General features: G+C 37.1%; 7 protein-coding genes across 10 annotated transcripts in view; 2 read left to right on the top strand and 5 right to left on the bottom strand.

The window, feature by feature from the left end:
• The window catches only part of LOC125200753 (serine/threonine-protein kinase D6PKL1-like), a 4,234-nt gene extending 1,874 nt beyond the window's left edge, over positions 1-2,360 (bottom strand). Inside the window, exons 1-2 of one of the 4 annotated variants that reach the window (XM_048098507.2) lie at positions 1,994-2,360; positions 1-1,194 (exon numbers count right to left, since the gene is read on the bottom strand). The exon at positions 1-1,194 is cut by the window's left edge and continues 116 nt beyond it. In XM_048098507.2, the coding sequence (XP_047954464.1) occupies positions 1-1,143 (1,143 nt within the window). In that variant the 5' untranslated portion in view covers positions 1,144-1,194; positions 1,994-2,360. Of the gene's footprint in view, positions 1,195-1,673; positions 1,910-1,993 lie in introns of those variants that run through there. The other 3 variants (XM_048098506.2, XM_048098505.2, XM_048098508.2) reach the window with 3 other exon arrangements.
• A 17,466-nt stretch (positions 2,361-19,826) lies between these two features.
• On the top strand, positions 19,827-22,679 carry LOC125200838 (RGG repeats nuclear RNA binding protein A-like). The gene is made up of 7 exons (XM_048098632.2): positions 19,827-20,238; positions 20,682-20,973; positions 21,057-21,122; positions 21,223-21,361; positions 21,550-21,705; positions 21,866-21,919; positions 22,234-22,679. Exons 1-7 carry the CDS (start codon positions 20,061-20,063, stop codon positions 22,414-22,416), a joined length of 1,068 nt encoding a protein of 355 aa, XP_047954589.1. The 5' UTR covers positions 19,827-20,060; the 3' UTR covers positions 22,417-22,679.
• Positions 22,680-27,507: 4,828 nt separating this feature from the next.
• LOC125200773 (uncharacterized) lies at positions 27,508-32,734 on the top strand. The gene is made up of 9 exons (XM_048098534.2): positions 27,508-28,317; positions 29,640-29,749; positions 29,979-30,047; positions 30,189-30,304; positions 30,407-30,461; positions 31,144-31,264; positions 31,772-31,819; positions 31,990-32,084; positions 32,250-32,734. The coding sequence occupies exons 1-9, from the start codon at positions 28,233-28,235 to the stop codon at positions 32,349-32,351; spliced, it is 801 nt and encodes a 266-aa protein (XP_047954491.1). The 5' UTR covers positions 27,508-28,232; the 3' UTR covers positions 32,352-32,734.
• A 174-nt stretch (positions 32,735-32,908) lies between these two features.
• Positions 32,909-34,533, bottom strand: LOC125200774 (nucleoside diphosphate kinase 1-like). Its single transcript, XM_048098535.2, has 4 exons — positions 34,389-34,533; positions 34,076-34,124; positions 33,311-33,542; positions 32,909-33,206 (listed from the first exon to the last, which is right to left on the bottom strand). Exons 1-4 carry the CDS (start codon positions 34,437-34,439, stop codon positions 33,092-33,094), a joined length of 447 nt encoding a protein of 148 aa, XP_047954492.1. The 5' UTR covers positions 34,440-34,533; the 3' UTR covers positions 32,909-33,091.
• Positions 34,534-35,035: 502 nt separating this feature from the next.
• On the bottom strand, positions 35,036-37,294 carry LOC125200772 (putative carboxylesterase 9). The gene is made up of 2 exons (XM_048098533.2): positions 36,629-37,294; positions 35,036-35,603 (listed from the first exon to the last, which is right to left on the bottom strand). Exons 1-2 carry the CDS (start codon positions 37,099-37,101, stop codon positions 35,123-35,125), a joined length of 954 nt encoding a protein of 317 aa, XP_047954490.1. The 5' UTR covers positions 37,102-37,294; the 3' UTR covers positions 35,036-35,122.
• A 3,533-nt stretch (positions 37,295-40,827) lies between these two features.
• LOC125200770 (carnosic acid synthase-like) lies at positions 40,828-42,949 on the bottom strand. Its single transcript, XM_048098532.2, has 2 exons — positions 42,029-42,949; positions 40,828-41,606 (listed from the first exon to the last, which is right to left on the bottom strand). Exons 1-2 carry the CDS (start codon positions 42,947-42,949, stop codon positions 41,001-41,003), a joined length of 1,527 nt encoding a protein of 508 aa, XP_047954489.2. The 3' UTR covers positions 40,828-41,000.
• A 9,512-nt stretch (positions 42,950-52,461) lies between these two features.
• On the bottom strand, positions 52,462-57,086 carry LOC148932820 (uncharacterized). Its single transcript, XM_089065243.1, has 2 exons — positions 56,190-57,086; positions 52,462-52,545 (listed from the first exon to the last, which is right to left on the bottom strand). Exons 1-2 carry the CDS (start codon positions 57,084-57,086, stop codon positions 52,462-52,464), a joined length of 981 nt encoding a protein of 326 aa, XP_088921369.1.
• Positions 57,087-62,765: the final 5,679 nt, after the last annotated feature.

Genomic DNA, 62,765 nt, shown 5'->3' with positions numbered 1-62,765 from the left:
GTACAGCGTTGGTAAGAATGGATGGTCTAGCAGCTGCAATATCTCTCTTTCAGTCTGTGCCCTATTCAACTTGTTCCTGCTAGCAAGAGATGCCTTATCCATCACCTTCATAGCAAAGAAACACCTAGTTGAGCTCAGCTCGGAGAGATACACACTCCCAATATCCCCACAACCAAGTCGTCTCAGTAACTTGAAATGATTCATGCCCAAGATGCCATCCCGTGATCGAACATGAAGTATAGCCTTCCACCGGGGATCATTTCCTTTATGAGGCTTGTTCGCGCTGCCAGTGATGTTACTCCAGTTGCTGTCATCACTAAGGCCACTGCTATCACTAGCTCGGCTGAGGCTGGTTTTCGTACTCTCAAGAGAATCCCCGGGGATGCTCCCTTTTGTACTCTCATAGTTTCTGTCGACACTGATCATGCCATCACTCACTATCCCATCACTTCGATATGTGCTGGCACAGCTATTCGCAATGCTCATTGCCCTAGCAACGCCAACACTGTCGATGCTGCTAAGTGGACTCACATTCCCGCTCGGAGGTAATGAAGCATCCCAAACGCACTCCTTTTCCTCAGATTCTGGGAGAGGACTCGCTTCAGTGTTTTGTGAGGGACGGGAAGCGGCAAATGGAGACGAGATAGCTGCTAGGTCGTTATGCTCTTCAACCAAGCTCTCAGCTGGCGACAGTAGTGGCGGGCACTGTTTGATGCTAGGTGGTACACGGAGTGAGAGATCTTCCAGATAAGGGCCTTTCTTAGAAAAGCTTTTAGCCAAACACTTTCCATCATTTTTGTTTCTGCCGATTGGCATATACACGGGCCTCATCATGTCCATATCCACCGGTTCTGGGGGATGACTCACTCCATGAAACGATGTCGAGCCAGGTTCTTCAAATGAATCGTCACCGACTGTGAAGGAAAGAACATCAGGCATCAGCTCCTCATCATCATCATCCTCCTGTAGAAAGCTCTTCCCCTTCCATGCTTGTGCAGGAACATGGGAATCCAACTCTTGAGGGTCGCGCAATCTGGATGGTTTCCGAATCTCTTCTTTCGATAAAGTTGGGAGGGTGCTCCGGGATTTGTTAGCAACAGGCAATAGCCTGGGAACTGAATGCAACTCAGGTATCCTTTCCATATCAAACCACCATGTATCATCAGTGGTACCTCTCTCAACTAGATCAGCTCACTGTAGTTCAAACAAAGGAAACATGAATTATAACCACAATGCATTAATACTTCAATCAAAACCTTGACATAAATGGAACAACCCAACCCAAAACTCTGGATAACAATAAATTGAAGCGAAAGGCATTCCATTTCCACAACTTCAATAAAATCATGAAACTAATAGAGTGAAGAACAAGAGATTCCTGCAGCATTCACACAATAAAGCACATAACTTTCAAAAAGACTGCTGTTCTGTAACTCCTAAAACACAACAATCAAAAATAATAAACAGAGTTCAAATTTCTGAGAGAAGCAAACACTAAAAAAAATTTTAAAGAGACCGAATCATTGAAGAAACCCAAAAATAAATAAACAAATGGTTCACAACAACGATTGATGAGACAAAATCTCAAAATACCCACATCATGAAATGACAAACACTCCAAAACATCAACCCATCACATTATCCATGGAAAAATGCGAACTTGAAAATCCCACCTCAAATCAGCAAAATGTCTCCATCTCTCTTCGCATTAACACACAAAGATAAAAAAAAATGAAAAAGCCGCTTAAGAATGTTCTGTTATACGTTTACATATCCAAGCATCTATTTGGCCTAGAATTAGGGGAAGAAAGGATAAAAGCAAGGCGACAAGACGAATTACTTTTACTTAGATTCCACGCAACAAACCATAAAAATCAGAGCGAAAATTGACATTGATTCAAATAAAAAGCACAAGAGCCGATTTTGTTGATGCCACAGCTCAAAGGATATTATAGCAACCGTAGAGGCGGCAGAGAATCAAAAGAAGCATTACACTATTTGCAGCAGAAATTGGGAGGGGAGGTAAGTGAATACCCAAAAACACGCAAGAATTTACCTCTGCGGCATAGACAAATGGAATTATTTCTAGTTGGATCAAGGGGGGAAAGGGGCAGCAACAGTGAGGTTGAGCGACAGAGAGAATTGGGGGAAAAAGGAGTAAAGAAATGGGAATGAAGAGAGGCTGTTTTCTGTTGAAAGATTGGAACAGCAGAAAAAGAAGAGAATTTGTCTAAATGGGTTGGCTTCTTTTCGTGAGAGGAGCGAAAAATTGTGCAGCATGGAAGAGTGATTGGTGGTAGCGATAGCTTTTGCTTTTTTTATTTTATTTTAATTTAATTTTGTTCTTGTTTTTGGGGTTTGAGCGCTTTAAGTCATGTGTTCACTGTGATTGCTGCTGATCAGGGAAGACGATGGTGGCTCGAGGTGTGCAAAATGACCATGTTACCCCTTTCTATTGTGTACATTTCTTATTACATTCATTTATTTAGATTTGGGTAATTGTTATTAATAATTGCACAATTGCTCACTAATTCAAGCTTGGAATTTTCATTATAATAATTGGTTGTATTTTATTTAATTGGGATTTAATTTTGAGAATATATCTTTAAATTCGAGACTAAATCCACTTTATTTAAAATTAGACTAAAGTCTAATTTTGGTCTCCTATATTTGCTCTAAAATTCTTTTTAGTCATATACATTAAGTTTGTGACATTTTAGTCCTTAATATATTGTTTTGGTTTGTTTTGGTACATTTTGGTTCCAAACATATTATTTTGGTCCAAATAATCATTTTCTGTTAAAATTAATAGTCAAAATATTTGATCAATTTAATAACTTAATTATAATTTAGGACTAAAGTCCAATTTTGATCCGTACATTTTCCATAAAATTCTTTTTGGATTCCATACATTAAGTTTGTGACCTTATTTAGGACCAAAATATATCAAAATAATATGTTAAGGACCAAAATATCACAAACTTAATCTAGAGGACTAAAAAAATTTTTAAGATAAATGTAAGGAATCAAAATTGAACTATAATTTTAAAACTATCTTTTCCTTTATCGAAACAATCTTAAATTCAAAGAAAGTGAACATAAATTACACAATGGCATCGGTGAGCCATATCAAGATTTCATGGCCAGCAAAATGGACACGTGATATATTTGCTACAAAGACGATGCTATGGAGTAGTTGAAATTAGTATTTATTATATTTTGAGACATTATAAATGTGGGTATAATTCAGTATTTAAAGGGGCATTTACTTAATAAAAATGAATGATTGCGTAATAATTGTGGAATAAATTACTATACGTGTTATGAACCTTCATTATTTCACCATTTTCCCGTATTAGTATAAAATGATCTAAGTAGAGGTAGTTGATGGTCAAAGGACATGTATTTGTATATACGAGTATAACGATTTTGATTGGTATATTTGTTACTACCTCCATCCATCAAAATTTGTCCCATTTTTTTCATTTCATTCGTTCTTCAAAATTTATTCTATTTCACTTTTACCCCCTCTGTCCGCGAATAGGAGTCCCGTTTTTCCATTTTGGTCCGTCCGCAAATAGGAGTCCCGGTTCATAATTACCATAAATGGTAAAGAGACTCCACATTCCACTAACTCGTTCCCCTCACATATCATTTAAAATTAATATATATAAGTGGGACTCCTATTCCACTAACTTTCTTCCATCAACTTTTCTTAACATTTCTAACTCGTGCCGGAAACAAATGGGACTTCTATTCGCGGACGGAGAGAGTACCATTTTTTGTAGTGGACCTCATATTCAACTAACTCATTCCTACTCACATTTTATTATAAAACTAATAGTAGTATATAAAAGTAGGACCCACAATCCACTAACTTTTTCAACTTACTTTCCATTACAAAAATTTCTTAAAACCCGTGTCGGGTCAAAGTGAGACAAATTTTGATAGACGGAGGTAGTAAAACATGTTGATCACGATCAATTAGGATTTATAAACTTTTTTAGTGAGCATTTAAATTCAAGTTTAACAAATATGATATGGTGAACTATTTCATAATTAGGAATATAGGAGTTTTACCTTTTTTTATCGTTCGCTTTAATTGGTTAAATTAATTAGAGCCCCAGTTCATTATAAATTACCAAAATAAAAGGATTAATGGTAGAATAACAAATAGTTTAACACTCCAAAATTATTCATAAAACCTTAAATAAGATAAGAAAGATTCTAATTTCCAACTAACATATTTTCAAAATATTTCAACATACAACACTTCCATATGATACAAATTCAATATAACGTCATGTTACTATAATTATTTATCAAATATCTCCCATTCAAATGACACTTGCACCTTAAAAGTCAAATGACAATCAAAAAAGAAAGAAATCGTATATAGGAAGATTGAAATTGTTTACGCATATTAATTTGTAAAATGATGGTATAGCAATATCACTATACGTAATCTTGCAAATGATGAAAAATGCATAATATGCGTACGAAATCTTGCAAATGATGATAAATTGATAATGTACTCATTATCTCTGAAAAACTCCATACTCATGAAACGATTCCACATAAATACATAGTAGATGATGTAAAAACTTTTATACAACACGTAACCCATCGTATTGTGGATTTTGTGTATTAGAGTGGGGAAAAATAAATAAAATTGGTGGAGGTCAATTTGGTAAATAGAAAGAATTGGCGGGGAAGTAGGGTAAAGTGGAGTGGCATTAGTAAAGAGGTGTGGGACCACATGGGAGACCGTTGGTGGGGCAGTAGGGGACCCACCTCTGCCTCCTCCTTGGGGTGAAGACGTCTTTTCAGAGGGGCTACGCCACAACCCACGGCTCCTCCGCCTCGTCACGTCCCTCCGCTTCCACTATTCTCTTTTTCCTTTTATTTTTCCCTACAAACTCTAAGTCAAATAAGTAAGTATTTTATAATTATTCATACATCCACTACTTACAATTTTGAGCAAATAATCACATTCCTAAGTAATCACATTTTTTATTAGGACTTTGTTTTGTATCAAGTGAAAGACTTTAGTTTGATCTCTTGTGAATATCATTATGTTCCATTGCTAGTTGATGTCTTGGCTCATTTTTTTTGATTACTATGGTTGCTTTGTTACAATTTCTTTCTCGCTTTGACTTTCGTTGGGCTTATCTTGGTTTGGTTTTGGTTCGGTGTTTTGGGACCTGGCTGTACGTTTTCTCATTGTATTTTGTTATTGTTTCTGTATTGTTTTATTGTGTTTGATTGTTGTTTTGACTTTTCTATATATTTTTATTTTAACTCTTATCTTTTAAGAGTTTTTGTGCATTTTGTCTTATACAATAATAAAAGAAAATAGGCATTATAGGAATGAGAAAAATAAATATAGATACGATTAGCAAAAATTTTATTTGTTGTTTAGTGACCAGCTTTAAAGATGTGTCCTTATTCAAGTTGAGTGTTTTATGAAAAATTATTGATAAGGCGAATAAGAGGTGTTCGACATTATTTGTCTTTAGTATTTATATAAAATTCCAAACATGTATGTGCCGTAAAATCATGTCACACTTCACACTTGTATGGTCTAAAGAGTATATTTTGAATAATTGGCCCTTTAATAAGTTACAAATTATGATGAAATATATGTTAATTATTGAAATGTCACGATTATAAAGTAAATGAGGGGAGAGTTGGATATTTGGATAGCTTGGGGATGATTTGCTAGGAGCGAGAATGTTATTTATTTTATTTTTTTTATTTAGATGGTTTTAATCATACGTTTGCATGTTTATACTTTATATAGTTCCATTCCATATACATATTCTAAATAGTGCGTGTGTTTTATTTAGGGACGTAAATTCAACCCAAAACTCGTGCGCCGGCCCGAACAACCCGATAATATGAGCGGATTAGGGCTGTAATTTTATTACCCGAATACAAAACGGGCTAAACGGGTTGACCCTAATGAGTTAGCGGGTTAAACGGATTGGCCCGAACGGGTTGCGGGTCGGCCCGATGGGTTGTAAGTTTTAATTATAAAATATTAAGTTTTAGGGGTTTTTTATATTTTTGAATCCTCAATCTTCATTCTACACAATTAGTCTTATTCAATCTTCATTCTACACTTTTCCACTCAATCCCACAATATCAGCTTTCAAGTTCCATCTCAACTCATTATTGCACCGTCCCATCATCTGCCACTAGTATCTTACCACCACCAAAGCCAATCAAGACAAAATTAAGAACTAACTTATCAAAATATTAATATATTTATCATTTTAATAATGATTCACGTAAGATATGATTTTTAATTTTCATAAAGAATTAGTTACGAACAATGTCATAATAATGACACAAACACAAGCTTTAGTTTATATTGTAGTTGATCGAGATGAAAGACTTATTTTCAAGTATTATTGAAGAAAACTATGAAAATTTGAAGATTTTATATGATTCTAAACTAAAAAGAAAAAAGTATCTAAAATTTAAAATCATTTTATAGAAGAAAATTTTGATACAAGAGATTATTTTCGAAAGCTTTTAGGCTCGAATAGCCTGATGGGTTAGCCCAAAACCTGACGGGCTAGGGTTAGGGTTGAAAATTTATGACCCGAAAAATCCATAACCCGAATGGCCCGCACCCAAATAGCCCGGCGACCCGAGTGGGCTGGCCCGAAACCAAACGGGTTAGCACGATTGACATCCCTAGTTTTACTTTATCGAAAGTTTGTGATATTTTTGTCAAATGACCAATAATTTGATACTCCCTCCGTCCCAAGATAAGTGACTTACTTCTTTTGGGCACGGGATTTAAAGAATGGTATTTAAATAAGTTAAAGTGGAGAGAGTAAAGTATGAGAGAGGGAAAAATAGAGGAGAGAAGAGAGAATAAAGTAGGTGGAGAATAAAGTAAGAGAGATGACTTTTTGCTAAAAATGGAAATAGGTCACATATAGTGGGACACTCCAAAAAGGAATACAAGTCACTTATCTTGGGACGGAAGGAGTATATAAATTACAATTATTAATTTTTTTATTTTTTCCGTGCCATTGGAGTATAACAAGCTTGGGTTAGTCTGTCGTAGAAAATTGGCAATACAATATAATTATAATGAAATTAATATGTGATAGATCGATTAAAATATCGCTCTCTATTTCCTACAATTCAATAAAGATAAATACATTGCACATTGCACATTTAAAAGAGTAGTTGTTTGTTTTAATCGTTGAAAAAAAATCTACTCGTGAATTATCATTATTCCGCGGACTAGGTCATACAAAATGAAAGCACATGTGAAAATATCTGTTACGATTAGTAGTATTATTCATTCTGAGTTTATTTAATAAAGTAAAATACAAACGATAAATAATGATTGTATTTCCATCCATAGGAACTGAGAAATTAATTGGTCTTTGTAGTAGTACTCCGTCCCATGTTACTTGTACGATTGCTTTTCGACTTGTCACAAACTCCTTGCACTATTTATAGTTTAAGTTAGAATTAATGCATTTAATTAATATGTTAGATTAAGTTAAGAGCTCATTTATTAAGTTATGTCTTATTACACTTAAAATTATAATTTAGTTATACTAAAAAATCAATCCCAAATTTACGGCCTAAAATGAAAAGCGTGAGTAACATGGGACGGAGAGAGTATTATTATAAGTTGCATTATTGTAAATATGTAATGTACAAATGCATAATCATAATCATGCATTATCGCAATATTTAAACGAATATTCCCCTTTTTGTCTGTATTTTATGTTTCTATCATTGCATAACCACTTATAAGAACTATGTGAATTTTTTGAATTAAATATGAAAGACAAAGATATGTTGAGGCCACTAGTAAATATCCATAATCTCACTACACTTACAAAATTATTAATACTTGACTCCTTATTGATTTTATTTGGCCCTACGTATATAATTTTAATATGTGGAGTAACAATTTAGAAGGACACTTCAGACAAACCTGATAATACTTCAATTACAAACCAAAAAGGAGTACGTCACACCCAATAATCTTTATTTAATTAACTTCTTCTTTTTGAAATTGACAGTCTCCCTTATTGATTCACATTCACCCATACCGATTAAATGATAATTATGGATATAATGCATTCATGGTATAATACTATTAAAGAATTTTTTTATTCTTATTATTGTATGTATACATTAATACATATGCGTGTGTGTGTGTAATCAATATATGCACATATTATAATTATAAGTCACAATTAAGTTTAGACAGAACAATACCAACATAAAAGTTGTGTGTTCATTATGTAACTTAATCGTTTTTATTATGTTTGTTCAATAAATTATTGTAATAGTTCGATACTTATAATTGAGATATTATATAGTAGTATTATAGTTTCAATTAAAATTAAATCCTGTACTAGTCTTTATGTTAGCAATATCAACAACAATACACAAACTACAATTAAAATAATTAACATTATTACTTAATATATCATGAATATTAAAATTGAATTTGTGACCCCAATTTTAGTCTATATTAGTACTATATAATTGCCAATTCAGTATTGTAAAATTGTTGTAAAGCAAACTATACAACTATACATATATATTCATTGCTTATATAAATTTTTTTTGTCAATTATGGTGTAATGTTACTCAGAGCAAGCATGGAACATTTTTGTTGTTTTCTTCAATTCCAATTGATTGTACTAACTAAAAAAAACAAATTAGAAAAATGTGTAAAATAAAAGCAAAGGGAAAAGGACAGAAGAAGAAAGAATAGTAAAAATGTAAACAAGGAAAAAGACGTGAGAAATCGCATGCTTCAAACAGAGATTGATTTATGACACATAACAAAACATCTGTCGCTGGTCGGAATTTCTTCGTCTATTGTTTCACGACAAGAGTCTTACAACTATAATTATTCACGGATTTCTGGAAAAATGTATACTCCATATCATTGATGCATTTATGAATAATTACGAGTACTACACTGATAATTATTATATGTTTAAAAAATCAAGTTAAATACTATATAGTACTCCAAAATAACAAACTTTGCTAAATTTAGATTTATGACATATCATTTTTCTTTATAAATAATAGTATTGGCTCATCGGAGACATGTAGTCACATTTGCATTTTTTTTTTCCTCCTATATCTCGTGAATAAGAACATTAAATTTACAAATTTTACAAATACTAAAGTGATATACTAGTATTTTTTTTTGGAGTGTTTAATAAATTGAGCTTCAAGTTTCATTTAATTTGAAATTTTAACACTTGTCAACGTAATTTGCACTATATTACCACCGAATGGATCTAAATTCCACGTTCAAACCAAATCCATATGGGAGTCCAACTATAGATCACAAAGGAACAAAAAGAAATTAAAGCAACAATAAAAAAAGGAGAGATTCAATAATGTGATGAACTTTTTACTATTAGTGGCCACAAAGAGTTAAAATAAAGAAGCTGTCATGTGTGGGACTCCAATCCCATGAAAGCTTGAAATTTAGTGACTAAAATGATTAGCCAAATTAAAAACCATTTAAAACCCAGATTTCAATAAACAAACAGCAAATAGTTGTGTAATTTCTTTTTGTGGGGCTATTGACCACTTTTTGCTTTATGAAAAGCCGATGTTTGAAAGTTTTAAGTATTGGAATTAGGGAAAGGGATGGGCCATTCAAAGTTGCATTCTTTATTTGATTCCTTTCACACATTGGATTACCCATTTTGAAACCCAAAACCTAATCGCCGGTTAAGTCGTTGGTTGGTCCATAATTTACCAAAAATAGAAAAAAAGAAAAAGAAATCAAGCAACACTCTTGGCAACTCAGAAGGAAATGATAAAAAATTGTTTGAGTTAGAATCGTAACTGCCTATTATCGGTTCCGGTATAGTTTTAGTATTTTTGAACTCATTGATTACTAACCAGAATCGACAATTCTTGAACCGACAACATCTCTAAAAATTTTACACTATTAATTTCACACACTATCTACATTATAGTAGAAATAATTTTTTGCTACTATACAAATCTCAAATGATTTATCGGTTGTTATTCACTTGAAAAAAAAAATACTCATGTATTTACTTACGAATTTAAAAGTTGATTAAATCCAGCGGTTTAGCGGTATCGTTGGTGAACAAAATTTACAGCATATTTGTTCGCCGATATCCATACATTTTTATAGTGTCCATTTCAAGTTGTTAGATTAAATAGTATACTAAGAACTTTGCTCAAAATAAAAAATGATTCGTACTTTTGAGCTATTTATTGCATGAAAAACTTCCACAACATCTCGGGTTCTTGGTAAATTCTTTTTTAAATTAAAATATGAAAGATAAGTCCCTAGTTCCATAAATTATGATAAAATTGAAAATTTGTGGGAGTAGATAAGTACTTAATAAGTGGAATAATTCGGAAATTTATAATATATTATGCTTGTTAATTGTTATCTTAAGCTTAATATATAATAAGTGAGAATTCAAATTTAATTCAGATCTACGACTCATGCAATGGATATTTTTAGCTTGAAATTGAAATACATGAGTGAGACAAGAAGAATGGACCGATCTAGAGGCCCATTTAGTTGAAATATCGGACCAAGACGATGGCCCAATGGACAAAAATGTTTTTGATAGCCCATTTAGCTCTAAATAGTCCTCTAGTCTAGCCTAAATAGAGAGATTAGTGGAACTCACGGTATCTTCGTATCTGAAAGTATTTACTTATCCATTGATTTCATTTGAAGCTTACCCTTGATTTGATATATGAGAAGATTCCATATGAGAAGTTTTCACATTGAATTATCATTTTTAGTAATGGTTTTGTTATTTTTAACATGTTATACTGAAATTACATTTTTAATCAAGACGCTAGTGATATATAAATGTATCAAAAATAGGAGATGATAATTTTTTGTAGACAATTTAAAATGAATAAAACAAAATTACTGAACTATTAGTTATAGATGGAGGGAGTGTATATGTCTGAATCTAATGGTCTTAGGTAGTGGTACTAGAATTTTGAATAAATGGATATTAGATTACAATTTAACTAATACTAGGATAAATTAAGTGTTTCAGTAGCAGTGATTTTAATAATCTTTTTATGATAGTATTTTTTTTGGATTACTAGAAAAATTCACAATATTTACTATCTCAGTCCAAAAAAATAGTGTGAGTAGTAGACAGATACGGTTACGCAACATTAACAAAATAAGAGAGGTTGAGAAATAAATAAGACTAATTTTTGTTAATGGACTAAAAAAATAAGACTACATTTTGCAAACGAATATAGTAGTTTATTTTGATAATTAAAATCCATCTATAGTATCTTTTGACATTTCCACATGCTTAAAAATTTATAAGAAAAACTGGCATAGAGCTATTTCGGAGTGGTAATATAGAAAAGAATCACGTTTATCATCAATACTATAGTTACCAACAATTATGAAGTTGTTTATACCTAAAAATACTTAAAAGTGTTGGTTGATCCTAAAATGAAACTATAGTAAATGCATTTGAACCTTTTCTCTTCAATTGCCAGATACCAAGTTTAAAAAAACTGTGAAACATATAACGGATCCCATCAGAATCAATTCTTGTCTTGATACTGAATTAAATGATTAAATAGCAAGAGTGACAATTTTTTCTAAATGTTATAGTAATAGCGAATTTAAAATAAAAGTGGCACGTTATAAATCAGACCTAATCTATTGAGATCTCCACACAATCTTTGATCCAAGGATCGCCGTGGCCATCGTGGGCATGTTTCTGGACCCATGTAACAGCATCCATAGCGTCCTCGCACCGGGGGGGGGGGGGGGGGGGGGTGTCGTGCCGGGAGCATCATGTACCGAGTCAGCGTCCCGTCTTGAATTAGTGACACGTTAAGATGATCATACGGGTTGAATTTCGACATTTTTTGCTCTTTTTTTCATCTCTAGACTAGCCTAACTAAAAGTAGTTTTTTCATTTCCTTTGTCATGAATTTCGACCTTAAAACTAGGGAGTCTTTTGGTTGTCATTATACTACGTCGTTTCTGCCTATTTGTTTTTAACGTTGCTGGCTGAAAAATGGAGAAACATGCAAAAGGGTTTCTTGATAGGTTGTTAGCGTTAGTTATATGGATGTGACAAAGGTAAATAAAAAATAATTGAGAAAAGTATTTTTTTAAAAAAAAAAGACTGCCACAGCTTGCAATGATGCACCAATATCATTGTACCATTTACAAAGAGGAAAACAATGGTAACAATCAGTGAAAAATGTCTGCATGAGCATGACCCTATCTTAATAATAAAAACGAGCAACTAACTTTGTAACACATGTAGTATTCAATTTGAACAAAACATGACTAATAGATTTACATTGAAAAATTTGCAGAGTTATAATTTAGCACTAAATAAAAAACATGCAACGTAGAGGAATTAAATGCATTTGATGGGCAAAAGTAGCGCTGAAGAGAAATAGCATATATAAAGTAACAAGATAACCCTAACAATTAGTGAGTTAAACATCACACTTAGACACTAATATTTTTAAAAAAAGGGGTAGAAATTCGTATAGACAGCTTACTAATATTTTTACAAAAAGGGGTAGAAATTTGTATAGACAGCGCTTTAACGCATTTTCATACCTTTGACGAAACATTGAAATTCATACGTGAGTAGACTAAAATGAACCCCTTTTTGCTGCAAAAGCTCTTTCCAACAAAGACTCCTTATCCTAAAAATGAAAGCATACATTACAATTAGTAATTAATATGTGACAATTGACACTAATCTAGATAAAAGGTAAAAACTAGTGTTACTGAGAGCCCACTGATTCAGGCCCAACATCCATGAGCTGAAGAAATAGAGCAACCAGTTGCACTTAGGAATCCAATCGGAGGCCCAATAGCAGAAGCCCATCGTCGATCAGCCCGTGCTGGAAAACAACCCATGTATTTGAAGGATTACGTGTTGGGTTCGGGAACCGCCTCGCATGACTGAACGTGTCTCTGATGGATTACGTGTTGGTTATTCATGGTATTGCATTTTCCCATTTCCTAGTAGTGGATAGGATAGCATGTTTCCATTTCTTAGTTGGTTATTGCATTTATCCATTTCCTTGTAGCGGATAGATAGCACGTCTCCCTTCCGTAGTAGTGGTTAGTTGCAGCTCCTTATAAATTGTGTACTCCTCATTGAGGAAATCATTGAACAACTAATCCCAGTTTTTATATCTTCTTGGGTTTCCTTTTCGTAAGAATCCTTCTTGAGCTTTTGTTAAGGAGTAAGATCCTACTCCAAAGGATCTATTCTGTAACAAGTAGTGACCTCCATTCTTCTTCTTTCTCAGCTCCCTCCCTTAATTCCTCCGCTTCTTCTGTTCTTTTTCAATCTTGGTACGAATTCTCCAAGAACTGATAAAATGGTCCTTCAAAGCCGCACCAGTAAGCGGATAGTCATTCTCCCCTTTACCCCCTTTACCTCCTTTACCTTCCACATTCCCTTTTACTTCCACATTCCCTTTCACTGTCCATGGGCAATACGAATGTGGACAAAAACTTGCACAAGACAAGTTGTCCTCAATACAATTACCACATATATTGCATGAGTTGGTACCCTTGTAATAATGTACTACCTTCCAATGTACCTTCATGTGCTCTAGATTAGACAGAGCATTTGACTTATCCCATTTCCGACAGTCAGGATGATTACAGTAGAAACACTTGATCTTGTCTTTCTCATAGAGGTCGTCCTTAGTTGTATAGTAACAAAGGCCTAAAAAAATCGAGGGTCTTAGCTATTCAATTGATAATTCGCTCAACCATTAGCAACAAAATCTAAACAAAATGAAAACAAAAGGTTTACCCGCCGCCACGGAGTGGACCAGAAGAGAGTGGACCGTCATCGCTGTCGCCATTGCCACTGAGGTAAAGCGCCGAACCATTAAACGGAGGGACATTGTTTCGTTTCAATGCAGGAGGTGAATTCACTTCAATGTAAGAGGGAGAGGGGAATATGACGGTAAAAAAAACCTAAAAAAAATATGTGGTGGGGTAACCTAAATTGGGCCAAAAAACCAAAAGGTAAAAATTAAAATTCCACGACATAATGCTGGAGGGAGATTCCACGACATAATTTCAATCCAAGAGGTGGTAAAACCTAAATTGGGCCAAAAAACTGAAAGGTAAAAATTAAAATTCCACGACATAATGCTGGAGGGAGATTCCACGACATAATTTCAATGCAAGATGTGGTAAAACCTAAATTGGGCCAAAAATTAAATTAAATCAGGCGCAATAACAAAAATTAAATTAAATCAAGCCAAAAAAAATCAAAAAATAAACTAATCAAGACCAATAACAAAAATTAAATTAAATTAGGCCGAAAAAAATAAAAAATTAAATTAATCAGGCCCAATAACAAAAAAATTATGAAATAAAAAATATATATAAATTTTAGAAAAAATGTGAAGAAAATATATATAAGTATAGCTTGGTGGATCTTCCATGGGACGACAGATAGGAGTTGATGCACATTCATTAATGGAAGCGACCTATCTCATCTATGTCTCTCACCCGCCCGGTTTCGAGAGAAATCTCAACCAATAAGCCCGAACTCCCAACCAACAAGCCGCTCTCAATCTAGTTCATGAGCTTAGATTTGGTATAGAAAGAAATCAAATTCCGTCTAAGCTCTAGATGTTTGTAGGATATCAACTTTCGGCTAGCATGCCTATCTGGTGTTCTTGAACTCCCCTTCTTTTGTATATCAAGCGACACTAAGGCCATTAGCAATGGAAGGGCCCTTCCATAGGGTCTTCCCATTTCCACTTCATTTCCACATCATCATTTATTTTGTTTTAATTATGAAGCACTTTTATATCTAAATTAAATAATTTTAAATGCAAAAAAATATTAGTACGCAAATCTTCGTTGTATTACAAAATTAGAAAATAGAATACAACGAGAAGCAAATATTGCATAAAAACTATTAAAAATAAAGCACTAGCGCCTACCCCTCTGTCCCCAAATTTCTTCAACCATATCGTGTTGTAGACGATTGTGGGCCTCTTTTTGGCGCATATCAACAAATGCCCGAAGACGGTCGGCGAATCCGTGCGGTACACCCTGCCTATGGGACTCTCTAGCGACACCGTGGCTGGAGCCTGCAATGTCTTCGACGGGGACGTCGGTGACATCTTCATCGTCACTCTCCACTATCATGTTATGCAATACGATAGCGGCGTAGATGATATCAGTGAGATCACCCTTGTAGAAGAATCGCGCCGGACCTTTGACCAATGCAAAACGCGATTGGAGCACACCGAAAGCCCGCTCCACATCCTTTCGCGCCGCCTCTTGTCGTTGGGCAAAATAACTCCTTTTCTCCTCAGTTGGACAACTAATTGTCTTCACGAAAACGGGCCATTTTGGGTATATGCCGTCCGCCAAGTAATACCCCATCTGATACTGGTTGCCGTTCGCGGTGAAGTTAACCAAGGGGCCTATTCCCTGGCACTGGTCGTTGAACAGAGGCGAGGATTGCAGAACATTAAGGTCGTTGTTCGACCCGGCCACACCGAAGTAGGCATGCCAAATCCATAGGCGCTGATCTGCAACGGCTTCCAGAATTATGGTTGGGTGTGTGCCCTTGTACCCGCTCGTAAATTGGCCTCTCCAAGCGGTCGGACAGTTCTTCCACTGCCAATGCATACAATCTATACTTCCCAACATACCCGGGAATCCGTGCGTCCTCCAGTGCAAATCAAGCAGGAATTGGCAATCTTGTACGGTCGGCTTCCGCAGATAGGTGGGGCCGAAAGTCTCAATTACGCCTTTACAAAACTTCTTCAGACAATCACGACCAGTTGTGTCGGCGACGTGAAGATATTCGTCGAACATGTCGGCGCAACCTCCGTATGCCAACTGCCTAATTGCAGTCGTGCACTTCTGTAGAGGTGACAACCCAGGCTTTCCGGCGGCGTCCCAACGCTGTTGGAAGTCAGGGTAACGCGCCGACAACCCGTTAACGATGCGCAAGAATAGCTCTCGCCGCATTCTGAAACACCGACGGAAAACCGCCGGGCCCCACCGTGGGTCGTCGGCAAAGTAATCCGCATAGAGCCGGTTGTGAGCCTCAACGTGGTCGCGGTCGACAGATTCACGACGATGGATTGGCCTTGGAATTGCCTCCTGGTTCGCCTCTTCCTGACGTCGAGCTGCCCTTGCAAGGACTCGCTGCACCACTCGGTTTATGATTTCATCGTCGGAATCGCTATCGGAAGACATTGATTAAATGTACAGAGAGACAATGTATTGAAATAGAGAGAAGATTTAAGATGTTGGTGTGGAAAAGTGAAGAATGGTAGGTGTATTTATAGTGAAAGAAATGAAGTAAAAAATAAATTAAAAAATCAGAAAAAACAAAAAAAAAAAGCTAAGGGCCGATCGACGGCCCTCTCCCCACAATGGAGGGCCGATCGACGGCCCGTTCGGAACGGCCAAGGCCGATGCATCGGCCAACTTGGAGAGAGAACGGAGGGCCGCCGGACGGCCCCTCCTCCGCAATGGAGGGCCGATGGTGGCCGATGGGGAAGGCCCTCCCATCGGCCACCCATTGCTAATGGCCTAAAGTGTTGTTTAAAAATCTTATTGCTTATGAGCCCTTCATATGTGAGTTTTATGAAATCACTTCTTGAGAATATAGTTGATGTGAAGTTGTTGAGGGAAGCCCACATACTATCATGTATGATGACCAATGATGAAGAAGTGTTGGATGTCTTCAACAATATTTACATGTTTAATATCTACAACAACAATCTTTTCCGTACTGTTTATTCGCGCATAAGGAGACAATGTTCTAGTGACGCTAAAACTTGGTATGCAAATTTTAAGAGTTCATACATCTTGACTCCATGGAAGATGGTTTCACTACTGGTGGCAATTTTCGTTATCGGTGAAATGGCCCAAAAATTTATAACTCAGGAAATTATTTAAAAATGTGTTAGAAATTGAATAAGTGAGGTGTAGGATTATAGAAATTAAAGTAATCTGAAATGGAGGGGAAATAAGACAATGAATAAAAAAAATATTCATCTTGTCCCCACTTGTTTTTGCATCTTTGTCTGTTTATTTTGGGAAAGTTTCAGCATGTTCCTTCAGTTACACGTGTTCAAGGCAGTTCAACTCCAGTTTACAAGTTGTCTTGGGTTTGGTTGTCATGCAAGTGTCCGTACTTTTCCCATTCGCTAGGTCAGTTAGATACAGTCCAGTTTATTTCCGTCAGGTCAAGTAGATTAGAGTCTTAATCCACTCAATGAATGCGTGGCAGCCGCCGACCCCTTTTCCGATTGTGTCGTAGAAACAATCTTGAGTAGGTCCATAGTCCATGTGGTTCGACCCCGCTCTTGCCTATTATACTTCGTAATATTTGTTGCATTAGTGGAAAAATTATAAATCTTGTTGAAGGAGGACACGTGCATGCGACACACGTGCAAAAATCCTCTCTTCAATGACAATAAGATTTTATTATGGTTTGTTTATGAAATTAAATATATGCTTGTGAATAGGATCATGTTGGTGTAGAAGTACTTTCATAATTAATAAAAATGAAAATGTGTAGGTTGCATGACATTTACTTATCGATGGAAATTAGGCTCTAATGTTGACTATAATACTGAGCTTGTCGAAGCTCACTCCTTTCTTTCCCCCTGCAGATTAGGTGATCAGACTAGCCCTTTTGTTTTTGTGGTATAGCGGCTCAAGTCAGGTCACTAACTAGCTTTTGCATTTGGGTAATCCTTTCGGATTTGCTAGTTGTGGCATGTATAGGAAGTGTAATGTAATTGGAACGTTTTTTTATACATTGTTATTAAACATCTATATTTTATAAATAGTTATCCACGTTGTATAAATATATATAGACGTAATATAACAGTGTTTCCGTTTGTTAAGTAAAGGAAATTAATTTCTTTTTATAAAAAAAGAAAATAAGAATCAAGTATTTTATACTGGTTCGAGTTTGTACCAAAATGTGACGTCACTTATTCGATTATTAAATTAATCGGATAAGGCTGATACAATCAATCTCTTCCCATTGGCGTCTGCCTTTTCCAACGGTTTGCTCTTTCCTCCCCAGTGGTCATTCCATCACTGGCATATTCATCTGATTTGAAATCGTCCGGTCGGATACCTTATACTAGGATCGTACATCGTGTCTCCTTTAGCGACTTTTCTCTTTCCCGACCAACTGACTATCAACCATCGTTGATTTTCTTCTCAGTTACTGATTCCATAGCTCCCCCCTTGTGACAGATTCCACATAATTCATCGATTTCACTGTCTTCTCTCTTCAGCCATATATTTCCTCTTCGAGTGTGCGGGTTCGAAGATTTCTCTAGCATGTATCTCCAAGTTTAAGGGTTCGAAGATTTGCGTATGATCCAAATATACTGACAGTGATAGTGGTAGAAATAATGAGATAAATTTCAAGCTGTACACAGGCGGTACTCAATCTATTACTACCTCCGTCCCACAATAAGAGTCACATTTGCTATTTCGGTGCGTCCCACAATAAGAATCACATTTAACTTAAACCATAAATGGTAAATAGGACCCACATTCCACTAATTCACTTCACTTACATTTTATTTTAAAACTAATATAAAAAAGTGGGCCTCATATTCCACTAACATTTCCAATTAACTATTCTTTACATTTCTTAAAACTCGTGCTCTCACCAAATGTGACTCCTATTGTGTGATGGAGGTAGTACAATTCAAGGAAACTGACAACAATATGTAGAAAAAAAATTACAACGAAAATAATTAACAAACCGAACTATAAGTTGAGTCGAGGAAAGTGCTCTTTCCACAAGACAAATTACACTCCGGCTAGTACTCACGGAATGACGTATTGCCTTCAAAGATAAAAAGACTTTCTCCTATCGTGTTGAAGCACCTCAAAAACCTCTATTCACCGGCGAACTTGATGGAGTTCTGATAATCGAGCTAGACAATGCTCCTAGAATGCACACTATGATGTAGAGAGCTAGAAAGAATAGAGAGTGTATGTTGTGGTATGTTATTCTACTCTCCTAACTTATTTATAGGAAGAAAATACCAAATGAAAGGTTATCTAACGAAGATACCTCATAAAGTATTTGTGGTTACTCAATGCGAAAGACCAAAGGACTTGGTCACATGAAAAGCTAAAGTCTTTCCATCACATTTTTATCACGTTTTTCTACATCGAGTGATTATTACTTAATTGCCTAGCTATGTTGTCTGTAATTGGAAAAGAACAAATGTTCTAAGTTTGAGTCTTGTTCGAAAGAGTTGATGTCGTCTGAGCTATTAATATATTATCTTAGAGATTAGATATTTCTGAGATTGTATTGTCAACACTTTTCTTGCAAAAGGAGTCTATCATAGAATAAGTTTGGTTGTACATTTGTAAGTGATCATTTTAGTAGAATCATTTTATTTTAACTTTTAAGTGTACATTGCTCGTAAATATTCACAACTTAAAAAAAAATCAAATAACATAATTTTGATATTTCTCCCAGCACATCAAAAGCCGATATACATTACTTGATTTTATATACTATCAGACTTAAATTAATGATATACAAAATCTGCTTTAAAAGTTATGGAGATTTAAAAATTATACTAATGTACTTAATCAATTACTTTTAAAAATTTACAAAATTTATATGGAGTAATTTATATTTGGCAATTTAATTTGTTAATAAACCCTAAGCACCGCCGCCGCTTATATAGATGAAATAATAAGTCCAAATAAGGGGAGTGACAAAAAATCTAGCAGTGCACACGAGCTCTGTATACCATAGAACAAACACACAACAATAAAATAAATCCACCACTTAGAAGATTGAATTACACACATTCTCCTTTCTCTCACTACTCCCTTGCTACTAGGGTTTCAACAAACCCTATCCCTCTTCTTTGTTTTCACTTTTCACGATCTCCCCCCTCTATTCACAATGATTCAACGGAGTCAATAGGGGCTTTTGCAATTTGAAGGCTAGAGCTTTGCTATCTGCTGCGGGGAACAAATGGCGACGGCTAATCCTTTCGACTTGTTGGGGGATGATGATGCTGAGGACCCATCACTGCTCCTAGCTGCTCACCAGCAAAAAATTGACCCGAAGAAAGCCGGAGCTCCCTCGGCTAAGCAGCAGCCGCCGCCGCCGGCGAAGCTTCCTACGAAGCCTCTCCCTCCGGCTCAGGCTGGTGAGAGCTCTCTCTTTAGTATTATTATTGCCAATTTATTCGTTGAATTGGGATGAAGACCTTTTTAGTGTTGTTTAATTTGGAAATATGAGTTTCAGAATTACTATTTCAGTTTGTGTTCGTATATGTTTTTGTATCAAAGTTTCAGTCTTTCATTGAAATTGGTGGCTTTGAATTAAATTGGTATTTGTCTCCGCTCCAGGACTTTGAATTCGAGTTGTAGTGTTGGAAACCTAGGAATCTGTTAAGATTTGAATCCCTCATGATTTGTTAACAGTTATGGTTTTAGCTGTAATAGTTTAAAAATATCTTGGTTTTACAGATGATTTGTTGCCATTTGTAGTTTTATGTATTTCAAAATTCTGTTATCCATTTGTTCTAACTCTTAACCACATTGTACTATCCATATATTCACCCACTTTTTACTTTGTACCTTTGAGTAGTGAGAGAGGCTGAATCTGCAAGAGGTGGTCGTGGTGGAGCACGTGGTCGTGGACGTGGGTCGTACAGAGACTCCCCCCAGAACAACAATTCGTATGGAAACAGGGAGGTCTCTGCTGGTAGAGTTGCATCTGAGGATGCTGATGCTGAAAAGTCTTATGAAAGGCGTGGTGGTTACGGTGGGCCTCGTGGGTCTTTCCGAGGTGGCCGCAGAGGTGGTTTCAGCAACGGAGATGGGGGAGAAGGCGATCGCCCTCGTAGACAGTTGGATCGCCGTAGTGGAACTGGCTATGGGTACATTACTTTCTCTGCTGGCTTATTATCTTTGGCATGTTTGTTTGGATAGTTGCTGCTTGCTGAGTTAAATTTCTGTCCAGATATGAGCCAAAGAGGGAAGGAGCTGGCCGTGGAAACTGGGGAACTCAGACTGATGAGCTGGCCAAGTGAGTATTTCCTGCTGCATTCTAAGATTGTGCTTAACTAATGCGGTCGTCATATTGTATTATGTTTGTTTCTCTAATGACTATTTTTATTTTTGTGTAGTGTGGCTGAGGGTGTTGTTACTGAAGGTGAGAAAGTTGTGGATGTTGAGAAGCCCTCTGGTGAGAATGCTCCTGCTGCAGCTGATGGAGATAAGGAGGCTTCCCGAAACGAAGTTGAAGAGAAGGAAGCTGAGGATAAGGTAAATGGATAATTTATTTTTTCTCCATAGTAATTGAATTGAATTGAATTCTTATGGTTACCTTAATTTTTGTTCTCCATTTTTTAACCAAGACATGCTTTAACACACATTAATTGTATTCTGACATCACCGTTGGTTTCATTTAAAGCTTACCTTGATTTGATATAGAGCTTTCATCTAAATAATAGGAAATGACACTGGATGAATATGAGAAGATTCTGGAGGAGAAACGAAAGGCTCTGCAGGCCCTCAAAACTGACAGCAGGAAGGTTGATGTTAAAGAGTTTGAATCCATGCAACAACTTTCAAACAAGAAAGCTGCTGATGATGTTTTCATCAAACTGGTAATTGACTTGCACTTCTGAGAGATTGAAGCTATACTGTGTACTCTTATCAAGTTTATTTCTTTTTCTGATCTAAGCTTTCGAGATATGAGATAGTTCTAATGTATCAGATATTTTGCGCTGATTTACTAACTCTATTTCAAACGATTCACATGCGCAGGGTTCTGAGAAGGACAAAAAGGAGTTAGCTGAGAAAGAAGAGAGAGCTAAAAAGGTTTGTTGTGTATATAAAACAATTGTTCATCGAATCATCGATACAAAATCTTCTACTGGATGGACTGTGCAAGTTCATTTTCTTGCTTCTACAGTTCTACGGCAGTTATATTATGGTTCTACCTGCATTGAATTATGGTGTCCAATTCAAAATCTGCTGTTCTTTTATAACCACCTAAAAATAATAAGGCCCAGTTTTAGGATATTTGTGATATGATATGAGGCTCATGTTTGATGGATACACTAATATACAGTAAAGTTGTTTGATAATACAGTGCAGTGGTAGATTGCTCTGATAATTGATTTTTTTTCCAGTCTGTGAGCATCAATGAGTTCCTGAAACCTGCTGACGGTGAGAAGTACTACAATCCCGGTCGTGGCCGTGGCCGTGGACGTGGTGGTCCCAGAGGTGGTTATGGCGGAGGCAGTGAGACGAGCACTGTGAGGGCACCAGCCATCGAAGATCCAGGGCAGTTCCCCACCTTAGGCGGCAAGTGAGTCGGTTTTCCTGTTTTGCTCCTGCAAGACAATATGGTACCAGGTTGAGCGGGAGTATGAGTGGAATAATGGTATGTGTAATGGAAAAAGTAGTAAGAAATTTGAAGCTTAAAAATGTATATCTATGTCGTCTACTCTGATGTTCATGTAGTTGTGTTTCTATAATCCCCTTGCTTTGTTTTTCCATAGTAATCTTTTAACTTTCTCAGGATATTTGTGTTACTCAGATTTGTTTCTGAATATGACAGAATTAGTTCCGTTTATATCATTTCTCTGGTATGATGGATAGATCATGTGTATATATGTTCTGTTCAAGTATAAACTATTTTTAATCTATTAGGAGTAGCATAAAAAGAATTATTTTCCTTGTGAAAATTTATAACTTGATTTTGTTTTCAATACTAGTGTATCTTTTTTCACATTGACTTTTCATTTTTGTTAATGGTTTTGTTATTTTCATTTTTCAATGTTATACTAGAATTGCATTTTCAAGCATGTCGTTAGTTTTTTAGTTTAGGGTCTAATTTAATTTATTTATGTATTTATTTTAGGGTATTTTCGGCTTGGGCTTAATTAAAGCTTTGAACTTAGTTTAAGGGGGGAAAGAATAAGCCGAATTAACTTAATTTCTTTTATTGTTCAACGGGTTAGAAAATGGGTTGAGTTATTAAGCTTTGGCCATATTTTATTGCATTCACTTTGATTTTTATTATGACAGTTAATTATATATGAAAATTTTAACTTGCTTAATTTATAATTTAATACTCCCTCCGTCCTACGTTACTTGAGACGTTTCTTTTTGGCACGAGATTTAAGAAAGTTGTGTTTGATGAGTTAAATAAAGTAGATAAGAGAATAAAGTAAAAGAGAAAAGTAAAAGAAGGAATAAAGTAGGTGTGATTAGATGTTTTGTTTTTAGCCAAAAAGAAAAATGACTTAAGTAACTTGGGACAGCCCAAAATGTACAACTAACTTGGGACGGAGAGAGTATGCATGTATAACCGATAGAGTATAAAAAGTTAGCTGATAATGAATATTTTTTTGGTTTTGAGTGTTAGATAAACATAGGAACTATTTCCATTTGAGAGAAATTTTAGAATCTTTCTATTTTAGGATATGGACTACACAATCCACTAATTCTACTTTCACTACTTTTTCTCTTTCTCTCTCTTATTTTACTCATTTTTTTCCCTCTCTCTTACTTTACCAATTGTGCATTAAAACCCGAAGGATACGTAACTTATCAATTAAGCTGCATTTTATCGTCGTGTTAGTATTATGAATTTTTATGACGGGATGCCTCGAAAATAGAGATAATCAGTGTCAAAACTTAGACACGAATACGGGAAAAATGCAACGATTTTATTTTTTTTAAAAAGCATACATATGCGTTGAATCTATATAGTTTGCCGCTAGCTGAATGGGGGGCTCGCTGCTCGATGGTATGATATGTTTTTGTTTTAGGCCTTCATTTTCAATGATAATACATGCGTTAGAGTTTTTAAAAAAACGTACATATAGAGTTTGCAACGAGAGCCGTATATATAGAGTTTATAAAATAAATAAAATAATAATAATATTAAAAATCGCATCGGACGTCCGTCGGCATGCCACAATGGCGGACGTCCGCCCGCCGCCGCGACGATGTCCCGGGAATGCCGCGGATCTCCCGTGTCCGCTACGGATGTCCGCGTCCGTCCCCGCCGCGCCTTATGGCGGACGTCCCCTACAGACTTCGGGCACCGCCGGTCCAATGCCCGCCGGGACGTCCGCGGCTGGAGATGCTCTTATCCTTGATAGAGACTTGTATAGTGCACACGAAAAAGTTTAGTCACAGGATGACTCAACTGACCCGTAAAAATAGTAACAACCACATCAATTAATGTTTTTAATTTTATAATTTTCATAAAAAAACGGAAATTAATTTGTTCATTTTTTTTTCTATAACTTCAAATAAATAAAAGTAATAATAAATCAAACTTTAATTTTTATGAAAATTATGGAATTAAAATTCTTAATACAAAACTTGTAAGGTAATCAAATCAAACCAAATGATTACACAAAAACGTACATCAAAGAAGAGTGGTGTATACATAAGATATGTAGCATGTCCTTTTCCTTTTTAACATATGATAAAATTAGTTTTATATTAGTATTATTTATTTATTTTATTAAAATGATTTTGGTATATTCTTTAATAATTTATAAAAAACTGTAGATATACAAAATAATCCCACGAAATCTATATAACCTCAAAAGTTGTAAAATATTCTTCCATAAGAAAAAAGAATACTACAAAAGGAAAAAAATGGACCATACATTGCTGGCATATGAAAATAATGGGAGTCCTAAATACATGTTGCCTGCCCCTATTTAGCTATATCAACTTTCTCTTTCGATTTTACTTTTGAGCTTTAAGAACCTCTTTCTATGGACTATGTAAACTTCCTCCATTTAGTGGGGTTAGAACTTTTCACTCACTCAAAGATCAAGTCTTGCATGTTCCTATGTTTTATGCTTTCTCAAGTTGTAGCATATAATTATGCATCATTGGCTTTAATCAATAATAACATATAGAGATGAATTCTATAACAAAAATTACAATTTTGTTCATAGAATTTCACACTATCAAACATGCGCTTACTTCTTGTTTAGTTTATTCTATAAGGCACACCGCATACTAAATAGTAGTAAATACCAGGAAGAGATTCTTTAGATTTGGATTCCCTGGAGTTGATGATAGGCTTTATGCATCATTGGCTTTATTATTTACATCAAATAATAAGCTCTCAACAAAGGATTAAATGCGGAAACAATTATGTTGCTCTCAACATTTCTCAAACAAGCTTGTTGGCTTTGATGTCACACCAATTAACTATGAGTTAGTTAAACACTTAAATACAATACTAAGTATCGTACTTCATCCTTAGCTTATCCTCCATCCATGATCATTAGATCATCTTTTAAACTATCAATTGGTTGTTTAATCATTCCTTTGAGTTTTCATAGTAAAAAAGGCTTAAAAAGGTCAAGAATGCAATGTACAAAAGTCAGAGTTAAACTTCAAACAGAGCCGAACTAGTTGTCCGTCGAGTTCGAACAACGCCAACCTAGCTGTCCGCTAGAATCACCCCGAAGGGTCAAAAACATGTCAGCGGACCGCTGACTTCGCATGACATCCAACCCAGCTGTCCGTCGGAAATACTTTTAGAATCCAGGACGTTGACAACAAACCTAGCAGTCCGCCGAAGTTGCACCACGGGAACATAACTGAGCCATCGGACCGTGGACCACCGATGGCTCAGTTACTAGCTAATGGTACAAAATAGGACCCAATTTGTAATCCACCATCTAAGTGTTCTCAAAAAGAAGATTTAAAATTATACTAATTAATAGCGATCGTCCTAGTATATCTTGATTTTTATATTGTTGATACAAACCATCTTATCGTTTGTTCGATAGATTAATTGGCCGAATTAAATTCAGTTTGTTTATTGTTGATACATTAGTTGGGAAAATGTAGCAATTTTTCTTCAATCATATTGATCAATATATGAATTTAATTATTAAATTTTTTTCATTGATGTAGGGTCGAACCTAACTTTTGAAGGAGTGCCAACACATGACAAAAATGGTCCATGCTTGCCAACATCTCATGTGATAGATTTGCTTCTTTTTTGTGTTAATGTGGGAAGCTACTTTATATCATATTTTTATAATTGTTCGAGGTAAGGTAATGTGTTTCTATAGTAACATAAAGTTATATGGTCCATTGTAGAGAATGCAAATCACACATTATATTACATGGTCTTTTAAAAAGTTATATGGTCCATTGTAGTTAGACCTCTAGGGCGACTAAGGGTAGTGACTAGGAAATTCGATAGACCTACCTTTACCAAACTCAATTTTTTCAATAATAAACATATGACAACTTGTTATTGAGAACTCTTCACGTAAAGTTTATGGACTTCAATATTATATTTTGGTAACTCGATTTAAATAGATCATGAAATACTCTTGGCGATCCGTCGACAATCCGATAGTGACAGAAATATTTTAGATAAGATAACAAAGAGTTGTAAATGAAAAACGATGAAGATGAGAGTTGGGAAAATGGAGACAAAGAAATGATACCGTGGCAAGGTTCACGGATCAAAAAAATGTTCCTCTTATTTAAATAACGAATTTTAGTGAAATATTAGCCAAAATATTAAATCATAAATTTTCATTTATTTCTCAATCACCCCACTATTGAATTTGGGTAAAAATCAGTAGTTCTACGACACTTAGAATCTTTGACTTCGGACAAAATGTCCATGATCAAAACGACGTCGTTTGATGTTGATTAAATCATCGATAGCATAAATTTTTTTTCTAAATTTCAATTTCTCTTCCACTTTCTCCTACGAGAAGCATCGTCATTCCATTTTCTAGGGAAGGTTGGGTAGGACCGTACTTTTTCACAATGGATCTAATGACTCCGACTAGGATGGGTTGGAACGCCGCCATACTCGGATTATGGTTTTTGTTCTTGTCAGTAGGCGTGGCGACATGCTTATTGGTGGCGAGGCAGGCTTCAATTTCGGCGGTTCATTCGACATTCGGGGATGAGTCTAAGGGCTTGTGGAGCGTTGACGCTTTTGACCGAACTTTTGTGGTGGATGTGGTGGTGGAATTGTCGTACATAGCTAAAGTTGTTGGAAATCAGTGCCAAAATATTATGCATACGTAGCTGGAATTGTTTGATCTAGAGATACTTTTTGTGCTTGATAGCTTTGGACATTGCATAAAGGGTGGGCTAAATATTCAAAACCCAAAAATCCCATCCAAACCAATCGAAATATAAAATTGTTCGGATTTTTGGAATTTTCATTTTAGATCAAATCAATCTTTTTTCCAAAATTTTGGATGTTCAAATCGGCTATTAAAATTCGATGTCATGAGAAATATATTTATATTACATACTAGTACTATATAATAAATATATGCATTATTATAAACCTAACTATTACATTTGTATTGAAAATTTCTAATGATATTTGATTTTTAGATTTTGGTATTAGATTTTCAAAATTTTGAATTTCTCATGTTGGATTTACGAATTTTCATATTTTTATGTAATTTCGGATTTTTTTGAATAGGACGGGATAAAATTTTAGATTTTTAGATCGGATCGGATCGGATAGGCTAATCCGAAACCCGAAAGCAATGTAACAATATGGTACATGAGAGTTGAGAGTAGAGTGATACAGATAATCGATGAACAAGATTGGCCATTTCCCTGTTTGTGTGTGTAAACAGAGTAGCTGGCCACCCAATCTCAACGAAACTACACCAGCACAAACTAATAAATCCCCATTTTTGGATAGAGAAGCCAACTATTGCTTATTATATATATATATACATCTTGAGAGAAATACTGCGATAACGGTTGTTATCCTGTCTCTATATATACACAATATTTCGTTTCTGCAAATCAATATATACACACACACACACTAATGGCCGCATGCATTTGAGTTGCTAGGAGTGAGAGAGAGAGACGATATCTGTTTCCTTTCATTGAGGTGATTTGTGGCGGATCTTGCGAGTTGGAACCCCCCAAGAAATCTACCGTTTCTTGATAGGGCTACTTCCAATTAACGCCGCCTTTCCCGTCTAATTCCTTCCACATTTCGCTTCATTTTCTCCCCCCTCTCATTTCGATTCCCAATTTCCGCGCCTGAAAATCGAATTTGATCGCGCTTACCGATTCTTTCCATTTCGCTTTTCAATATTGGTACAATAAGTAGGAGCTATCAATTGATTGAAATTGAATGGACGATAGAGGCGAATCGTTTGTGGCGGTGAGGAGAATGTCGAGTGGGCTTGATCGCGGAGGCGCCTGCCATTCTACTTCTGGTATACTCTCTCTCTTGTTGTTGTTTGTAATTCTACACACACTCTCTCTCTATCCAATGTCAACTTACCTTTGTTATCTGCCCTCATTCTTTCAATCCGAGTGTGATTATCCATGGCTGTGTATGGTTCTGTATGCCCGATCTGTGAATTGAAACAATTACGTCAAGCTATGCCTACTTTCTTTGAGATTTAGTTTGTTTCTTGTTTTGGATTAGTTTTCTTTTGCCATGGTGGTGTATATACATGTGTGTAGGTGTTATTTTGGTGTTTGATCTACTGAAAGGTAACAGTTTTACACAGTTAAGTTATTAATAAATTGAAGATTTGCTTTATCTAGAAAAGATCACAATCTTGGTATCGTTTATAGGAATATATGAAATATGATGTACTATATAGACTTTTCATAAGAAAAGGAAAGATGAAGAAGGTGAAAAGAAGTTAGAAAAGGAGAGAACAGGTAAAAGAGAACAAAAAAGGTAAAAAATACTACAACTTAAAAGATGGAGAAAAGAAGTGCATATGTCTGGATATTAGTAATTATGTACTTATAAGCTTATATAAACTCACTAATAACTATGCACTACTAGTTTTTAGTGTAGTAATTATTTTTAAAGCCAAGTGTGCTATGTACTTATCTTAACAATATAATCATGACTCATGAGTTATGTACTCCTAGGATTAATTGCTGAATAATTCTTTTCTTCTTGTTATTGTTAGATCCTTTTCTCTTTTGAGCAATATTACAGCTGTATATCAGGAAGTATTAGATTAGTTGATGATTTGTTTCACTGTCTAATTGTGTATGTACTCTTTCAGTACAGTTGGAGTTATTATATGTGTCCAGTGGATAAGCCTTGTTATTTTTATTATTGAACTGTAAAATTATTGTTTTGCACGTACTTATTGTTTAATTAATCATAGAGTTAATTAACTTTTTTAAGACCTATCCTATTGGACTACTGGCTGAAAAAAGAACAACTATTTGCTTCATACAGAAATTGCTGATGTCTGGCGCTTTATTTTTTTTTACTTTTGTGAGTGATCAGATATTTGGTTTATGGTTGCTACTAAACTTACATTTCAGCTCTCCTTATTAGTTGTATCATTTAGTGTTTCTTATATTTAAAACATTGAGTTTAAACATTGTTTTCCAGTTTAAAGATCGAGGGAAAGGACTGTGCATGATTGCAGTTTTCGATCACCTGCACTTCTTACTCTTTACTCAGTAGAAATATAAAATAGCATAGGCATGAATTGTGGGACATACTTCTTCACATAGAGTTGGTTTGTTAATCTGTATGTATGCTATTCTTTTGTTACAGCGGAGGTTGTCACAGGATCATCTGCATGGCTTGGCAGAGGACTCTCATGTGTTTGTGTTCAGAGAAGAGACAGTGATGCTCGCCCATCATTTGATTTGACACCAATGCAGGTAATAGTGCTCAGTTGGATCATCAAAAAATAATTTAATTCATGTTAGATGCAATGTATTATGTTTTTCTCTTGATGTTTTGAGGTGTAAAGAATATGTACGAGAGATGCAGATTGTTGATTTCTGTGTCCGGTTTATTTTCTCTGAAGAAGCAAAAAACAATCCTCTGTACAGCTTGTGGCCTGTTTCATTCATTAATACCTGATGATTGTAATGCACATTTTTTCAGGAAGAGTGCCTAGATAGGCTTCAGAGTCGGTTAGATGTTGCCTATGATGGTTCTATCCCCGAACATCAGGTATATTCCATAAAGCTACTATACATAATGTTGACAACATATATATGAGGAGTCTTATTAGGAACCTTCTTTTGGTTAAGCTTTACATGAACTCTAAAATCTGCTTATCCTTCTCATAATATTTTCTTTTACCATATTTAGGAAGCTTTGTGGGCATTGTGGCGTGCTTCATTTCCTGAAAAGGAACTCCAAAGCTTAATTTCCGATCAGTGGAAGGAAATGGGTTGGCAGGGAAAAGATCCATCAACAGATTTTCGGTATAGCTTTGAATATTTCTGCCTTCGATTTTTCATCTTTTCAAATCTTTGGATTTTGTGTCACATAATTGCTTGGAACTAACATTTGGCATATTATGATAGGGGCGGAGGTTTTATCTCACTGGAAAATTTGTTGTATTTCGCAAGGAACTTTCCGGTATGATCACTCACACTCACTCTGTCTCAGTCCACACTTTATTTCCAACAGCAGTCAGAGTGTGGGACTTTAGTCCTTAGTATCAAGATGGCTATTGTATGCTTCTGCTTCCTGTTTATGAACTACTATATCTTTGGAAAGGATGTTATGTGAGAGAGTTGTAATTGGTTTATTTGACCTGCCAAACATTTTCAAATCTTCAGTTGTAGATTGGTATCCATCAATCTGAAATTCAAATTTTCGACTTGAATTCTCTCAAACACGGATTGCTTATTTCTCTCTCTTTCAATCTCAAATTGGCTTTTATTCTAAATAAATATTAAGTTCAAGAGCTTCTTGGTTTTTTCATTACTAAATTTGGGGTTTTCATGAATTTCAATGTCAATAAAATTTACATGTAGTATTTCTGTAAATGTAAATGATATTTATCTTCTCTTAGACTCGTGATTTCTGTGCTTTGGATTGAGGGTACACATGTCCAGTAGTATGAAAATGCATGGCTACAAGTGAATATGGAGATGCTTTCATGTCCTTTATTGGACTAGAAGGAGTTTACTTGTTCATGTCTATAAGACGATTGTCTTTCTTCATTTTTGTCATATTCATTGCTGCCAGTGCAAATTTTCCCTGGATAGGTATTTGAGATTTTTGTCCCGGGCTTACTAATGTTTTTCTTCTGTAGAAATCTTTCCAGGATCTTCTTCGCAAGCAGGAAGGTGATCGGGCAATGTGGGAATACCCATTTGCTGTAGCTGGGGTCAATATCACATTCATGCTGATTCAGATGCTTGATCTTGAATCCTGTGAGTTTTTGAATCTGACAAATAATATAAATAAAAGGATTTGCTGAATGCTGTATTCCTATCCAAAATTGTAATTAAACGAACTATCTTAATCAGAAAAATTAAATAAATCTACATGGTTTTATTAAGTATTAGGTTGAACAGCTGTAAATTTTTCATGTCTCACTTGCTTCAGAATTGGCTATTGACATCCTTACCTTAATTCCTATCGATTCTTGCAATGATTGAATGAGATCTTTCTGCTAACTGTCATCACTTGCAATCACACTGGGTTTGAATTCACTTACTACACATTGGGTCACTGCCAGTTGATGCTTGTGGGTCGTGTGAAATGAACAAGTATTTTGCATGCAGGCAATGAGTTAACTGAAATGAGACAATAGTCAATGCAGAGGAAATCAGTATTATACAGCCAAAGGAGCCATAACTAATAAACAAATCCTAGTAAACACTGGATGAAAGTATCTGCCGTTGTTCATCATGTCTTGTTTTGCCTTGTCTTTGCAGATAAGCCAAGAACTCTTGTTGGAGCAACCTTCTTGAAATTTCTTGCTGGTAATGCTTTAGCTTCATTCTCACCTTGATAGAGAGCCTCAATTTGTGTGTGCAGTTTTGTTCTTCTTTTCTAGTTTGTGTGGGGTAGTCATGTAGGTAGAAATAGACACTGTATTTTCTGAACATATTTCCCTGTTTTTGATGAATTCTTTGATTCTTTTGCTCGACAGAAAATGAAGCAGCATTTGACCTTCTATATTGTATAACATTCAAGCTAATGGACCATCAATGGCTTACCATGCGAGCTTCTTACATGGATTTCAATGTAAGTACCTTGGCTCATCCATGAACTTTTCAAATGAATCAGCATTTGACCTTTATGTTGTAGAATGCTTGAAATGAGCTTTCGTGTACTTAGGTTTCTGATAAATTATTTAGCAATGTCCCTTCATCTTCCATTTCACATAATTTAATTTCTTCATACACTCAGGCTGTGATGAAAGCTACTCGTCGTCAACTTGAAAGTGAGCTTCTCCAAGAAGACATCAGATACCTACAAGACTTGCCCTCATATAAACTTCTTAGTCGGTAGTGGAATAGGGGTTAGCCATCGTGGTTTTGAATGAATGCATAAGAGTGCTTCAATACTGTATTGTAGTTTACCCGGATCAATCTTCCTCCAAATTTGCTGCATTCTTGGTTATGGTGGAAGAGTACCAAGAAGCCAAGCAGATTTTCTGTATGCAAAAAGCAAGTTAACCCTAACTTGCTCTTCAGAGGCAAAATCCAAATCGTTTCGATTTCTTTTTATAATTTTTTTTTTCCATTTGGCAGGAGGATATGTATTTGTTAGGAAGAGTGATATTGTTGTGGTTGGAATATGATGGCAGATATCAATAGTAGTCATTGCTTGATGTAACTGCATCCCTCTCTCTCTCATGAGATTTTAAAGATACGGTTTGTTTTTTCTTCTTATTTAGCTGAAATTTGGGTTACTTAAATGCCCAAAATCTTGAATTGAATATGTTGAATTTTGGTGAATTTAGTTCTGTTAAATTTTGATTACAAGAATGTGGGACAGTTTGGGAGAGGGAGAGTGACTTGTCATTTATCGATTGCCAAAAAAAATTGTGATTCTTTTTCTACAAATAGAAAGGCAAATTATTCAAATGTTTTAAATAGTCAAATAACATCTAGTAGTATTAGACATTGAAATGTGTAATAGCAAAATTGCAAGGAAAACAAACTTCCAAATCCAATGTTCTAACACTCAATTTGAAGTGAATACTCATCACTTCCTGCAGCAATCTGCCAAAGGTTGAAGTCGGATGTTTACTCGAAGATCCAATGGTGCGCGCTGCTCTTCCATTCTGTAATGCCCTGTGGGAACCAAAGAGCAATCTCCTTCTTTGCACTCTCAACAGCATCACTGCCATGAATGACGTTCCTGCATTTGTAACGGTGTGATACCCATGCACGGTTTGCAGGGGAAGTAAAGTAGAAGCTCTCTAAAGCTTAATAACCAAATGAGTATCGCAGAGGAAACCTCACCTGCCCATGTCAATGGTGTAATCACCACGGATGGTCCCTGGAGCAGAATCAGATGGGTTGGTGGTTCCGATCATCTTCCTGCCGGTGGCCACGACATTCCTACCTTCCCAAACCATTGCAACAACAGGTCCAGAAACAATGTAATCCACCAGTTTGTTGAAGAAGGGCTGGGCAGATAAATCAGCATAGTGCTTCTTAGCAAAAGCACTATCCACACTAATTAGCTTAAGACCTGAATAGGGGTACCAAAAGGTATTCAATACTATCAAATAACATGATGCAAAACTCAATAGTCTATGATAACATAGCTGAAAATGCAATAAACAACACAAAGCTGAAATCATTCCAAAGTTACACAAGCATAGTTCCTTGATTTGCACTAATTCTTGGGACGGAAGGAGCATTACTTTTGCCTAAAACCACTGTCCTTCACCATTCGGATAAACGAAATCAAAACAGTAAGGGCATTTGTTGCTTAAATCAGCAACATAACATTAATCACATAAGTGAGCAATGAACAAGATAAACACCTCAATTTTGTTGCTTAAATCAGTAACATCACATTAATGTGAGCAATTAACAAGTTAAATGCCTCAACTTTAGAGCGATCGTACAAATAAACGCACAGGTTAAATGAAAATCCAATGCAAAAGGCGGTAGCTTTATAGCTTTATAGCCTAACTCGAAGTTAAACACAATCATGGAAGCACTGACAATCACTGCAACTAACAAAAATGAGGTTTATAGCTGAAGAGCAAAATGTACCTTTCAAGGTGAAACCTTTCTTTTCAAATCTGCCAATGATCTCACCTACCTGAACCCCAAACATACACAAAACCATACCAATTTCAATATTCTAAAATCTTCCACCAAATCGTTGCAAACATCCACATGATCTATTACAATTTTCAACTTAGCCAATCAAAACCAAATCACATAGTACAATGAAATTTCTCATTTTCTATCACCACAAAAATAAGTAAGGTTTTACAACAATTCATGATTGTGAATGAATATGTAACAAATTCCAACTTCGAATTAGAAACTAAAATAACGTTTGCTTAAGAAAAACAAGAACCAGATTTCTCTGAACACCATCAGGCTTGATCATGATGAAAGTCTGCTCCATTTTTGCTGAGGTATAGCAAGTTGTGAGATTTCTATTTAATTGATACAATCCACAAACCCTCCTTATCAACCAATTTAACTGATTTCAGATTTTTGCGTTTCACACGTGTTTTTCTCGTACTGATCCTATTTTAGAGGCTAATTGCATTCCGGGCCCTGTTTTAACTTTTAATACGTCAGATTGTGAGAGAAATTATTAACTGATCTCTGATTTATTTCACAATTTTAAAAATTAATTTATAAAATTATAAAATCTGAATTGGTTTACAGTTATACGATAAAAATAGGATTGCCTAAGACGATGCTAGCTAGTAAGTGTTTAACAAAATAATGTTAGTTTTATTTAAGAATAGACAACATCATTTAATTCACTGGTAGTGAAGTCCACGTATGATTTTCCGATCGCCATATAAATACAATTTTACATAAATTTTTTGTCATCGAGGATAAATTCAAATTTTATGATTTTTCAATTGATTTTTAAAGTTATCAAACGAACCACCAAATTTTATAGTAACATTTTTTTTACACTTTGATAAGGTTTGATTGAGAGAAGTGTTTAAGACATGATTAGTATACAAGACAAACACTCGTATATTCGTGCTAATACTATGTAAAATAAAAATATGTAATGTCACACATAAAAATGAAAACAAAAGTGTAGACGTAAAATAAGATTGATCATCATACAAATTCCTTAATAAAATTAAGAATGGCCTTAGCCCTCCGCTTGTCAATGAGATCAATGTTATGGAATCCGATGTCGTCGAAACGCGCCTCCACCTGCACCCCACGCTCCACCAGCATCTGCACCAGCTCCTGCTGCCGGTCCACCAGCGGATCGCCGCCGAATCCGATCACCAAGCACCTCCCTAGGCTCCTCACCTTCTCCTTCATCGCCGCGTCCGCCAGCGGGTTGCAGAACCGGTGGTCCCGGTCCGTCCCCACGGGCAGCGCCAGCTCCCACAGCAGGTCGATCACCGGCAGCGGGAAGTACGGATCCGTCGCTAGATTCAGCTCGCTCTTCGTCCGCTTCTGCCCTCCGATGAACGGCTGGTTCAGAATCGTCCCTGCGATCTTCAGCGGCTGCGGCTTCATCTCCGGCAGCCGCAGCGCCGTGTTGTACACGATGTTTGCGCCGCAGCTCACGCCGTAGAGGTAACATCTGTGGGAATCAATTAACCTCTCATTATTTCTACTAATTTCATTTCGAGCTAAAAGAGAGAAATGTATCAAAAATAGGAGATGATAAAATTAATAGTAGTATAGATGGAGGGAGAGAATGTGTCTAAATCTAGTGGTCTTAGAGCTTTGGATAATACTCCCTCCGTCCCCCATTAGCAGTCACAGTTTGACCGGGTACGGCTTTTAAAAAATGTAAAGAAAAGTTGGTTGAAAAAGTTAGTGGAATGTGGGGCCCACTTTTTTATATTGGTTTTATAATAAAATGTGAGTGAAGTGAGTTAGTGGAATGTGGGACCTACTACCATTTATGGTAAAAATGAAGTGTGACTCTTAATTGGGGACGGACCGAAATAGAAAAGTGTGACTCTTAATCGGGGACAGAGGGAGTAGGATATTAGATTTGATTTAACTAATAGTACTATGAAAAATTAAGTGTTTCAATACTAGTGATTTAATAATCTATTTATGATAAATGTTTCGAAATACTAGAAAAATTCACAATATTTACTATCTTTGCACATAGAAATTAATAAAGATTAATTTTTATGGTTGGACTAAAATAAAAAGAAATAAGACTATATTTTGTAGACAAATGTAGTATTTTATTTCTGATAAAAAATAATTATCGATTGTAGTATAAAACTTATAATAGTACTACTACTATTTTCGCATCCAAAATAGAGAGAAATGAAGAAACCATGCTTAATATAAAGAAAAATCGGCAAAGAGCTATTCCATGGAGTGGAAATATAAAAAATAAACACGTATATCAAGTTACCAACAATTATGAAGTTGTTCATAACTTCATATCTAAAAATACTTAAAAGTATTGGTTGATCATAAATTGAAATATAGGAAATGCATTGCGAGATACCAAATTATAAAATCAAAATCAATTGTTGATAGTGAAGTAAATGATTAAACAGTAAGATTATTTTTTAGAGATCATTTCTATCTTTAATATAGGTTTTGAAATAAAAGTGTCACGATACAAAGAAATCAGACCTATTGAGATCTCCATAGTCTTTGATCCAAGGCTCGCCGTCGCCGTCGTCGGCCTGTTTCTGGACCCATGCAACGGCGTCCATAGCGTCCTCGTACTGCGCGGGGAGACGGTGCTCGGGTGCAAGGCGGAAGTCGACGGCGACGAGTATAGAAGGCACCTCAGCGGCCATGCGGTTGCTAAACTCATGGATGATGCTCTCGGCAACGCTCATCTGGATCCACCCGCCCGGGTGGAAGTATAGTATCACGGGGAGGCGGGTGCCGGAGGAGATCTTCGAGGGCCGGTACAGCCGCATCCACGTCTTCTTCTCCGCGCTCAGCGTCACGTCCTTGCTCAGCACGGCCTCGCTGGGGTCGTTGTTGGGAGGCGCGGCCGGGAGCTTCATGTACCGAGTCAGCGTCCCGTCTTCATTTAGAGACACATTGAGGTGATCGTAAGGGTTGAATTTCGACATTTTTTGCTCTTTTTTCATCGATCAACTAGTTTAGGACTTGTTTTTTAAAATCCTTTGTCATGAATTTTGACCTCAAAACTAGGGAGTTTGTTGGTTGGCCTCAAACTTCGTTGTTTCTGCCTATTATTTTTAACATTTTTGGCTAAAAAATGGAGAAAGAAGCAAAGGGATTTCTTGATAGGTTGTTAGTGTTAGTTATGGGGAAAAATTAATTATACTCCTTACGAAAAGTATACAACATATACACAATATCATGCATGGACATGATAATTAATTAGGTTAAAACGAAAATCTATTTTAGAATAAATAATAGTACTAACTAGTATCAATCATGTGCCGTTTATTTTGAATATGATTAATGGTGCAATCATTATTTTGAATGTATATATCTGTATAAAAATTTGTGGTCGTGGATATTTTCATATCATAAGCAGCAAAAACCAATTTATGAAGTCATACTTTTTCACAGTTACAACTTACAATCCTACTCTAACGTGCAATATAGGGCGTACACATATATAAGGACTGGTTTTGTTGGAAACTAGGTACAAAGATACAGAACTTGTCGGGTGCAATACAACCCAAAATAAAGGGAAAATAATCGAAGAAGAATTACACAGAAATAATTGAAATAGAACATGCTCTAGCCAACTGGACGTAGAAGAAGAATTACACAGAAATAATTGAAATAGAACATGCTCTAGCCAACTGGATGTAGGCGGGAGCAGAACTTTGACAGAAAACTATGCAGAGAGGCAAAGAGCTTCCAAGTCCAAGGCACAGGGCATGCAGGCGTGGCGTGTCGGGGCGGTGACGGCACGTGTGGGCTCTACCGCCCATCTTGGTTTACTTAATGATTATGTGTAATAATTTGTCTTATTAAATACTACTCTCATTAGTCTCTGAAAAATATAAACATTTGGTTTGACACGTATTTTAATATATAATTGGTAAAGTAATAAATAGATAAAAAGTAATTAATGTGAATAGTGTTAGTGGAGAGTGGACTCCACATCAATAGTAGTGTAGTATAATGATATAAGTTGCAAATAAAATGATGCATAAGGGTAATGTGTTGTTTAATTATTCCAAAATTAAAACGTTCATAGTACTTTTTAGTGATGAAGGGAGTATATGTTTAATAAGGTTCTCTCAACCAATAGTTTATAGTATAATCCCTAAGTTTTTATCATAGCTTGCAATTGTGACCAACTTTAACCTACATTATTCACTCATCGTGATTAATCCATTTAGAAAAAATGAATATACCACGATCATCTACTATGAACGTCGATCGACGCTATATCATTTAATTTCATAAAAATTCAATGTTTCTCGTCACATTCAAACTTGGTTAAAGTCATTTGACCGAGCACGATTCCAGCTAAAATCTCATATTGTGTGGACGTGAGAACATTGACCTGAAAGTTGCCATCGCCATTAATGTATTTACACTAAAATTAAAGAAATTTCGCTACCTTTAAAATTAAAACAAAAATTCCAGAGAAGAAGACCCATGCAGTGTCGACTTCGCCAGAAAAGTTAAAATTAATAGTGTGTCATGTATTCGTTAATTTTGCCATCCTCAAATCGTGCGAAAGATTAATCTAAAATGACTAATCTGCCATTTAATGTACATCGAAAACACAAGCAAGAAGAGATCTTAAACATCTGAATCTAAATCTAATGAATGAGATTAGTGGTCTTTGACATCCTAATGCTCCCCCATCCCGTAGTTTTGTAGATTTATGTTTAGTATATGCATATATTTTAATCTCGTAGTGCATATTTTTTTTTTCTCTCTCGTTTCAAGTGTTATGCCCCAAATGCATAGTAGATGAAGTTCCATGTGATAAAAACACACATTTTAGAATAGACGACATGGCCAAAAGATTTACCATAAATTGGTTATTAGAAGCAATTCATGGACTATAAACTATCAGAGTGTTTAAGATTTGGGGCAAATTCATAGTATTTGGAAAGTTCGAGGACAAATTAAAAATGTTCATTTTTACCAAGCAAGAAATTTATCCTTTTATGTCTTCCTATTGCCGTATAATTTGATGTGTTGTAGATCATGATTAAAGTAGAAAATATGACAAGCATTTAAAAGTAAACGAAATATCTAGAAAATAATGACTTTGATTATTCTTATAAGGTGAAACATTTATGAATAAAACGGTGGGAGACGCATTAATTTATGAATAAAACGATGGAGTCTCCCACGCAGTACAAGAGGGGCCAGAAAACTTTGAATATTTTCTCCCAAATTCCATCTTGAAAGTTTCCACATGTTTGATTTTTCTTTTGCGCAACTTTTCTTCTCTTTTTTGTCTAGTTTCAAGCAGAGACTCACGTTTGGGTCTTTGAACACTTAATGATTTTTGGTTCTATTGAAATACTAGGGGGGAAAGTTTATATACAAAATATACTTATTATAGTAATATTTTATATACATCAATGTATATAAAATATTACTAAATTGGCCCATTAACATGTGACATAGACCAGAAATTAAATTGGTTTCGAATCCTATGCTTGAATCTAGAAAGGGGGCAGATCATTATGATTTTTATTTTGTTTTTCATGGTAAATTAATTGATTATAAATAAAGGATCTACGAACTAATTTAACTGGTTAATTTTTTTTATTTGGTAATTTATTTCTACTATAGTTAATCATTCTTTAAGCAAAGTAATGAGGAAAAAAATGACATTTATTAATTTTATTAAATTATGGCCTTGTAGAAAATTAATAATTTTATGAATAAAATGACTTATACAGCGTTCATAATTTTATAGGAAAAATATTTTAATCGAAATACTTTAAACATGAATTTTCCTTATCAGATCCGTGTAACATAGATTTTTCCACGTTGGAGACTCAAAAGGTGCAAATCAATTTTTTAGGGTTCAGTTATATATATACTCTTATTTATTAAATCAATAAGTATCCAACAAGACATATGTATGTATGGTGCGGTGGCGGATCCAAGATCCTAAAACACAAGGAGCGAAATAAAATTTATTGGAAGCTAACCGAGGGGGGAGGGGCAACGTTGTAAGCTATCGGAGGAGGTGACAATGGAAAAATCACGTCCGGATCCATGGTAGCAGATCGCCAGGGAGGGGCGGTCGCCCCCTCCCTAATCCGCCACTGTGTCGGTGTATGTATATATATAATACTTTCTTCGGCAGTGATAAAATACAAATTCTATATATTATACAAACTTCAAACCCCTCGATACAATGTCAACACATTGTAAAAATGAGTAAGAAGTGCAGGTGATCCAAAACTGCTCATTTTGGAAAGGACTGTGCATTATTTTCCATCCAGCAGTTCCAATTTTTCTTTCACATTTAATACTATTACCTCCGTCTCATGTTAATAGACTCATTTTACTTTTCTGCAATTTTTTTTATAAAAATGATAATAAAAATTAAAGCTAAAAATAATAAAATAAAAGGGAGAATAAGATAGAAAAGAGTCTTCTTTCACTCAATAATATTATTCAATAAACTTTCGATAATAAATAGTACAGTATTAAAATTTCAAGTAAAAATAAATAAATAAAATATAAACTAATTACTAAAGTAAATCTTATCCACACGGGACCCACAAAATTTCTGTAGTTCAACTCGATTTTACCGTCATGAATTGTAACTAATATTTTATAACTGAAAATCGATTTAAAAGGTTAATTTGATATACAGGCGTAACTAAGAAAGTACATGTATTCTTCAATTTTAAAACATAAACAAAAATTCGTTCAAGAAAAATAAAAGCATTAATTAAAAACAATTGAAAGTATAGACACCACCGAAAGGGAGATATCTCTTTCTTAGTATTATTTCTAAAGCAAGAATAACGTATTAAGCCAATTTATTTCACATTAATTACACAGATATTAATTGGCATTAAACCTTGATGGGAATAGCTCTTAGGGGAATTTTCTTTTGTAGAGCTAGCCCAAACATATCTTCTCTTTGGAGTTTTTTTGATTCGGCCCCTTTTTCAAGTTTCCAGTCGAAGTTATGACACATTGTTGCGATCATGCATGGCAGCATGCGGCTAGCTAGCGGCATGCCAGGGCAATTTCTCCGCCCCGAACTGAAGGGGATCAACTCATAATGTTGCCCTCGAAAATCTATTTCACTATCCAAAAATCGCTCAGGCTCAAAACTATCTGGATTCTTCCATATGTTTGGATCTCTAGAAATCGCCCAAATGTTGACAAATACCTTAGTGTCTTTAGGGATTGTATATCCACTCACTTCCGTTTCCCGTTCCGCGACATGTGGAGATAATAGTGGCGCAACGGGATGATATCTGAGCAATTCTTTTATGGTGGCTTGCAAGTATGGAAGTCCCAAGATGTCGGTTTCTTCCACTATTTTCTTCCCTCCAAGAACACTCTTGAGTTCTGCTTTCAGCTTTGTCATTTTGTCTGGGTGGAGTAGTAATTCCACCATTGTCCATTCCGATGTGGCTGCACTTGTGTCTGACCCAGCAATAATTAGATCCTGATGTGTATATAATATTGGTTAGAACTAATTCATCAATAAACATTAAAAAATCAAAGGTCAAACTGAAGGGCGAATCTTGAAGTTTTGTCAAATCCTAGCTAGTCCCATACATTTGAAAATAAGTTGGAAAAATCAATCTTATTCGCAATTATCATCACGCGAAAAAATTTGATCGCTTACTTGTAACTTATTGTTGATTTTTTCAAACTAAACAAAACTCTTTTCTTTACATTTTATTTAATTCACCCGCGGTGACATCCATTTTTTGGCAGATATAATAACAAAATTTTTCTTATTAACTGCGAACTAATTCAAACTTTTCGGTTTTTCTTGCCGATTTTCAAATTTGCAGGACATACCAGAATTTCTCAACAATTTCCCAATAATAAACAAATTTAAAAGTATTGTAAGTTACTTACCACCAACAAATGCTTAATCTCTCGAACACTTAAATCATACTCATTTCCTTGAGAGATATCAAGTAGGGTTTCGAGGAAATCGGTCTTCTTCTGGTAAGACGATGTCGTTCTTGCTTGCAACCGCTCATCGATGAGGCCCTGCACCAACTCGAGCAGACTCCCGAGGTGATAAGTGAGCTTTCGCCTCAATCGTTGCGGATCCAAAGGAGCAAAGATGGGGAAGAAATCGGCGACATTCGGAACGCCTATGTACCTCGTGATAGCGTTAACATGCTCCCTGAATTCCGATTTAGGAGCAGCAGCATCGGTGGAGGCGTACTCGACGAGTTCGATGGAGAAAAGGGTAGAAAACATGAGATTTGTCATGGTGGTGAAGGTGGCTTCTCCGACGTTCATTGCTCGGCCCTCTCCGCTGCACTTAGTGATGTATTCGACGAGCTTTCGCAGCCTCTCCTGCCGGATTTCTTGGCTGGCTTGGAGAGCTGGATTGGAGAAGAGCTTCTCTCTTGCTATTCTTCGCAGTTTCTTCCATTGATCGGAGCTGGCGGGGATCATGGGCATCGAGACCTCGTCGTGGCCGAGCACGCACACCGCGATCGGCGTGAAGGCCTTCGCGAACACGAGGCCTTGTTTATGGAGCACTTCTTTTGCTAGTTCGGGCGACGAGACGACTGCGGCGAGCTGGTTGCCGAGCTTGAGGGACATCAAGGGGCCGTAGGTTTTGGAGAGGCGGGCAAGGGACTTGTGGGGGTTTCGGCCGAGTTGGAGCATGTTTCCGATTATCGGAAGACGAGGGGGGCCCGGAGGGGACTTGCCGTTGCTACGTGGTTTCCACCTTGAGTAGACGAGGCATGCTGCTAGGAAGGCAAGGGATAGAACAATCAAGAGTTGCATTATTGGTTTGTTTGTTTTCTTTTGCATGCCTCTTGTTTATCTTTATATAGAAAGTCAATAACCTAATCTGGCTGACTCATCACATTTTTTAGTATTTACTCCATATTTCTTCATTGGGATGCGAGGTTGGCATACCAGAATTTGAAAAGAATAAATAAATATTTATATTGCGGATATTTCAAATTATATAGTAAAATGGAATCGTAGATAAAAACAGATTGGGAATCGAAACTTATATTCGGGGACGGATGAATTACTATTTTTATTCCTAATCATTTCAACGTTAATCGCAGATAGGGATGACTAAATATATCGAAATATCGCACTTACCGTACTAAAAATATATCAAAAATACCGAATTTACGGTATACCGTAAGTTGCGGTATGATATGATATCTTACCGATATATTTTGGTACGATAACTGTATAGATTTTTTTATACCGCGGTATACCGCATACATAGTATTTGCCAAAAATTTGGTATATATATATATATATATAGGTTTGTGTTAAAATGACAACCCCTCTTAAAATGACAACGTGACAACGCTTATACAGCAATATTATAAACGTTACACAGCAATATCCAACACGTTAGACAGCAATTTATAGATTGCTGTCTAACGTGTTGGATATTGCTGTTCAAGAAAAATTGCTGTTTAAAGGCCAGCATATTGCTGCCCGTCTTTTTTGGCGTTTTTTTTTTTTTTTTTTTGCCACGTGTCAGCTTATTATTCGTCCACGTGTACAAATGATTGGCTAGGAATGGTGGTATGGTGTTATTTTAAGGGGTGGTGGCACCCTAACATGCCCCTATATATATATATATTATTTTTATAAATTATATAAAAATGGTTGAAAAGTTAAAATCTCTAACTCTACTTTCACATTTTAGTTTCTCTGCCCCCAACCCCAAACGCACTCACGCAGAGATGCAAATCCAGTCCACTGTAATTTGATTGTTGAAGTTTTGTTGATTTGATTTTTTTTGAATAAGACTAGATTGTGGTGTAGTTTTATTTATTTGGAAATTATTTAAATAGGTGATATTTTATTTTATATATTTGATTATAAAATAGGATTTTTTTAGTATGAAACACAGGTATAACGATATGTCATACCTTATTTTGGTATACCGTACTCCATATGCAATACACCATTTAGGTATACATAAAAGTGCGGTATACCGAAATACGGTATGATATACCGCATAAACGGTATGGTAACGGTATCAGAAATTATCATACCGAAAAATTCGGTAAGGTATAGGTATGACATTTTCTCATACGACAATTTGCGGTACGGTATGCGGTATGACATTCTCGGTGCGGTATACCGTACCGCGCCACCCCTAATCGTGGATGAACACATCTCTTAGGAATTTTTTTCACCACTTTACATTTAGACCGAACTTTGTTTCGTTGAAACTCATGTTAGAGTTAATTTTTACTATGAATTTTGTGCTCAGGGTTCTAATCAGATAAAATTAAAAAAAAAAGATCATTGAAGTTGATTTTATTGCTACTACATGCAGTAAGTACTACCGATATTATTTAGCTTGTTTCGCTAACAATATACTCCTTGCATCAATGAAATGTTGTCCACGTTTTATACGGCGCGAGTGTTAAGAAATGTAGAGAAAAGTGAGTGGAAAAAGTTAGTGCAATATGAGTCATACATTAATATATAGTATTAGTTTTATAAAAGAATAAGAGGAAAATTAGTTAGTGGAAAGTGTGGTCCATTTACTAAAAATGGAAAAAATGCAAAGTGGACAACATTTCGTGGACGAACCGCAATGACAAAAGTGGACAACATTTCATGAACGGAGGGAGTAATGCGAATTGCATTGAACAAAGAATTAGGTTATCTATTTTTTGGAGAGGCAGGCGAGGGACTTGTGGGGATTTCGGCCGAGTTGTAGCATGTTTCCGATTATCGGAAGACGAGGGGGGCCTGGAGGGGACTTGTTGTTGCTACGTGGTTGCCACCTTGAGTAGATGAGGCATGCTGCTAGGAAGGCAAGGGACAAAACAATCAAGAGTTGCATTTTTGGTTTGTTTTAGTTTCTTCTTGTATTGTAGGTCTCTTAGGTCTCTTGTTTCTATATAGAAAAAAGAAAATGGATTTTAAATTGTGGAAATCCTAAAATGACAAAATAAAAGATTCGGAATTTAATTGCGGATGGAGCTAAAATAGTTAATTGAAACTTATATTCATATGATGGGGACAAATGAATTAATGTTATTTTTATTTCTAATTATTTAATTGTTAATCACGGATGAAAACCTCTCTTAGGTATTGCTTTTTTCACTGCTTTATATACTCCCTCCGTCCCATTAAAATATGGACAATGTGAATGATACGAGAATTAAGATAAAATTGGTAAAGTAAAAAAGAGATGAGGAGAATGGTATGGTAAAGTAAGAGAGAGGATGAGAATGATATTTAAAGCAGTGTTAATGGATAATGAGAATATAATATTTCAAAAATAGAATGCACATATTTTTATGGAACAGACGAATATAGAAAGTGCATATATTTTTATGGGACGGAGGGAGTATATAGTTTAGACCGAACTTTGTTTTGTTGAAATTCATGTTAAAGTTAATTTTACTATGAATTTTGTCCTCAGGGTTCTATATAGTCAGATAAAATTTAAAAATACTACTAGTATTCACTGAAGTTGATTTTATTGCTACTACTAAATATATTTTAGTATTTTGCTAGTTTTCGCTAACTTAATTATTCGAATTTCATATAATCAAAGAATTAGGGTTATATATTTTTAACTATTGGCCGAAATGAAATATATAAACATAGCTTACCAATTTAATTAATAGCTAGCTAGTCTAGGTTGTTTAATAGTGTTTTTTGTGTGTGTTTGTAATCTGCAGTTTGAAGGTTGGCAATGAATTAGAAAAACACCTTAATTATGCTACTAGCATTTCTGCATAGACTAACATAGTTTGACTAGCATTTAAATTGTTTTATTACTACACAAGTACACAGTTTTGATGTATATAATGACATGCAAATGATAAAAGTATAATAATTAACCCGCATAACATAATGTAGTAACAATTTTCGGGCTTAAAATATTATGATCAATTAAATAGTTGTATAATCCACTGAATTTATTATGTCTGACGTGATATTATATCTTTGAATATACTATGAGTGTATGTTTGAATTAACTGTACTTTGGTTGATTTGACTTTTTACTAACGTTTCAAAAATATAGCTAGTTGGAAAATTAGCACGAGAAACAATGATAGTTTGCACTATTTTCGCAATTGTGGACAACGTATTTCTAGTTTTCAACCATATTGGTGTTTAAAATAGCTAATGTGGTTGTCTGTGTACTAAACAATGTAGTTTTTAATTCATGAAATTTAAAAATAAATAAAAAGAATCTCTCAACTCTATGTACTCATTTTCTCTAAAAATAAATAGAAAGAATCTCTCAACTCTATGTACTCATTTTCTCTCCCCAGCCTTCAGATCATATACGGAGTAGGTTATAAAACATTAGTATATATAATTAATAGTACTGGTATTAGTAGAAGATAGACGGATAATTTGACTAATATAACACTGCCTCCTCTTTCGTGAAATAATATCTCCTTTTGCTATTTTGAGATGACCACGATTTAAAATCTCATTTATTTTTTCCATTTTAGGCAAGATAATTTACTATTCACTTAACTCATTATGCTCATGGACTCATAGTCGATAATAAAACCAATATACAAAAAAGGAGTCCACTTTCTACTAATTCATTTTACAATTTTTCTTTGCAGTGTTAATTAATTTCGTAAATCTCATGTCAAGTCAAAATGTGACTAAATAATGGACGGAGGGAATACCAATCTCCAGTATGAATATTTATATATATTTTTTATTAGTCGACCAAATTTCACGTCCCTTTGCATATTTTCTAATTTTCTGATTAGAATATTATTATATGTTTAGACTACCAAAGTCATTATGTACTAGTCTACATGACTACGTATTACTCTACTATACTATATTTGAATATTATCTCAGTAGTGTGAATACTTATATATATTTTTTATTAGTCGACCAAATTTCACTTTCCTTTGCATATTTTCTAATTTTCTGATTAGAGTATTATTATATTTTTAGACTACCAAAGTCATTATCTACTTGTCTACATGACTACATATCTACTATACTATACTTGAATATTATCTCAGTATTTTAATTGAATAAACAACGAAATCAAAGATAAAATTAGCCTCTGTTTTATCGCAAAATTACCATGCTCTAGACAAATTATTACTGACCATAATATAAACCATTAGGGCATGGAAAATGTGATAGAAGTAGTGTTAGTGAAAATGTGATAGAAGTAGTGTTAGTGAGTTGTGAGATTCACATTATTAGTTGTAACATCCCGGATTTTCGAACCCTAATTTTAGAGTCCTAAAATTTTATTGATGATGTGGGAGACGTGAATTAATTGATGAATGAATTTATTGTATGAGTTCTTATGACCGAGTCAAGTCTAGGGTTGCGTTGGAAGTTTGAAAAGTCAAACTTGTTGATTATATGACGTGGCATGCGAATATTTGAATTAAAGGTGAAATTATGTGATGATTTCATTATTTAAGGGTGAGTGAGATTTTTAGGATACTATTCCATAACCTTTTCCTTGGAATTTTCGAAAATCATAGCCTTAGTGGAGAAAATCCCATTTTTTCGGATTTAATTTAATTCTTGGGATATTTATCCAAATTAAATCCAAAACCCAATTATTCTCTATTTCCTAATAAGAAAAATCGAATCCTATTGTTTTAAGGTGATTTTCGAAAATCACCTATATTTGGGAAGGAAGAATTATTTTATTTTTAATTGATCCCTTATTGATTTCCTTCCATACCTATAATTTAAATATTCTACCAAATCTTTCCATACCTCAAGGAGATCTTGCCATATCTTATTTTAGTTAATATTAAAGATCCATTCCTTATTTAAAGGAGCAAATACATGCCTATTTCTTTTCCCAATGGGGAGGATTTTTATTTTGCCCCGTGATATTTTATTCTACTCCGTAAAATATACAAAACAAAGTCTTGGCTAATTAAAAGCCATATATTTCGAAAATCCCCATGCTTGAACCCTAGATCTTTTTCTTCCTCTCTACTCCACAATATTTGTTTTTAATTAATTATGGAGAATCAAATCTTACCAAATACTCTATATTATTTACCTAAAGATCTTATTGAGCACTATAAATAAGAGAAACCCCTAACCCTAGCCATCACAATTTTCGCCCCCTCCCTCTCTCCACTCTCTCTCAATTTTCTTCTACTTTACTCCAATAATCCTTCATCCTTTGAGAAGAATTAGAGTTTGAGCCTCAAGATTTTTGAAGAACCAAGTCTTTACTTCGTTTCTACCGTTCGTTATTCTCAAAAAGGTATTCTCATATTAATCTTCTTCTTTCTACTCGATTCCTCTTCTTTCTAACCGATTAATCGGTATTCTTGAACCCTCATGCATCTTGTTGAGTGAAAGTGGGATAAAGGGGATATTGAAATATGTATGCATGTGTGTGGCGTGTGTGCGTGTGGGTGTGGCGAGTGTGTGTGCGTGTGTGTGTTGTGTGTATGTTGGCAAAATACTCTTGTGTGACATATGTTGATGTTAGATCTAGAGTTGAGATGCGAATGGAACTTATGTGATGAACATGGCCTTGATTGATGACGTTAAGATAAATCGATGGGAAAAGGGAAAAGCGTTGAGACATGCATGAGTTAGGAGTTTGTGTTGAATCTGATTTGTGATATATGCCTATATGATTAAAAGGTGAAACCTCGGTTGCGAAGCAGGATAAAAAAGGAAAGAACATACTTGAAATCTAAGTAGTCGAGGTAGGCTTTATTCCTAAACTCTTTTATGTTGCAAATTTATGAAAGTGGAGAGATAAGGGTGGTTTAACTGTTATGCCATGCCTATGTTTGTTTTGTGATGATATTGTGTGTCTGATGCCTAGTTTGTGAGTACGCTCCATTAGGCTACAGTGGCTATGGATATGTTTAAACGAATTCGAGTCTGAGTACGGGCCGCAAACCCTACCAGGCTGTGTACACGATGGGATCGGGAGCCGTCCTTGCTAGTCAGCCAGTCTCGTGGGCGAAAAGTGTGGCCACACTTTCGTCGCACTATGGAAATGATGAGATTGTGGAAAGTGATGAGGAAATTGGGGAGTTGTTTCATTGGCCAATCTATGGAAATATTTTTGTGATACTCGTTGAATATTTATCTTGAAAAGTGTAAAACCTCGAGTTCACTATGGTAAGGGTGACATAACTTATAAAATTTTTTGGCAACGAGTTCACTGAGTATTTCAAAATACTCAGCCCTGCATGTGTTTTCCTTATGTGCAGGTTGAACGACGACGAGCGGTGGCGGGTGTTGAGCATATTAACTAATTAAGATGGGTGTTTTGAACTTCAAGCGTAGTTGTGTCTCCACACATAGTTGCACTTTCTCTTGGTCGTTTCCGCTGAATTTTCTTTGAAACACTTTAGTATTATTTGGATATTTTGCACTTGTTCCTTTCGTTTTAGAATCTTGAGACATCTTGTGATATCATTGGGATTTATTGAATCCTTCAGTTTTGATCATACTTTATAGTACTTATCCTTCATTTATTTCTCTTGATTAAACCTTTGACTTGCGACTCTGATAGTTCGTTTAATACTTAGGTCAAGTCTCTTTAAATGAAACCCTAGCCTATGTTAAATTCTTTTAACTCTGTTTGGTAGCAGTCGCCGCATTTATTGTACCCTAAGAGGGCGGGCTGTTACATTAGTAGTATCAGTAGTGTTTAAAACTTTCCATCCAGGGACGAAACAAGACTTTCAAATTAGCCGGTGCTGAAATTTAAAAAAAAAAATAAAAAAAATAATAATAAAATATTCAACCAAAACAAAATGTCTTTACAATTTTTATGAGACTCTAGATGATAACTATTTTCGACGTGTCACCATTTCTTGAAATCGTCGAAAAATGTTCTCATTTTAAATTTTGTTAAAAATTTCCCTCTTGGTATATACAACTAAGATATCATTCATCCAACCATCAATCAAGAATCAAACCTTTGATTTTCTAGAAAATACAGGCTGTAATTCACTGCCTCTGTTCCACAGTCCGACTCCAAAGCTATGCTATAATTCGCTGCCTCTATTCCAGTTTTAGAAGGAGAAGAGCCTCTATTGTAATTTTAGATTTGGGCTTGAATTAGGGCTACATTATTTTTTTCATTTTCAAATAAAATTACGTACCAATAAAATATAAAGGCCCAACTTAAAGTCCAATAAAAAAAATTAGGGACCCACTTGAAAACCCAACTACACTGCGTCGTCTTCTTCAATTAGGGACAACTCTTCTTCTTCAATTTAGGGATATTCTTCTACTCTTCTTCTACATCAAATTTCAGGCCATCCAAAGCTAGGGGGAGATCGGGCGAAGTCCAGCTGCATGGGGGGGAGGGGGGTGTCTGGGTCCGGTTACGGCCAAGCCACCGCTGGCCGCCGGTGTCTCCGTCCCTGTTTTCACCTGTCTAATTTTGGTAGATGATCCAAAATGGTAATCCTAATCTATTTTTTTGGACTGAGATAGTATAGTATGTGGAGTGTTATATTGCTAACTCATAACTTAATTGCTAACTACAACTAAATAATAGCCATTAGATATTCAAATTAAGGGCTTAGATCATTAATCCCTAAATGTCAATACGATCAACGAAAAACGTCAATAAGACCATAAGATTAATTTCAAAAAATATCAATAGGGGTATTAATGTCAATTAACTACATGTTTAGTTATAACTAACTTTTAAAAGAAATCCCAAAACTTTAAATTCATATAACATATATCAAATTAAAGATAATTTCATAAGGATTCCAACGATATCCTACATGAATATGTTCCGACGTCAAAATTTGAAAAAAATTTCAATTTTTTTAAATATTTTCGTACAAGCAGAAATGTCAACATACTATATAAAATATGTCAATATAATACATGTAGAATGTCAATATAAGCAATGAGTTAACATTCTTAAAGCATTGTGTTGACATTCTCAAAGCATTGTGTTGATATTTTCGAAACACTATATTGACATTTTCATCCAAAACCCTAATTTGGAGTTTTTTTTTTTTATCTTTTTTGATTTTATTAATAAAAACAAAAATTACACGTGACAAATTGTATACCACACGTTTTCTAAAATCATATGGCCTTAAATTAGTTGTAGTTAGCAATTAAATGATGAGTTAGCAATTGATCATTCCCCTAGTATAGTATATCTAGAAATAATATGTTCATTTGAACCTAAACTTTTAAGTCCCAGAATATTAAAATAAAAACATTATATAATAATCAAAACTGAAAAATGAAAATAAAATATCGTAACATAGTACTCCCTCCGTCCCACAAAGATAGTCCCACTTTGATCCGGCACGGGTTTTAAGAAATGTAATGAAAAGTGAGTTGAAAAAGTTGATGGGATGTGGGTCCTACTTTTAAAGTATTAGTTTTATAATAAAATGTGAGTAGGAATGAGTTGGTAGAATATGAGGTCCACTACCAAAAATGGTAAAAATGAAATGGGACAAATTTTGTGGAACGGACGGAAATGGAAAAATGGGACAATCTTTGTAGGACGGAGGGAGTAGATCGTAAAAATGAAAAAAATATTCATAAATTGTTAATTAAAAATTGGATGTTTACGAAATATTCAAATAATTTTTCATATTAAGTACTCCTCGTAATGTTCCACTGTCTTATTTATATGATTACAAGTTTTTACGTTGGACTGATTCTGGTTTGTCTTCGAGCCAAGAAATCACCTTTCTAGCCATCTCCAATTATTTACACTAAACTTAAATCCATTTTTAAGTATATGTACACCAAAAAATAATTTTACTCCAACCATTTGTACCAAATTTAAGATTTACATCATTTTTGGGATTTTGTCTCACAAAACTTTTGCAGTAACACAAAATATGGTGTTGTTTCATAAAAAACACTAAAAATGAGTTTGAGTTTGGTGTATGGTTGGAGAAGATTTCTACACCAAAACTCATTTTTGGTGTATGATTGGAGATGGTCTAAGACTGAAGATGGACAAAGTTCAATTCGAAGAACAACTCCTCTGTAGAAGGTGTTCTTCAAGAAATTAAAGGTTTCCTTAAAATTGAAGAATTTAAAACTCTTGAAAATGGTGTAGACAAATTACAAATTGCCCACATTAAGAAAATTACTCATTAACGTGTGTTTGGTACAAGCCTTTCTTCAAATTGCCACATGCGTAAAATGATAGAAAATGACAATGTTGACCCTGAATTAAGTAGTGAAATGTCCATCCGCCTTTGTTCATACTTCATCCGAAAAAAGGGGCGGCTACAACCTTTTCTCTCGCGCCATCGCTTCTCTCGACCTCCCGGTCCAAGGCGAAGTGGCGGTGAGCAAATGGATCAACGCTCCAATATTGCTCCTTACAATCACAACAGCACATTCTTCTCGTCCTCCTTCATCACCTCCACTAGGTTGTCAAGCACCTTGTGCTTCGCCTCCAAATGGCCTATCTGGAGGCGGGTGTGGAACTCCTTCAAGTTGTCATAGACTGTACCCTCCGGCTCTGCACAGCTACTCGTTGCAGCAGACGGGAATGTGATGTGGTTCGGTCTGGGTCTTATGTCCTCGATGGATTCGCACGTGGAATTGGAGTGTATCCAACTGATCAGGAAGAGATTCCCGACCCAGCTGAGTCGTTGATATGACGACCGAGACCGGACTTCATACAAATTTCCTCAACCCACTTCTACTGATTAGTATAGTGGAGGTAAGGGTCGAATCCCACGAGGATGGACACGTTTAGATAACTGTGGTGACTTTCCTGGGTGTTTGGTTAGCTACCACGCTTGGGTTGAGATTTACCTAGACAGGAAATAAGGTAGTACTCTACTGACTAGTAGGCGGGAAAATAACAGACATGTGGGAGTGTTCGTGAAAGTAGGGGACAAGGTGTATCAGAGACATGTGGAAAGTAGAAAGTTACTAAAAGAGGAAAGTTAGAGAACAAAGTGTATCTGATGGCTGGGGGCTTTCTGACAAGTCTGGATAGTACCTCTGAAAAGTAGGGAACAAAAGTAAAAAGTAACTTAAAAGCAAAAGTAGACCAAATAAAGTTGATTTTGACGTTTTCTTCCTCACCAAGTATTGACGAAAATCATATGAACACAGACACCATAACTAAACTTCAGATTCATGCATTCAAACTCAAGATCCATCGATTAAAATGCTTAAACTTAAATTAAACGGTAACTGCAACTTTACTTCTACTGGCTGACATGCAAGGTGATAATCACGGCGCAGAAAAGAAACTCATGCACGAAAATTTGACTAACTTAGCTACAATTTCAAATCAACAACTCCCCAATAGAAAACACTTCGAAATTGAAAGCAATAACTAAATCTAACTTCCCTAGGCAGAATGAAGCAAACTCAAACCAAAGTGACATGCGAAATAGAAACTTCATAGCGTAAATGTTGGAAAATAACAAAGTACTTCCAAAGAGCAACAACGATGAGTGTTTGCAGAATAACTAGTTGATGAAAACAAGTAAACTTTAACTAAGAAAGCGATTAAGATTGTTTGTGCCACTCCGGGCGATGATACTACTACACTGCTACGATAACTGGCTGGAACGACGGACTGATGACTTCTCCGGCAAACTCTGGACGTCAAGTGACCATGGCTGTGGCGAGGAACGAGAGGTAAGATAATGCTGAAGGATGGATCTTCTAGAGAGAATTCTACTAAGTGTGATTGTCAAACTCCGAACCGAACTGCTTCTCTCTCTCCAAAATGGCTTCTTTTATAGGGAGGCTTGCCCTTGCTTTTAGGGTAGACTTCTCCCGCATTTTGACCTTTTTGCCCTTGTAAAATAATCATCCCAGCTATCCCCCTTCTCCATCTCGAGTCTTTTCTCTGGCATGCATTCTGGTCAGTATCGCACCCTTCTAGTGCCCTTTTCACTTTCGTCACACGAATCGTCACCTACTGACTTGGATCCTTCAATCCTGCACACTTAAGCAACTGTTTTGCAGATAATACATGTATTTCACGACATACTGACCAGTAACCAAGGCTTAGAATACGACTTATCAAACTGCTCACACTTACCACATGCTTGTCCTCAAGCGTGAAGACAAACATAAAGAAATAAGTCGAATTCGAGCCTGGTTACTCCCCTGACCGACTCTACCTAGCTAGACTCAAGACTCTGACGCAAAAGAAAAGAAAACACTAACGACACAAACACATACATATATAGTTAACTTAAACACATAGAATATGCTATATTTTCAACCACCCTTCCCCTCGAGATCAGGTGCAATCCGGCCTTAGGCAGCCTTGAACTTCCGCCGCCCCCCTTTTCTTCCCCAGTCAGTATATCTGCTTGTCAAGATCACCCAATCCTAGGCCAAACACTGGGTTCACTCAGTCACTCATTCCTCACAGGGGATGTTAGGACTGTTTTCTCTCAATGCTAAACCACAGATGTTTCGGACTCAGATCTCACATGCAGCTCCCGAAGGTCTTTAAGGCTTGTAATGGGGCTAGTGGCTTGTAGCGTTTGGGGTAGTTGTCCCTAAGGCTCTAAGTTCAAAAACTAACTTTTTATTTTGATGAGGGAGAACTGTGTGCATTCGGGCTTCTGGCTAGGCTTCTTCTTCGGCCGGACAATTTCTGACATTGGCCTCCAACTGGTCAGTAGCTTCCTTGTGGCTTCGCCACCCTTATTCCTTCTTCCTCCTTCGTCTTTTTGTGGTCAAGTATCTGCGACCATTTTCTTCAATTTTCTTCTTTGTGGCTTTGCCACCCTTATTCCTTCTTTATTTTTTGGATCTGGAAATTCCAGATCGATTTTCTCCTTCTTTCTTTTCTTCAGATGGTTCCTTTTGTATGTCCTCCTGGGCAGTTGCCTCCTTGCCTTATGCCTTGCACGCACACAGTTCCAGTGGCTGATGGGTTATTTCGGGGTATAAGTCAGGCTAGAAAGTGGGGTTCTAAGGGTAGGTTTTTATTTTTATTTTTTTTGTGGGGGGGTTTGCTACACGCGGTCACTTTGCCCTAGACATCATGTGGTAGCCTCTCTTCTTTTTTTTTTTTCAGTATTTAGTGGAAAGTGGTTCCACCTTAGGCCTTTAACTCACCTTTTAAGAGGGCTTTCGTGTCTGACCCAAGGGTTGGGTTTTTCCTTCATACTTGCATCATCTATACTGACTAGGGGTTACTGGAGGGGGTGGTTTCCGTTTTCCGGCATGTCTTATCTCCCTCAATTCCCCTCACCGTCAGTTCGAGGCAGTTGAGTTTTAAGCCCATTCATAAAATATAACACATAATTCCTAGACCTAACAAACCCTAAAAAAAAAAACTAACATGCACTGACTCAAATAACACATATATACATGTCATACTGGCCATTAGCTCCCCCCTCTCACTTCACAAGTGTCTGCCCCAGATACGGGCTGTGAAGTGAAAAGTGGGAATGGCTAGTATGACGGACACACACTTATAACAAACACATATTATATCTAAAAACTTCTCACACTTAGACTATGTAATAGGCTAAGTGGGAGAGTTTCAGATATAAACATAGATGTACAAAACAGAACAAAATATTTACAAACATGATATATAAACATATAAACTCCTCACACTTAGACTACGCAGTAGGCTAAGTGTGAGGTAACATGCTCACGACTAAACACAAAGGAAAACATAATAACATATGCACCAAAGAAAAACATAATAACAAAATAAAAGAAACACTAAAAAAAATGAAAAAGAAAAACTAACTGGTCAGTTGGGGTGGTTCGATCAGATGTTCCTCCTGCTCATTCGTGGTGCAGGGTTCTGTGCAGGTGGGTCCGTTGGTTCTTCCTCAGCAGGTCCGGTTTGGTTGTCATCATCCTTCTGTTGCTCATCATCTTCCTCTTCCTCAGGTCCGGTGGTTCCAGCTTCTTGTCCTCCATGTCCGCTTGGTCCAGCTTCATTGCTTGCTTTTCCTCTTGCCAACTCCTTTAGTACGCTCTCCATTAGGGCTGTCAATTTCGCCATCTCTGCCCGCGATTGTCTATTCTCCTCAGCCAGCTCAGTCACTGCCCGCTCCAGATTCTCTTGCCTCAGCCTCTGCGCTTGGTCGATCGGGGCAGCTTGCACCTCCTGGCCTTGTTGTGCCCTTCCCCCAGGGGCTTTTCCCATTGGGTAGAACTGGGGTACTCCTTCTCTATAATATACCAAGTTGGTGCGGACAAAGAAGGGTACATCAAATAGGCCAGGAGCGTCGACCATGTACATTGGAGACAGGTCCTCTGCCTCTGTTATGATGATGTTGTTGCGCACGAAAGCTCCTAGGATGTTGCAGAGGGACAAGTTTCTGGCTGGGTAGGTGGCTATTAGATGGCATTGGTAGGCTGTCCAGAATCCCAAGTGTAGTTTTCTTCCTTGCTTAGCACACCACACAAGGTACAATTCTGTCATGGACGTTCTGGCGGCGGAGTTACTCTGCCCCAGCAGGTTGTAGCCTAAGTAAAGCTGCACCAATCGTAGCATGGAATTGTTGAAGTGGGTGGATCTGGATTTTGTGGAGGCAAACTGGCCAGCATTGGGGTGGGTTAACTCCTCCCAGGCTTCCTGGGGCTCAAATTCTATATGACGCCTCGGTACCCCCCTCTCACGGCTTCTCCAGTCCGGACCTATAGCCTCCTCCAAGCTACACATTCCCAATCTGACAGTCCACTCTATCAAACTCATCGACAGTTCACCACCGAATATCCTAAAGGAGATTGACACTTCGTCTGGGTCTGTGGTTACTTGGAAACTAAACGTGGTGAAGAACTCCTTCGCTAATCTCACAGATATCTCTGGGTCCCTATTCTCTAGCAGCCATTCAAAACCCAATGCTTCTATACTAGCCAGGAAGGAATCACGAACAGACAACTCATCCAAAGAGGGTATATGGAGTACCTTTCCGCATTTGACTTGCTTGCTACTGTCATCCTTGTCGTCAAATGCATCTTGAAGCTTTTGGGTGTCGAAGTGCTTCATGTCCTCCATAAGCTCATCAGTGAGCGTTACCCTCCACTGCCGGTATACAATCCTCTTTACCGGAGGGTGGACTAGTTCAAAGTGGTTGTCTGGGAGCTGCTGCTCGTGATAGTCTTCTCCTTCCAGAGAGATATCACTCTCTGAGTCAGAATCCTCGCTGGAAGTGTAGTCTGTGTCACTCGATCTCTCTTTCTCTTCTGGCTCTCTGATCACTATGCTTGTATTAGCAGTGCGCTGCTTCTTCATCACTTGTTTCGTTTTTACAGGAGCTTTCCTCTTCCTTTTCCTTTCCTGAATTCTCTTAGTTTCTTCGACATCCATTGCCTCTGCTTCCTTGTTGGTTTGTGTTGAAGTGTCCTCCTGGGCGGTAGGCTCGGCCACCATGCGGGTACTAGTATCACTTCTTGCTGCCTCCTCTCGACCTACTGACTCTGATGCGAGGTCCAGACCCTCAGCCACCTTGTCAGTATTTTCCTCCTAGTCAGTCGGCGTTGTTGATACTGTCCCTGTTGCCAATTGGGTGTCCTTCTGGCTAGCATTCGAGTGCTCCTCCCCAGGTTTTGTAGGAGTAGTCTTCTCGGCATCACTCGAAATCTCCACTGCATCTGCGGCGGTGTTTGCTCCTGCCTTGTTGGACGTCCACTTTCCCGAACATCTCTGTGACACTCTTTGGGGTTTCTGCCTTTCCGCCTTGGGGTCGTTTTTCAACACTAGCCTCCTCTTTACTGGTTTGGGTTTGGTCACCACTGAGGCTTCCTCTTGAGGTGTTTCTGGGTCTCGTCTCTCCTCTTCAAGTTGTTCGGCTCTTTTCGGTTGTTCGTCTGTCTTCTCCTCTACTGACTGGTGGTCTACCCCTTCCGACCTTTCCGCTTTCTTTGTTGCTTCCTCATTCCCTACTGTCTGGGATGCGAGGTCCAGTACCTCAGCCACCCCTTCAGGGTTTACCACGATCCTATCCCCTTTGCCTAGAACCGCTTGAAATTATTCCTCTGTCATTATCCCTTGCTTCCTGGCCGTCTCGTTCAGATCTATCTCCTCTTCCGCTGCATCGATATCTGCTTCAGTGGCCCTAATCTCCTCTGCTTCATCCTTCTTGCTCTCGCTTGCCTTCCCTCCACCTTCCTTATCTTCTGTTTCTCCCCAGTTGGGATCTTGATAGGCGGAAAGAGGGCTGACGTCCAGCGGCTCTGTTTGGTGTGTGAGAGAAGGGTGGGAGGGTTCTGCTTGTGCAGCAATTGTTGGAGAAATATTTTCGGACGTCGGAATTAAGGTTTTTGGGGTGGTGGTGGGTGGATTTTCTGTGGTTATGGTTGGGGAAGGGTTTGATGTCGCCGGCACTCCTCCGGTTAAGCCAAATCCGGCTAGGGTTGCCGCCCAGTCTCTGTTGGGGTCCTGTTGGCTTAGAAACGCCGCCAATGCGTCTAAAGGAACCATCGCCGGAGTTTGTGTCGTCGGCGGTGGTTGTGCTTGTTGTGGGCTTGGCGGCCTTGATTCGGCTGCTGTCTGGGGTTCAGACGAGGCCCCGCCGGCGGTAGATGCTCGGTTGACGGTTGCTTTCTTCTTTGCCATGGCTGTGCCGGTGTGGTTTGCGGTAGTTTCTGTAGTGGGTGGTGGTTTTTCGGAGTGGGGGTGGTGGTTGTGAGAGAGAGAGTGCAGGTAAGGGTTTGTAAAGTGAAGGGGAGTAGGCGGTGGGGTGTTTTATAGAGGGGTGGGCAGTTGAGGGTTTTGACCGGTTGTAGGCAGTCGCTCGGTTGAGACGCTTCGTGTGGGAGGCGGTTGTGCTTGCTGACAGCCGATTGGACGTTGCTTGTCACGTCCTTGCCTCACGCGCCTCCCAGCCTCTGCACTCGCCTGCAAAGCTGCAACACAGCCAAAATTCAAACTTTACTCAACTCCCTCTTCTCAATTAGCTAGAAATAGAAAAAGTAAATAAAAGGTTTTTTAATATCATTCAGAGTTTCACCTAAGTGGCATCCTTGTGGTCAGTACGAACTCCGAATTAATATTTAAGATCCGAAAAAATCTTTTTGTTGTTTTTCTTTCTTGACTTAAATTAAAATAACAATTATTTACAATATTTACATCCTTACTAAGGGTATTTGAAGTTTTACCCGGTCAGTAAGTACAATACTATGCTGCTGACCAAGTGAAACTTCAAATCCCTTTCCTACTGGTCATTTAGATGCTCTTAAAGTGTAGTGGAATTTCTTCCACTACACATACCTCTTCATTTTCCCTATATATTTTCAATCTATGTCCATTAACGACAAAAGGTTCTGAGTTAGGGATACTCCCTGAAATCTCGACCGCTCCATTAGCACGTAATGCAGTGATAATATAAGGTCCTGCCCATTTTGATTTGAGCTTCCCAGGCATCAGCTTCAATCTTGACTGGAAGAGTAGTACTTTCTGGCCAACTTGGAGATCCTTGGTTCTCAGATTTTTGTCGTGCCACATCTTTGTTTTCTCCTTGTACCACATGGCTGAGTCGAATGACTCCAATCTGAGCTCTTCCAGCTGCTGTAGTTGTAGCTTCCTTTCCTCTTCACAGGCCTTAGCATCCACATTAACCTGTTGTACTGCCCAGTATGCTCGGTGCTCAATTCCCACTGGCAAGTGACACATCTTCCCAAAGACGATGCGGTAGGGGGACATCCCTATAGGAGTTTTGTATGCTGTCCGATATGCCCACAGAGCGTCTTCCAACCTCATGCTCCAATCTTTTCTGGAGGGGTTGACTGTCTTCTCTAAAATGCTCTTTATTTCCCTGTTTGAGATCTCTGCCTGCCCGTTGGCTTGGGGGTGGTAAGGACTGGATAGGCGGTGATGAACTCCGTACTTCTTCATCAATGCTTCAACCGTTCGGTTGCAAAAGTGAGTCCCTTGATCAGAGATGATTGCTCTTGGTATCCCAAACCGGCTGAATATATGACTCTTGAGGAACTTGGTGACTTCTTTGGATTCACAAGTGCTTGTGGCCTTGGCCTCTATCCATTTCGACACGTAGTCAACTGCCACTAAGATGTAGGAGTTTCCATAAGATGAGGGAAAAGGACCCATGAAGTCCATACCCCAGATGTCAAACACCTCACAAACTATCACTGGAACTTGCGGCATTTCATCCCTTGCGGAGATTCTACCGGTCAGTTGGCAACGGTCACAACCCTTGCAGAACTCGTATGCATCTCTATTCAGGGTTGGCCAGTAGAATCCGCTATCTAGCACTTTTCTAGCAGTCTTCCTAGGTCCGAAATGCCCTCCACATGCCAAGGAGTGGCAATGCGTCAGTACATCCCGTTGCTCCCAGTCAGGAACACATCTTCTAATGACCTGGTCTGCTCCTGCCTTCCACAAGTATGGGTCGTCCCAGAAATAATACCCTGCCTCGCTCTTTATCTTCATCCTCTGAGCCTTTGTTACGTTTGGCACCATTGGCAGCTCTCCTGTTACCAAGTAGTTTGCCAAGTCCGCATACCAGGGTTCCTGTCCCACTTTCTCCTTACCCTTGGTTGTTGCGTCATGACCAGTAAGTCTCATCACTTCTTCCCAATTGATCTTCCTTGCGGAGAAAATTACTTCGCATAAATGCTCTTCCGGGAATCGATCCCTTACATCTTCACTGTTCCCTTCTTGTATTATTCTGCTCAAGTGGTCCGCTACCTTGTTCTCAACTCCCTTCTTGTCTTCTACCTCCCAGTCGAATTCTTGTAAAAGCAGCACCCATCTGATTAGTCGAGGTTTTGACTCCTTCTTCGCAATGAGATACTTGATCGCCGCATGATCATTATAGACGATGACTCTGGATCCCAGTAGGTACTGCCTGAACTTCTCGAATGAATAGACAACCGCCAACATCTCCTTCTCGGTGGTGTCATAATTCCGTTGGGCTTGATTCAGGGTTTTTGACGCATAGAATATCACGTACCTTTTTTCGTCTATTTTCTGACCCAGCACGGCCCCCACTGCATAGTCACTGGCATCGCACATCACCTCGAAGGGGTGATCCCAGTTAGGAGCCTGAATGATCGGTGCAGAAATCAATTTTTCCTTAAGGAGGTTAAAAGTAGCCTTGCAATGCTCATCGAAGACGAATTCCACCTCGTTCTGGAGAAGCCTGGTGAGTGGTTGAGCAATCTTGGCGAAATTCTTGATAAATCTTCGATAAAATCCCGCATGGCCAAGGAAACCTCTTATTCCCTTCTGATCAGTAGGGAAGGGTAGTTTGGATATGACATCCACCTTAGCTTGGTCCACCTGGATCCCTTTTTCCGACACCACGTGTCCTAGGACAATTCCTTCTGTAACCATAAAGTGGCATTTCTCAAAGTTCAAGACCAGACTCTTTGCTTGACACCTTCCTAGCACCATATCCAAATGTCGCAAGCACGAGTCGAAAGAGTCTCCATAGACGGTGAAATCATCCATAAAGATCTCTATACAATCTTCAATCAAGTCTGAGAATATGCTCATCATGCACCGCTGGAAAGTACCGGGGGCGTTGCATAGGCCAAATGGCATACGCCTATACGCATAGGTTCCAAACGGGCACGTGAACGTGGTTTTATCCTGGTCCTCCGGGTCCACATAGATTTGAAAGTATCCACTGTACCCATCCAAAAAGCAGAAGTACTTCCTCCCAGCCAGTCGCTCCAGCATTTGATCGATGAATGACAGGGGGAAGTGGTCCTTCCTGGTTGCAGCGTTCAGCCTTCGGTAATCTATACACATTCGCCAACCAGTAACTAGTCTGGTGGGCACTAGTTCATTCCTCTCATTCTTAATCACCTGGATCCCTGACTTCTTGGGGACCATATGGATTGGACTAACCCATTCACTGTCTGGCACCGAATATATAATGCCCAGTGAGAGCAACTTCAAGATTTCCTTCAGTATCTCTTCTCGCATGTTTGGGTTCACCTTTCTCTGAGAGTCCCTATGCACCTTGGCTCCATCCTCTAGCCTAATGTGGTGCATGCAGACGTCCGGGCTTATACCTACCAGGTCCGTAAGGCTCCATCCAATAGCCTTTTTGTTTTTGCTCAGCATGGTCAGTAGTCTTGCCTCTTGTTCTTCAGTCAACCCGCTGTTGATGATTACGGGGAATGAGTCTTCCTCCCCTAGGTAGGCATACTTAAGGGTTGCCGGCAATTTTTTCAACTCCACTTGCGGGGGTAGTGTGTCTGTAGGTAAAGGGTTCTTCTTTGAATCCTCCTCTTGTTCCTGTTCAGCATCTGATTTTTCCTCCATATTGGCCGGTACCACGGCCCCTACGGATCCTGCTAGCTCTGACTTCTGACAGAATTCCATAATTGCTTCCTCGATCTCTTCGTCAGTCAACCCTCGGCTACTGATCAGATCACACCATGCGGCTGCTTCCACGTCAGCCTGGGCATACACATCCAAGGCTTGGAGCTTTTCCTGCAATAATTCGGTCTCAAGAAATTCTTGGACTAGGGGGTCAATTACATCAACATAACATAGATTTTCAGAATCTATTGGTCTCTTCATGGCTTCGTTGATGTCAAAGACAAATTTCTCACCATTAAAGTCAATGCATATTGTCCCTTCGGCCATATCCACAATTGTCTTAGTCGTTCTTAAAAATGGTCTTCCTAACAATATCCCGCTAGACTCCCTAGCTTCTGGTTCACTCATTTTAATGACATAAAAATCAGCGGGATAAGTAAA

This window comes from Salvia hispanica, chromosome 2 (genome assembly GCF_029641045.1).
Source record: "Salvia hispanica isolate PSC_SH4W2 chromosome 2, Shi_PSC_v1, whole genome shotgun sequence".
In the NCBI taxonomy this organism is placed as follows: Eukaryota; Viridiplantae; Streptophyta; class Magnoliopsida; order Lamiales; family Lamiaceae; genus Salvia; species Salvia hispanica.
Note: the sequence above shows the minus strand (reverse complement) of the source record. Positions and strands in the feature narration are given on the sequence as shown.

Bases quoted from the DNA above. Each gene is read 5' to 3' on its own strand.
- LOC148932820 (XM_089065243.1), bottom strand. From the start codon at position 57,086: ATGGAGGACATGAAGCACTTCGACACCCAAAAGCTTCAAGATGCATTT. The intron at 52,546-56,189 runs GTGCAAGCTGCC...ACCCGCCTCCAG, and splicing joins GGGCACAACAAGGCCAGGAG to ATAGGCCATTTGGAGGCGAA.
- LOC125200770 (XM_048098532.2), bottom strand. From the start codon at position 42,949: ATGCAAAAGAAAACAAACAAACCAATAATGCAACTCTTGATTGTTCTA. The intron at 41,607-42,028 runs GTAAGTAACTTA...TATACACATCAG, and splicing joins AGATTAAGCATTTGTTGGTG to GATCTAATTATTGCTGGGTC.
- LOC125200838 (XM_048098632.2), top strand. From the start codon at position 20,061: ATGGCGACGGCTAATCCTTTCGACTTGTTGGGGGATGATGATGCTGAG. The intron at 20,239-20,681 runs GTGAGAGCTCTC...ACCTTTGAGTAG, and splicing joins TCTCCCTCCGGCTCAGGCTG to TGAGAGAGGCTGAATCTGCA. The intron at 21,920-22,233 runs GTTTGTTGTGTA...TTTTTTTTCCAG, and splicing joins AAGAAGAGAGAGCTAAAAAG to TCTGTGAGCATCAATGAGTT.
- LOC125200772 (XM_048098533.2), bottom strand. From the start codon at position 37,101: ATGAAAAAAGAGCAAAAAATGTCGAAATTCAACCCTTACGATCACCTC. The intron at 35,604-36,628 runs GTCTGATTTCTT...TGATTCCCACAG, and splicing joins GACTATGGAGATCTCAATAG to ATGTTACCTCTACGGCGTGA.
- LOC125200774 (XM_048098535.2), bottom strand. From the start codon at position 34,439: ATGGAGCAGACTTTCATCATGATCAAGCCTGATGGTGTTCAGAGAAAT. The intron at 33,543-34,075 runs GTACATTTTGCT...ACCCCTATTCAG, and splicing joins GAAAGGTTTCACCTTGAAAG to GTCTTAAGCTAATTAGTGTG. The intron at 33,207-33,310 runs GTGAGGTTTCCT...TTACAAATGCAG, and splicing joins TACACCATTGACATGGGCAG to GAACGTCATTCATGGCAGTG.
- LOC125200773 (XM_048098534.2), top strand. From the start codon at position 28,233: ATGGACGATAGAGGCGAATCGTTTGTGGCGGTGAGGAGAATGTCGAGT. The intron at 30,462-31,143 runs GTATGATCACTC...TTTCTTCTGTAG, and splicing joins ATTTCGCAAGGAACTTTCCG to AAATCTTTCCAGGATCTTCT. The intron at 32,085-32,249 runs GTAAGTACCTTG...TCATACACTCAG, and splicing joins CTTCTTACATGGATTTCAAT to GCTGTGATGAAAGCTACTCG.